The sequence below is a fragment of the Nicotiana sylvestris genome, chromosome 7 (assembly GCF_000393655.2).
Source record: "Nicotiana sylvestris chromosome 7, ASM39365v2, whole genome shotgun sequence".
In the NCBI taxonomy this organism is placed as follows: domain Eukaryota; kingdom Viridiplantae; phylum Streptophyta; class Magnoliopsida; order Solanales; family Solanaceae; genus Nicotiana; species Nicotiana sylvestris.
In genome coordinates this window covers 172,612,989-172,685,077 of record NC_091063.1, presented here as the reverse complement: position 1 = coordinate 172,685,077, position 72,089 = coordinate 172,612,989, and the positions used below count along the sequence as shown (strand labels likewise).

Genomic DNA, 72,089 nt, shown 5'->3' with positions numbered 1-72,089 from the left:
ATATGAAACACATCAATGGGTCGATCCTCCCTCTCTTGGCCGGCCTCTACTCGCCTGAATACTCGTTGTGAAACATCTGCCCGAAGTCTAGGACAATCTCTTACCATGTGGCTAGTATCTCCACACTCAATGCAACCTCTCTGCTGAAGTGGTTGTGGGAACTACGCGATACGAGTATTCTAAGACCATGAGCACCTGGAACGCTGTGTGAAGCCTGAAATACAAACTAAACTGGCTGACCCACAAAACCTCTACCATGCTGGACCTTGCCTCCAAAATAAGGACCAGTGGATCTCTCCGATCTACGAGGCCCTCTCACCTCCCTATACTCTCTCTCCTGATCTCGTCTACCCCCTCTCTTCTAGCCCTGCCTGTCCTCTTGATCGCGGTCCCATATGCCCTCTAACCGGCAAGCGATCCCTACCAACTACTGAAATGAAACATCTGACTCTAACTCCCGAGCCATGCTGAACCGAATATCATGCCTGAGCCTCTCAATGAACCTATTGGCTCGCTCCCTAACTGCAACAACCAAGACAGGGGCGTGTCTAGCCAAATCATTGAATCTGACGGCAAACTCTGATACTGACATAGTGCCCTAGTGCAACTGCTCAAACTCTACGCGCCATGCATCTCGAAGGGACTAAGGTACAAACTCTCTTAAGAATATCTCTTAAAATTGAACCCATGTGAGTGAAGCTGACTCGGCTGGGCTACCCAACTCATATGCCCGCCACCACTGATAAGCCGCTCCCTTAAGCTCGAATATAGTAAAAGCAACCCCACTCGTCTCAACAATACCCATAGTGAAGAGAATACGATGGCACTCTTCCAGAAAACCCTGTGCACATGAAATCACGAGGGTCCCACCCCCAACTCTGAATTACAAGTAGGATATATATCAAACCAACTGGAACTTATCATTAGATCAATTCTGTCAACAAAATTGCAACACGTACTAGCTCCCATACTGGTGGAGCATAAAAATCACAGCTCATTACCAACATACTCAGAAATCACATCAACCTACTGTAATGGACAACAAGAATTCATTACTAGTCTCGTAACTCTCAATAAAGAATAAAAACAAATGATAGACACGGCTACCGCTCATAGGATCTCCTAACAGAGGCAACCACATAAACAGAATACTGAGTCATAAACTCACCCATAGGTGGAGAAACAATAGGGAACTTACCCCGATAAATAGAACTGAAAAAAATACGAATGGTGCTTCTCTAGAACAAACCGAAAGCATACCTGCATGACATCATCTGGCGCAAAGGCCTCAACCTTACCATATGAAACACATCAACGGGTCGAGCCTCCTTCTCTTGGCCGGCCTCTACTTGCCTGAATACCTCGCTGTGAAACATCTGCCCGAAGTCTAGGACAATCTCTTACCATGTGGCTAGTATCTCCACACTCAATATAACCTCTCTGGTGACGTGGTTGTGGGAAATACGGGTACGGGTACTCTGAGACCTATGGGCACCTGGAACACTGTGCGAACCCTGAAATGCAAACTGAACTGGCTGACCCACAAAACCTCTACCATTCTGGACCTTGCCTCCAAAATAAGGACCAGTGGATCTTTCTGGTCTACAAGGCCCTCTCGCCTCCCTATACTCTCTATCTTGATCTCGTCTGCCCCCTCTCTTCTAGCCCCGCCTGTCCTCTCGATCCCGGTCCCATATGCCCTCTAACCGGCAAGCAATCCCTACCAACTGCTGAAATGAAACATCTGACTCCAACTTCCGAGCCATGCTGAACCGAATATCATGTCTGAGCCCCTCAATGAAACTACAAGCTCGCTCCCTAATTGCAATAACCAAGGCAGGTGCGTGTCTAGCCAAATCACGGAATCTGGCGGCATACTCTGATACTGACATAGTGCCCTAGTGCAACTGCTCAAACTCCACGCGCCATGCATCCCGAAGGGACTAAGGTACAAACTCTCTCAAGAATATCTCTTAAAACTGAACCCATGTGAGTGAAGCCGACTCGGCCGGGCTACCCAACTCATATGCCTGCCACTACCGATAAGCCGTTCCCTTAAGCTAGAATGTAGTAAAATCAACCCCACTCGTCTCAACAATACCCATAGTGCAGAGAATGTGATGGTACTCCTCCAGAAAACCCTGTGCACATGAAATCACTAGGGTCCCACCCCCAACTCTGAATCACAAGTAGGATATATATCAAACCAAGTGGAACCTGTCACTAGATCAATTCTGTCAACAAAATTGTAACACGTACTGGCTCACACACTAGTGGAGCATAAAAATCACAACGTTACCAACATACTCAGAAATCACATCAACCTACCGTAATGGACAACAAGAATTCATTACTTGTCTCGTAACTCTCAATAAAGAATAAAAATAAATAATAGACACGGCTACCGCTCATAGGATCTCCCAACAGGGGCAACCACATAAACAGAATACTAAGTCATGAACTCACCCATAGGTGGAGAAACAATGGGGAACTTACCCCGATAAACAGAACTGAAACAAAATATGGATGGTGCTTCTCTAGAACAAACCGAAAGCATACCTGCATGACATCATCTGGTGCAAAGGCCTCAAGCCTACCATATGAAACACATCAACGGGTCGCGCCTCCCTCTCTTCGCCGGACTGTACTCGCCTGAATACCTCACTGTGAAACATCTGCCTGAAGTCTAGGACAATCTCTTACCATGTGGCTAGTATCTCCACACTCAATGCAACCTCTCTGCTAACGTGGTTGTGGGAACTACGCGGTACGGGTACTCTGAAACCCATGATCACCTGGAACACTTTGCGAAGCCTGAAATACAAACTGAACTGGCTGACCCACAAAACCTCTACCATGTTGGACCTTGCCTCCAAAATAAGGACCAGTGGATCTCTCCGATCTACAAGGCCCTCTCACCTCCTCTCTCTCCTGATCTCGTCTGCCCCCTCTCTTCTACCCCTGCCTGTCCTCTCAATCCCGGTCGCATATGCCCTCTAACCGGCAAGCGATCCCTACCAACTGCTGAAATGAAATATCTGACTCCAACTCCTGAGCCATGCTGAACCAAATATCATGCCTGAGCCCCTCAATGAACCTATAGACTCGCTCCTTAACTGCAATAACCAAGGTAGGGGCGTGTCTAACAAAATCACTGAATCTGACGGCATACTCTGATACTGACATAGTGCCCTAGTGCAACTGTTCAAACTCCACGCGCCATGCATCCCGAAGGGACTAAGGTACAAACTCTCTCAAGAACATCTCTTAAAAATGAACCCATGTGAGTGAAGCTGACTTGGCTGGGCTACCCAACTCATATGCCCGCCACCACTAATAAACTGCTCCCTTAAGCTAGAACGTAGTAGCAACCCCACTCGTCTTAACAATACCCATAATGTAGAGCCTACGATGGCACTCCTCCAGAAAACCATGTGCACTCTCTGAAAACAAACCACTAAAAGTAGGAGGGTCTTATTTCTTGAACCTTGCAAGTCTAAGTTGCTCTTCCTCAGATGTTGCTGCCTTGACCACTGGCTGAACTGGATCCACAAGTTGTGTCGCCATGACACCTGGAACCTGACCAACGTGAACTCGATGCTCTGGATTGTGGGCGGCAGGAGTCTGAGTCATTCCCCCAGTCTGTGAAGTAGCTGGTGCAATCGGAATCAGCCCTGCCTGAGCCAACATACCAAATATGCTCAGGAATTGCGCTAAGGTCTCTTGAAGTCCTGGGGTAAAAGCAGGTGCCTCCGAGACCTACCCCAAATTGGAGATACTAGCGGCTCCTCAACTGCTGCTCTAGTAGGTGCCCTAGCTGAGGCACATGATCCTCGTCGGCCTATACCTCTACCTCTAGCGACACCTGCTATGGGAGTAGCGTCATCGATAACTACAGCTCGTGTCCTCACCATTTGTGAGAGAATAAAATGATAAAAGTTCAAACTCCGAGATCAATAAGCTCGCACCATAGGAATGAAAGAAGTGAGATTGTCCTAACAGTTCCGTAGCCTCTTGAAGATAAGTACAAATGTCACCATACCGATCTTCAAGACTCTACTAAACTCGCTTATGACTTGTAGCACATATGAACCTAGAGCTTTGATACCAAGTTGTCACGACCCATCTTTTCCTCCGTTTGGGCATCGTGATGGCACCTAGTCTTAGGGACTAGGTAAGCCTAACTTGTAATAAATAACAACAATAATAAATGAAATTTAACGGTCTCGAAATAGAAACCTCCACAAAATTTATAATTTTCCAAACCCGGTGGTACAAGTCATAAGCTCTACAGAGTTCGCTACAACTCATAAATACAATTGTTTGGAAATAAGTAAAATAGTGTGAATACAAAATAGGAAGGTGACTCCGAGGCTTGTGAACACAACAACACGGTTACCTTGAGCCTCCTCAGCAAGAATCCGCACAACTACTAACGATCAACACCTGGATTTGTACAAAAATAATTTATAGAAGTGTAGTATGAGCACACCACCACGGTGCCCAATAAGTATCAAGACTAACCTCGGCGGAGTAGTGACAAGGAGAAGTCAAGACACCCGCTAGTTTAATAATAAGAACAAGTATAAGTATAGGATAGCAGAATATGGTATCAACATAAAGCCTACACAATACGCCTAATAATATAGTAATTTCAATAAGAAAGGAAACAACAAGTATTAGCGAAATACCATAAAAATGACACAAAAAGTGAATGGAACACAACTAAATCTGGAATCACATATACATCAAGGACAAGTAATAACTCAGCACCTACAACCGCTTTCACATAAGGTTTTGGTCAACAAACTCCATGAGGTACCGAACCTCGGATGAATCACAACTAATAGATCTCAATACCTGAACCCCAACACTCGGCATCATGTACCCTCATAACACCTCATAATCACACTAGAGACTCACGTGCCAATAGAGCCATTTTTCACAAAAAAGGCAAATAACAAGGGTGTGCATTTATACTCAACAATATCAAGAAAACCTATTATATGATAAGGGTGCTCAACTGCGTATATGCTTGTGCAAGTGTCCGAACATAGTCCATACCAGCAAATAAGCATAAGGAAAAGGACGGACATTACGTAGAATGTTTTCTCACAAATTTCACAAGATAAAGCTCACATAGGTAAGTGTACTACTACACAGATATCAACAACAAGAATTTCTCTAGGCCATCACAAATCATCACAATCAATACCTGACATAGCCCACCTTGTCTCGCCACGTGAACAATAGTAAAGTAAATGCCCGCCTTGTCTCGCCACATGTGCATAATAATTTTCCCACCTTGTCTCGCCATATGCGCAATCCACATATATATATATATATATATCCTTCCTTTTCATGTCGTATGTGCAAATATAAACAGTAATAACAGCACGTCAAAAACCTCGTGCAACCCCATAACAACAACCACACTATAGAAACCTTGTGCCTCACAATGTCAACAACGGCATGGCAGAAACCTTGTGCATCACCACAGCAAGTACAACAACAACAATGACATAATACAAAGCACGACAAGTAATCAACTCAAGAACTTTAGATCATAAGGAAATGGTAGAACCAGTCCACAAGGAATAACCACAGTAAATAATGCTAGGCATAAAGAGAACAACTCAACAAGGGAATACTAATATGTAGCAATGATCCCACAATATACAATTCAATAATAGGGAAGCTAACACGAGTCAAATAGTTCCAAATAAGGACAAGTCAACTAAGATATGGGAAACTTCTTTTAAGGTTGAGCAATTACGACGATATTCAACAATTTAATTTAGGATAAGCAACGTAAAGTTAATCATAATCTCGATTAAGACTAAACAATTGTAGGATGAGATGATGATAATTTCAAATAAAGGTAAGCAGTTATGAAAGATAGCATGACACTAGAAGAGGCAAATCTTCAATTAAGTCAAATAAGAGTCAAATAGGCAATAAGAGTGAATCCTAAAGCAATTACTTCTAATTTAAGCATGTAGAGGTGAAACTAGTAAATAGGATCTCAGTCATATCACGAACAACTTCATACACAGTGAATATGAGGACCTAAGAACCCTAAAAGGAAAATTATACACAAATAAGTCCTAGTACGAACTCGTCACCTTGTGTACACGGACTACAATCAACATAGAAGACTAAAATCCTAAGGGAAAATCCCCGACACAAGGTTACACAAGATAATTACCTCGAATAAGACAAACCGATACTCTAAATTGAACTTCTCGGGTGAAAAGACCTCTGGACGGCTCAAATCAAACAAAAATAACTTCAAAGCACAAATAAAACTCATAAGAAACTATTCTGAATCGTAAAGTCTCAATCTTTAACAAAATCTAAAAATCGGTCCAAAAGTCGACCCTCGGGCCCGCACCTCGGAGCCCAACAAATTTTACTAAACCGGAACACCCATTCCGATATGAGTTCAACCATTCAAAATTATCGATTTTCGATACCATTTCGTCCCTCAAATCACAATTTTTCATTTTGAAAACATTCTTCAAAAGCCAACATTTTCCTCAACTCAAAACACAAATTAAGTGAAAATAATAAAGATAAAATCATGGAATATATTAAATACTAGGTGAAGAATACTTACCCAATCGATTTGCTTGAAAATCCCACAAAGAATCGGTCAAAACCGAGCCCTACAAGTCAAAATATGATAAAAATGGCCTCACTCTCGATCTGGAAAACTTATATTCTGTCCAAATGACTATTCATCGCGAACACGGAGAAAGGGTCACGTTCGCGAAGAGGAAAAATGAGGTTGCCAAGAAATTCCCATCGCGAACGCGATCTAAGGGACCCGAACGCGAAGAGTAAGGAACAGAAGCTTTCAGGAACGCAAGGATAATGATGTGAACGCGAAGAAGAAATAGCCACCAACCCCCATTTCCTAATTTCTATTGCGCGAATGCGAAGGAGTGACTGTGAACGTGAAGAAAAGGAAGGGCAAAACTAACGCGAGAGGTTGAACATGAACGCCAAGAAGAATTTCGAGATGGTCAGCAATAACACTTTGCGAATGTGAGGGCCACTTCACGATCGCGAAGAAGGATACCAGAAGATAGAAACAACAGTTCAAAATAGGAGAAAAATGACCCGTAACCCACCGAAACACACTCGAGGTCCTTGGGACCCCGTCTAAACACACAAACCTAATACAGACTAGCTCGGGTTATCAAATCACATCAAACAACGCCGAAATGCAAATCGCGCCATGAATCAAACTTATAAACTTTCAAATATTCCAACTTCTAAAACACGCGTCGAAACCTATCAAATCAGCCTGGAATGATGCCACATTTTGCAGGAAAGTCCTAAATGACATGATGGAGCATTTTAAACTATCAAAATCACGTTCCGACCCTAGTATCATAAAAGTCAACTATAAACTTCTCCATTTTCCAAACTTCAACTTTTCTAACTTTCATAGAAATGTTCCAAATTACCCTACGGACCCCAAATCCAAAATCCAGACGTATACCTTAGTCCAAAATCACCATACAAAGCTATCGAGATCATCCAAAACCTATTCCGAATCTATTTACTCAAAGGTCAAATTCCAATCAAATTGTCACCGCTTAAGCTTCCAAAACTAGAATCCTTCTCCCAATTCGACTTTGAATTATCCGGTAACTGAATTCAACTATGCACGCAGATTAATACACATAATATGAAGTTGTTCAAAACCTTACGCTTCCAGACGGAGCTTAAATTCTCGAAATGACCGGTCAGATCGTTACAATTTGAAGACGGCTCAGAGCCGCCAAAAGTCCTATTCAGTCCTACAGCGTACAGACCTAGAGTTTCAAGTTGATTATTGGTTGTTTCTGAAAGTTTTGCCTATGAAAGGTATTATAAGATTTGGGAAGAAAGGAAAGCTCAGTCCTAGATACATCGGGTCGTATAAGATCCTACAAAGTATCATACAACTAGCTTATGAGTTGGAGTTACCACAAGAATTAGCAGTTGTACACCCAGTACTTCACGTGTCATGTTATCACTTCAAGTTTCTAGTACTTAGATACTCATGTCAATTCAATACTCAAATAATCATGTCAGTTCAATACTCAGATACTCATATCAATCGAGTACTTAGATATTCATGCCAACTTAGTACTCAGATATTATGTCAGTTCGGTACTCAAATAATCGTGCCAGTTCAGTATTCATATATCCTTAATATTTTAGTATTTACGTACCTATGACAGACCAGTATTCACGTATATGTTTTATGTTATGCACATTATGATGCCTTGTGAGGCTTGTGTTATGGTATAATAGCTGGAGAAATATTGAAGGTAACTAACCTTTTCATTTAGACCTTATATTATAATCTTCATGTTTTTCAGTGTTCAGTCAGCTCAATATTTAGTCAATGCAGTAGTCATTCAGTTCAGTATCTCAGCACTTCAGTAATCATGTATTCATTCATTTTAGTATACAAGTGTTCATGAGAGTACGGTGTTCACATTTTTCTATCATACCCATTTAAGGTCCAGAGTTAGTCGTAGTTACAGTCAGGACAACCATTCGAGTATGAATGATCCCAATGGGGAGATAATGTAACACTCCGTAAATTCAGACTAGGTGTGGATGTGTTAAAAGAATTTTAATTTGATATTTTATACATATGAAGTCCTATCAGGATGAGTATGTGTGGAAATAGTTATTTTAGAATCAAGACAGAAAGTGATGTGCATTAGATTCGATAAAATCGGCTAAGTTTATAGAAGGTCTATATTCTATAAGGATTTCGTGAAGATTTGTTCAGAATTTGGGAAAACATAAAACATTAAAGTTGTCACTGATCACGCCCATCTATGCCTTATAAAAAGGACACGCGGACGTTGCAAATATAATTTGAGTATTTAGCCCAGAGTCGAACCCACAAGGAATTAACCTATCAATTACTCTCATTAGACTTACTAAATTCCACGGAATCAACTTCCCAAACATTGTAAATAACAATTGAGGGTGTTTCTACTAACTACGAATGAAAGTAAATAAGCAACTGAAAACTAACTATGATTAAGTGTAAACAATTAAGAGAAGGTTCTAAGGTTATGATTTCCCCTATTGATGGAATCCCTTCCGGTTATGTTTCACATAGATTCACCAACTAGTCTCTATCAATCATGAGCACTCTTCTTACCGTAAATATCTCCCGATTAATCACAACAATTTACTAAATGCACTCTCCCGAGTTACGCTGGCTGGCTTTATTTCTTACAGCTCACTTTAGATTGCACCCAAGGCTTCGTTATCCCTAATACCGCCTTTAAATCCTCGGTTATTGATCCCTCATATACTTTGGGAGTGGTGTTGTTCAACAATTACCTAAATATGCACTCTCTCCCAAGTTATGCACACTAAATAGGCACAACTAATTGAGGATATTGTCAATTAACTATAACAAGCACATAGTTGAACAAATAGAGATTAAACTAGGCAAATTATATTAACATAACAAGAAGTTCATCCTTCAGTAGGTTCCATCAAAACCCTAGACTAGGAAATTAGCTACTCATGACAAAACAAGATAAAACTACTAAATTATTTATAACGGGTAATTGCAATAATAAAGAGAAGATAGAAGAACTCTAATATTTTGTTACTCTTCACACACTTGTTCTTGCCTCCAAAGTAGTCTAAAAACAAGCTTAAAAAATGTCTTGGGCGAGCTTCTAAAGTTTATAAGGGTTTGGAACAAGTTTTCCCCGAATTACACTTTGGTCCCCAATTTTCTGGTACGTGAACAGTTCACCGCGGTCGCGGCAAGACCGCGGCTCGACCGCGGTGAACGCTGAACATTCTGCCTCGAGTACTTGATCTGCCGTGGTTCCACCGCGGTCGCGGTGGATTTCACCTCAGTCTATTTTTTGCTTCTTCATGCTCGGGTATTTCTTGGTTGGGTGTTTTCTTCACATTATTGACTCCAAAATACTCTGTAGTGCTTCCTCACTTAGATTATTTCCTACGAAGCAAAAGAACACCATTTAGAGCATTTTGTTATCAATTCGCCTATAAAACAACAATAAAGCCTAGTAATATTAAGGTATAAATATCATTTATATAGCCTAATATCAACACCTCACACTTAAATTATTGCTAGTCCTATAGCAATCCACCACACTCTATCAAAGTTCCTTCCCTAAGCTTTTCCTTTAACGACTCACACCTTGAACAATTTACCAAAGTTGCACCTAGTAGTGAACAACCTTTACCTCAACAGTCGAATCTCTCATACCATGCAATATTCACACTTACTCAAACTACTATATACAAGAGTTAAGACTTACCTTTCCTTTGTGAATCACATGCCCTCACATCACACAAGAGAGTAGTTCCACAATTAATATGATTAAAAATAATTAGGAACTCAGATGGACAACATTTGCTCACTCTCCAAAAGAATATTCACATGCCACAAAGATGCACCACATGCTTGTCCGTAGTGTACTACTCTACTAATCGATCCTATCCAGTCTAAGATCAATTAGGGCTTCACTTGGTTGTAATGTAGGCTAAGATATGGTTAGGATATATGTGGATATGGTGACTAGCCTCCCTAAGCACTTTTAATACATAACACATTAACATTCCATATCATTCTTATGTCAACCAAACATTCCCCACAATTCATTTATAACATCCCATTCCTTTAGGTGCATTTGCATAAAGCTACCACTTATCAACCACTATACATGTTTTTTCATGGTGCTTCTTCTTTTATTCTTCAAAACTCTGCACCTTTTCTCTATTTCAATGGTTCTACTCAAAAACCAAATCACCACCCCACACTTTTGCTTTTGCATAATTTCAATACCATTCAAGTGCTTATGGAAGGTAAAATGGTTCAAACAGAAGTCTATTCAAACAATTGAGTAGGGTTCGCAATGTGGTTGCCAAAAAAAAACAGGCTTATAGGCTCAACGGGGTTAACTGAGATGTATTACATTCAGGTGGGTTTATGTTATATATATCTGGCTTAACAAAGAAATGTCTATATCACTTCTAAGACTGAATGGAGCTACTATTTCGCTTTGCAAATACACAGGGCAAGTTCTAGGCATCAAATGTAAAGCATGGAATACAGTATAGCTCACACACACATGGCATATGACTCATTCCGGATTGATTTATCAAGACATTCTCTTTTGAGCGTTCAAGTCAGCTACAAACATACAACTTTAAGGCACTTAAGCAAGAGTCAACCATTGAGAATAGGCGTTACACTCTAGTGTCAATTGTGTTCAGGTGTACTAACGCCAAGGGATTCTCTTTCTATTTCAGCTCTTTGCCCATCGATGCTAACTAAAACTAAATAAACAAAATAAACAAAAACTACCTACACCCGGTTCAAGTTAGTCCCTTGGAAAAGAACCGTGACCCAAAGAAAAACCAAGGGGGAGTTACTACACTATATAAAAATAAAATAAAAAAATCTTTTTGGTATTTTCTCTAGACTAACTTCCCTCAAGAACTGTCTTAAATATCCGTCATCAGGAAGAGTCCCAATATATATATATATATATATATATATATATATATATATATATATATATATATATATATATATATATATATATATATATATATATATTTGTTAGACTTATGTCCCTCAAGAGACCTATCGAAAGGTGTCCGTCGTTGGGCCAAGTCGAAGTTAATTACATGATCCTACCCTACTAATCAATCAAAAATAAAGCAACAAAATTAAGCAACAGCATGCAAGATTACACTATCTATTTACAACAATATAATACAACAACAACCATCCCCCACCCCCCACTTAAAAATATGGCATGTCCCCATGTCAACAAATAAAGAGCAGAGTAAGGAAGGGGGACTTCCCTAAAGATCAATCCTGATCAGAGATGGTACCAGGATCGAGGTGACATGTTCGTCCTAGCGCTCGAAGCCATCCCATAATCTTCTTCTCCGACTTTGCCTGTTGAGTGGTTAGAGTGTCAACTCTGGTGCCCAAGTCTGTGGCAGAAGTGTGGAGACCAGCCATGTCCTGCTCCAGGGCTGTCATGCGGGTACTATGATGGGGATGTGAAGGGCCCGCCTCATCAACTCTTGTAGGTGGTGGGATCTCAGCTGCCTCAGCATCATCATCATCAGATTCATCATCCGATTTATCAACATTCACCACCGGCTTTATCCCAATTTTGATTTTTTTTGCAAGGAATGGGGCTTTCAGTGGCAATTTCCCATCAACTCTAGGGTTTTCAGGGACTCTAGCAAGACTGCACAACCTGGTGACTAGAGAAGGGAAGTAGAAGCCTTTGAGCAACTCAGATGATCTAATGAGCATCTCGTCATGGAGGAGTCGAGCCACATCAAAATCCTTATGGGCCATGAAGCAGTAGATCGTCGCCGCTCATAGTAGATTAACATCGGTCGTATTACTGGAGGGCAACAACCGACTGTTCATAATTGTTAGCCAACACTTAGCCTCCCAATTGAGAGACTGGGAGTTAAGTGTGATCCTATGCTTTATCTATATGTAATCTCTATCTGGCACACAAATAGTTTCAAGAAAAGTTGCCCATAAGGCACTTGATCGGCTAAAGGTACGATAGGCATCAACTTCCCCCCTGAACACTGGCAGCCGGTACACCCTGCGGATGGCCTCGATGGATGCATTTACCTAGGTATTGCGCATAGTAACAACCCCATTCTCATGTTCTGGGCAGTTAGCATAGAACTCCCTTACCATCTGAACATTGGCCTCCTTCGGTAACTCGAAGAAGATGTCCAGCTGACAACTCCTCAACTCAGTGAAGATATTCGGGCATTCCACCTCTAAGGCTTGTCGGTCAATATGGACCTCATGTAGCAATTTCTTAGCTGCCTTTGCATTGTACCTGTCATCTGCCGGTTTGGAGACAAACCTAGTGCTGTCAAACTATGGCGCACTGGCTTGACCTCTAGCTCTCGAGGAGCTTCCCGGCCCACTAGCGGAGGACCCGGTGTTGCGTCTCTTCCTAGATGGATTCATTGCACCTATCAAACAGAGAAAAGCCTATCAATGTTGTGTGAAATGTGTGACTATGGTGGATTACTCAGACTTTACCACAACCACTTTAGCCCTTATAACTCCATTGGGGCAATTTTCCAAATACCTTATGGGCAAGACAATTTCTTCATACAGATAGTCCAAATGGATGTATCTAAGCTTCCCCCAAATTAAAGATTCTACTACACCATCACACCCCAAAACACTTCATTCAACACCCACAAACATACACCTTTCCACCACATTATACACACAACCCCTTCACCAATAAGTCCAAAAACGAATTTTAAAAGAAAATAAGAAGAAAACTAACAAAAATATACTAAAAATCACTACACACTTACAAACTTTAGGGTAGCATACAACTACAATAAAATTCAAAAGAAAAGGTAGGGGAGGGGGGGAGAAATTACATACCTGGATGGATGAAGGAGTGAGAAGAATGGAGATGGGGGAAGTGGGATGAGTCAAGAAGAAGAAGAAGAGAGGCATTTGGGGGGTTAGGGTTTAGAGAAAGAGAGAGGGATTGAGAATTAGAGGAGGGGGAGGTTGGATGTTTGGGAAATAAAGAAGGGAGGTTAGAATTATGGAGTAAAAGAAGAAGAAAAAAGAAATAAAAGGTAAAAAATATTTAAATAAAATAATATTACCTGGTACCCACCACGTTCGACCGCGGTACCACCGCGGCCGCAGTGGGTTACATAGCCCTAATAGTGTAGTAGGCTCTTACAGCGGTCCCACCACGACACGCGGTGGGTTGGACAAAGTTGAGGCAAAATAGTCGCCTCTCACCGCGGTCCTATCGCGGTCGCGGTGCTGCCCAGTTTTTTTTACATGAAGTTACATAAGAAAACACTAACAACAATATTTGTGGGTTACCTCCGATGCAACGCCTGATTTAACATCGCGGCATGACGCAAACAAGCGCATTTAGGACTCGTTCAACCTCTGAGGTTCCGTCAGGTAGATCTCTAACACTTCCTTTGGTTCTTTCATGCCTATGTATAACTTCAATCTCTGTCCATTGACGCTAAATGTGTGAGAGTCTTTCTTCGAGGCAATCTCCATAGCTCCTGAAGGGAATACTTCGACCACTCGAAATGGATCAGACCATCGTGACTTAATCTTACCAGGGAACAACCGTAATCTTGAGTTATTGAGCAGTACCATGTTCCCGTGGTTAAAATGTTGCTCAACAATGTTCTGGTCATGCAACCTCTTTATTCTTTCCTTGTACAACCTTTTTCTCTTAAAAGCCAGATATCTGAACTCGTCGAGCTCATGCAATTCAGTGATTCTCGTTGTACCCGCAGCCTCAATGTCTAGGTTCAGCTGTTTCAGTGCCCACCAAGCTTTGTGTTCAAGTTCCACTGGCAAGTGGCAGGCTTTCCCAAACACCAACTTATATGTTGACATACCAATTGGTGTTTTAAAAGTAGTTCTATAAGCCCAGAGTGCATCATCTAGCTTTTTCGCCCAATCAGTTCTTGTGGCGTTTACAGTCTTGGTCAATACACTCTTTATCTCTCTATTAGACACCTCCACCTGTCCACTGGTCTGAGGACGATAAGGGGTAGCCACTTTGTGGCGTACATCATACTTTGCTAGCAACTTCTCGAAGGCTCGATAACAGAAGTAGGTGCCTCCGTCACTGATAATCGCTCTCGGGTTCCCAAAACGGGTGAATATGTTCTTCTTCAAAAATCCCACCACCACTCTTGCATCATTAGTGGGCAACGCTGCAGCTTCTACCCATTTGGACACGTAATCCACAGCAACAAGTATGTACTTATTGCCAAAGGAGCTGACGAAGGGTCCCATGAAGTCAATCCCCCAGACATCAAACATTTCCACCTCTTGAATCGGGTTCATGGGCATCTCATGGCGATGGGAAATGTTCCCGGTTTGCTGAAATTCATTGCAGCCCTTCACCCATTGGTGCACATCTTTAAACACTATTGGCCAAAAGAAACCGGCCTCTAGCACTTTCGCAGCTGTCCTGACTCCTCCAAAATGCCCTCCATATGCCGATGCATGACATGCCTGCAAAACAGAAGATTATTGTATCTCAGGGACGCACCTCCGGATCATATTGTCAACACATATTTGAAACAGGTAAGGTTCATCCCAATAATACATGCGGCGGTCACGATAAAACTTTTTATTTTGTACAGAGGAAAAGTCATAGGGAACTATACCGCTGGCCAAGTAATTTGCAAAGTCTGCATACCATGGCACTTCCTCAATACAAGTAGCGAGCGGCTGCTCGCATGGAAAAGTTTCCAGAATGTCCTCAACCTCAACTGAGTTTTTTGCTCCCTCAAGGTGTGTTAGATGGTTAGTGACTTGGTTTTCTGTGCCCTTATAGTCACGAATTTTGAGGTCGGATTCTTGTAGTAGCAACACCCAATGAATCAGGCGTGGCTTAGACTCCTTCTTCTCAATCAAGTACCTAAGAGTTGCATGATCAGTGTATATAATTACCTTAGAGCCAATTAGGTACGATCTGAATTTGTCAAAAGCAAACCACAGCCAACATCTCCTTGTCAGTCACAGTATAGTTCAACTAGGCTCCACTCAGCATTATACTGGCATAGTAGATTGGATGCATTAGCTTGTCTTTCCTCGCTGTCCCAGCACTGCCCTCACTGCGTTGTCACTGGCATCACACATGAGTTCGAATGGTTGGTCCCAGTCGGGGGCAACAATGATGGATATTGTGACCAGCCTCTTTTTCAGCTCCTCGAATGCTACCCTACAATCATCAGAAAACAAAAAAGGCTAATCTTTTTCTAACAACTTACAGAGAGGGTTGACAATTTTTGAGAAGTCTCTTATGAATCTCCGGTAAAAACCGGCATGCCCGAGGAAGCTCCTGATTGCCTTGACTGAAGTTAGAGGTGGCAGCTTTGGTATCACGTCAACTTTTGTGCGATCCACCTCAATTCCTTTACTGGACACCCGGTGCCCCAAGACTATGCCCTCTTGTACCATGAAATGGCACTTCTCCCAATTAAGAACCAGGTTAGTCTCAATACACCGCTTCAGCACACGAGTCAGATTTATAAGGCACTTATCAAATGAGTTCCCCACCACTGAGAAATCATCCATGAATACCTCCATTATGTCTTCTACCATGTCAGTGAATATGGCCATCATGCACCTTTGGAATGTGGCGGGTGCATTGCATAGGCCGAAGGGCATCCTCCAAAAGGCATAAATGCCATATGGTCAAGTGAAGGAGGTCTTCTTTCTGTCCTCTGGTGCAATGGACATCTGATTGTACCCTGAGTACCCATCCAGAAAACAGAAGTATGACCTCCCTGCCAATTTGTCTAGCATCTGATCAATGAAGGGAAGTGAGAAGTGGTCTTTCCGGATGGCTAGATTTAACTTTCTATAGTCCATGAAAATTCTCCAGCCCGTGACGGTTCGTGTTGAGATCAGTTCATTGTTATTGTTTTTATCACCGCCATGCCACCCTTCTTAGGCACACATTGCACCAGGCTAACCCAGCTGTTATCAGAGATCGGGAAAATGATTCCCGCATCTAACCACTTTATCACTTCTTTCTTCACCACCTCCTTCATATTGGGGTTCACCCTTCTTTGGTGTTCCCTGGAAGGTTTGTGTCCCTCTTGCAGCAGAATCTTATGCATACAGTAGGCGGGGTTGATCCCCTTAATGTCTGCCATGGTCCACCCAATGGTAGTCTTACACTCCTTGAGTACCTGCAAGAGTTGTTGTGCCTGCACATCTAACAAACTAGATAAGATAATAACAGGTAATGTGGAGTCAGGTCCAAGGAACTCATACGTGAGATGGGCGGGCAGTGGCTACAATTCCAGCTTTGGCGGTTTTTCAATTGATGGCTTGGCTGGAGGAGTTTCTATATTTTCCAAATGCAAGGGCTCAAATTCAAGAGTTCTATCCTAGAAACCTCTGCCCTCCAATTCCAATACCCATTCTGCCAGTTCTTCTCTATTCACCTTATCTAAATTCATCAGACATTCAGCAAGAGGGTCATCAATAGTCAGCATCTCATCATCAGTTTCCACAATTACATCCACGACATCAATAAGAGAGTAATTGGCGAATTCACTTGGTCTACTCATAGAGTTTTGCACATTGAATGTTATCTCTTCATCGTTCAATCTCATAATGAGCTCCTCAGTCTCACAATCAATGAGAGCTCTCCTAGTGGCCAAGAATGACCTTCCCAAAATTATGGGAATTTCTCCATCCACCTTGAAGTCTAAGATCACAAAATCTGCAGGGAACACAAATTTCCCTACCTGAATCAACACATCATCCAGGATACCCGAGGGTCTTTTTACAGTCCTGCCATCCAGCTACAACAACATAGAGGTGAGTCTAGCTCTTCCAATCCCTAGCATCTTATAAATCGCCAGGAGCATAAGATTTATGATGGACCCTAGATCACAAAGTGCTTTAGCAAAAGCAAAATTACCAATGGTGTAGGGAATCGTGAAACTTCCCGGATCAGACAGCTTCTCAGCAATTGGTCTAGACACCACCGTATTGCAGGTCTGAGTAAGAGTCACTGTGGCCAGGTCTTGGAAATCGAATTTTTGGGACATCAAGTCCTTCATCATTTTTGCATAACCAGTCATCTCCTTCAACGCATCTATCAATGAAATATTTACCTGAATTTGTTTCAGCATCTCCAAGAATTTCTTGTATTATTCCTCTTTTTGGTACTTGGCCAGCCTCTAAGGGAATGGTGAAGGAGGTATCTTCTTCCCAATGATTTGGGATTTCTCTTTCTCAGCTGCCACCTCAACTTCTTGTTCCTGGGCTGTCTTAGCTTCTTTCTCAGTCTCACTCTGACTGTTATGTTCTTACTAGACAGGCTGGACTGTCACCTCTGTCAGTTTCGTTGACTCATCTAGCTCAATGGGCACTAGTATGAGTGTCTCAACCTGTATGCTTTCTCGATCTCTCTCTTGCTCTACGTCTAATTCCCTGCCATTCCGTAGACTCACTGCCATCAGTTTCTTCGGGCCTTGATATTTTGGATTTATCTGAGTGTCTGCAGGTAATGTCCTATGAGGACGATTGTTTAGAGACATCGAAATCTGGCCCATCTGCACTTCAATATTCTTGATAGATGAATCATGTGCATCTACTCTTTCACTAATTTTTGCATTAGACCCAATAACCTGCTACATCATTGCCTCAAGTCTAACAAACCCATCTTCCTGTCGTCCACCATGATGTTGCTGAGGAAGGTGATACCCCTACTGCTGATTTTTATTATTATATCCCTGTTGCCTTGGATAAGGTGCCATATCATTAGGAGGTCTCATACCTACCATGTTTCCATTGTTGAACTGTGGCTGGACTGGCATGTATGGCTGATTTTGCTGGCCCCAATTCTGACCACCCTGTCTCTGGCCTCTATAATTAGACACATAATTCATGTCTTCAGGGTAGTGATGATGATCATGTTCTGCATCTACTGGTTACCAATTGGATGACTAATGCAAGATGTGCACAAGTCCCCATTGGTAGTATCTACGATGTGTACATGCTGCTTCTTCCCTGACTCTTCCACCTTTTTGGTAAGTATACTCATCTGTGTCAATAAGGTGGCCATATTTTCAGCCATAGAGTTGGATGGATCTAAGGGCACTGAGTGAACCACTAAAGTGATAGGTGCATTCCTGGTTGTCCATCCCGAATTCTGTGCCATCTTGTCAAGTAGACTCTGGCCTTCTCTCTATGTTTTGCTAAAAAATGCTCCACCAGCTAAAGCATCAACATTACCCTTCACGCTATCTGACAATCCCATGTAAAACTGCTACCCCAATATCAAATCCGAAATACCATGGTGCGGACATATAACCAGCATCTCTTTGAATTGTTCCCATGTTTCATGCAGTGTCTCCATTGGTCTCTGTTTGAAACTCAAAATTTCATCAATTTGTTGAGCAGTCTTGTTGGGTAGATGGAACTTGTTCACGAATTGCTTGACTAACTCCTCCCAAGTTGTTATGGAATTAATAGGGAGTGAGTTTAGCCAGGTCTGGGTAGCTCCTGTCACTAAGAATGGAAACAATAATAGATTGATTGCTTTTGGAGTTATGTTGGGCTGCCTTTGGGTTTTGTAGATTGATAGGAAATTCTTCAAGTGCTGTTGAGGATCTTCGACTTGTGACCCCGAAAATAGTCCCTTGTTTTGCAACAAGTGCAGCATGTTATTCGTGATTTGGAATGATTCGGCCTGTATCTGCGGGACTAAAATCACTACGGCTAGATTTTCAGCTGTGGGTTGTGCCAAGTCATAAAGAGCAGCCTCTGGCACAAGAGGTGCCACTTGCGCTATTGGTACAGTTGGGTCTTCTTCGCGATCTCCCATGTCTGGTTTGAATTGTTCAGTTGTTTATTGTTGGTTTTTTTTCCGGTTTTCCCTATTCAAGGCCTTGATAACTCTCTCGGGATCTGATAATGCTTCAAATACTTTACCAGTTCTCGATGAGTTTCTAGGAATGCACCTATACAACCAAGTCAACCAACGTTAAAATTTCAATGTATAGGTTAGGTGTAGAGAAAACTGACTACACTAAGAATTTTTGTATTTCTTTCAATTGTAATTGATAACACCGTTAATTCCCCTGCAACGACGCCAAAATTTGATCATACCCAACTATGCCTTATAAAAGGGACACGCGAACGTTGCAAATATAATCTGAGTATTTAGTCCAAAGTAGAACCCGTAAGAAATTAACCTATCAATTACTATCGTTAGACTTACTAAATTCCACGGAATCAACTTCCCAAATGTTGTAATAACAATTGAGGGTATTTCTACTAACTACGAATGAAAGTAAATAAGCAACTGAAAACTAACTATGATTAAGTGTAAACAATTAAGAGAAGGTTCTAAGGTTATGATTTCCCCTATTGGTGGAATCCCTTCGGTTATGTTTCACATAGATTCACCAAATAGACTCTATCAATCATGAGCACTCTTATTACTATAAATCTCTTGCGATTAATCATGACAATTTACTAAACGCACTCTCTCGAGTTATGCTAGCTGACTTTATTTCTTACAACTCACTTTAGATTGCACCCAAGGCTTCATTATCCCTAATCCCACCTTTAAATCCTCAGTTATTGATCCCTCAAATACTTTGGGAGTGGTGTTGTTCAACAATTACTTAAATATGCACTCTCTCCCAAGTTATGCATACTAAATAGGCACAACTAATTGAGGATCCTGTCAATTAACTACAACAAGAAAATAGTTGAACAAATAGAGATTAAACTGGCAAATTATATTAACATAACAAGAAGTTCATCCTTCAACAGGTTCCATCAAAACCCTAGACTAGGAAATTAACTACTCATGACAAAACAAGATAAAACTACTAAATTATTCATAATGGGTAATTGCAATAATAAAGAGAAGATAGAAGAACTCTAATGTTTTGTTACTCTTCACACTTGTTCTTGCCTCCAAAGTAGTCTAAAAAAAAGCTTAAAAAATGTCTTGGGCGAGCTTCTAAAGTTTATAAGGGTTTGGAACAAGTTTTCCCCGAATTACACTTTGGTCCCCAATTTTTTGGTACGTGAACAGTTCACTGCGGTCGCGGTAAGACCGCGGTAAGACCGTGGTAAACGCTGAATATTCTACCTCGAGTACTTGATCTGCCGCGGTGGATTTCACCTCAGTCCATTTTTTGCTTCTTCATGCTCAGATACTTCTTGGTTGGGCATTTTCTTCACATTATTAACTCCAAAACACACCGTAGTGTTTCTTCACTTAGATTATTTCCTGCGAAGCAAAAGAACACCATTTAGAGCATTTTGTTATCAATTCGCCTATAAAACAACAATAAAACTTGGTAATATTAAGGTGTAAATATCATCTATATAGCCTAATATCAGTCGCCTTGCAATAGCTTTCCAATAATATATTATAGAGCCTGAACGGATCTCTGTGCAAAAACATATGTGCATTTTATTGGACAGTGCACAGTCTACGCGCTCAGGTGTGCGCCCATCTATTCCTATGTGCGGCCAAGCACTTGTTGCAGTGCCACTGCTTTTGATGCATGTTTAGGTGCACGTTTGGGCCTTCAGCTACATGGGAGTGCACCCGAGGGGTCGTTTTAAAAGCCCTACTTCGTTCCCCACACCCCAAAATACAAAAACTTGCTCTAGAAAGGAGAGTTCTCAAGAACCTAACTTCCTCCAAGGAACCTCCATCATCCAAGGGGAGTTCTAATAATGATTCTAAGTTAATTTCAATTCTTCAATACCTTATTAACATGGGTAAACTCTTCAAATTATTAGATATTCGATTGGGACATCATTGTTGAGAAAAGAAACTCTAAAGCTCGAATTCAAGAAGACTGAACGTCAAAAAGGTAATATCTTCACTCTCTAATTGATTATAGTATTGGATTAATGATTATGGACTCTTGTTCATAAGATATGAGTTGAAGGGTTTGACAGAAAAGCATGAACGGTTATAGGTTTGGATTGTTGATTGTTGATTATTGGTTAAGGATGTTGTTTATCTTGCGATTGATGAAGAATGATGTTGATTATAGCAATTTGAGATTTTATAATTTATCTAGGAGAAAGAGAATGGGTTGTTGGGTGTATTAATAAGGGATATGAGGCTTTACGCCCATAAGGTATTTGATAATACCTAAGTGCCCAAACCATGAGTATTATTGCTAATATAGAATCTCTTTGACTTGTATTAATATAAATTAAAGTTGAAAGGGTTTGCGAATATTGTATTACGCTTAAGAGCAGGAAGTTAAGGTATGTGAGGCCAACTCTCTATGTTTGGTAATGTTAATGATTCTATCAACACTACATTTCTTTTACAATGTTATTAATTACCTCAGAAATATAGTTAAGCTTAGTTCCTTGAATAGTTATAGAACTTCTACTCTCTAGCTTCGTAACTCGTCCATGACTTTCATTATAAACGTTGTGAGCTCAGTGCGTAATCAATATAGACTTGAGTTTGATGCCCATGAGTCTCAGTCTAGATTACTCAGCGTGTCATAAACAGTTGGAATTTCAATTTTCATAATTAGCTCATGAATACATGTCTCAACCTAATCTTATTCGATATTTCAGTATCATGTAACTCAATATGATTCAGTATTTCAGCATCACATATTGCAATATGATTCTCAGTTTCTGAATTTAAATCCCTGAATGTTGAACACCTGTATTTGGGCCTAAGACTGTAGTTTATGCTTTATACATATTTAGGCTTGAGGCTGTAGTTTATGCTTTATGCATATTTGGGCCTGAGGCCGTAGTTTATGCTTTATGCATTTTTGGGCCTGAGATCATAGTTATATGTGTGTGTGTCTATATATATATATATATATATATATATATATATATATATATATATATATATATATATATATATATATATATATATATGAGGCCATAGTTTATTTAGATAAACAAGTGGTTTATCATTCGGAAGAGGGAGTATTCATATCCTTACTTCCTTTGTTCAGTTATCAGTTATCATTTTAATTATCGATTCTCAGTAATCAGCTCAGTTCAGTTTCAGTATTTATAGTTCTTTCTTTCATTTGCTTTACATACCATTGTAATTCAAATGTACTGACGGCCCTTTTTCCCGGAGCTTACATCTCATGGTGCAGGTAATAATTTACAGGTTGATGATTCAGAGCGCTAGGATTCTGGTACCAACTATATGGTGAGCCCCAATTCTTTCGAGGCATTATCATTACTTTACAGTCTTTCAGTATTTACAGACAGTCAGTATTTTCAATACTTTATTATAGGCTTCATAGACTAGAGTAACAGTTAGATAGAGTCTCAAGCTTTTCATGTTAAGCAATGTTGGCTACATATATGTTTCAGACTTATATTAGTATTTCCACAATAAATTTATATCATTTAGATTTTGAGTATATCAGCATGTGTTAGTTTATCTTCTGCAATCAGTATGTAATTATATCACATGTTGATTCAGCTAGCTGGTTGATTCGCTCGGTCACATGTAGTCAGACACCGGGTGTCGTGTTACATCCAGGCCCAGGTTTGGGGCGTGATAATTTTTTTCTTCTTAGATCGAATTAGAATAAAATAGATTCATTAAGTAGTTTTCACAAGAATTAGAATTTGATTTCCTCTGCTTGTGAATTAAAGAAGGAAGGAGGTCAATCAAAAAGAGATGTTAATTTATCGACGGTCCAACTGATCACCATTCATATATTGAAAATATGAAGTTACAAATAATCCAAGCAAAGTAATAGAAATTAAACCTAACACGATTCCAAATAGAAAATCTTCTACCATTTTTATTGTTTGAAAGGAGAAACAAAAAGAGGTAATTGCTACCTAAATATTAATTCAACTTGACAATGAATCTTAATGACAATGAATAAGAATTGACAATTATAACGTAAGTTTAGAATACACGTAATCTCACAAAAGGATATTTTTTTATGAATTGTTTAGTTTAAATAAGTTGTATCTTCCTCAGACTAATAAATAGAGCCGAGTTATGGTTAAAGAAGCTAATAAAAAATGGAAATAACTAGTTTTAGTAAGCACGAATAGGCTAAATTAATATATATATATATATATATATATATATATATATAGACACTTATCTAAGTTTCAAAATTTTGCAAAATAAACTAAGAGGATAGGCAAAATATTAATTTCAACTGAAAGAATATTTTTTAGATTCTTTTATCTATTAGAAAAAGAGATAATCTACTACGTTTCTCTTTAGAAAATTCAAAAATTAAATCAACTTAAAAGAAGAATTCACTTTTGTATGCAAAAGAGATTTGCATTATTGGCTCATGGCATTAATTACTTACCTTCATTGGCATATGTATTATTCAAATTGGTGACTACATGGTATCAAAGTACTAGGTTCCCTTAGGTCTCACAAGTCATGAGCAAGTCTAGTAGAGTCTCGCGGATCGGTACGGAGATGTCTGTACTTATCTTCGAGAGGCTACAGGGCTATTAGGAGTACTTCCCTTCTTGATTCCTCATCGTGCGATTTGATTCCTTGAGGCTTATGCCCTTGTTTCCTTCCTACTCAATCTTATGCGACGTGAACCACTAGTTATAAATCGAGAATTTAAGGATTGTAATGGTACTACGAATGGGGTGCGGGGTGTTACTCCCTACGGGGTTGTTTGTGCTATTATCGTCGCCTTGTGGAAGGATATTCTATTGTTTCAGCTCAGTAGCGATACTTCTGAGAGCTCTGAGGCTAGACATAAATTGCCATGATTCTTATGAACGTTTGTTCTGCGGTATTGATATGATGGTATGTTTGCCTACGTGTCGGGGAAGTGAATGACTTGAAGGGAGGTTTACTCAGTGCATGATCTAGAGATTCGGTATTTTATTCCCGGTAAGGGAAAGACAATCGGGTTGAGAATGGTCAGGTTTGGGTTGATGGGGTAACAAGACTTGGTATTTGTGAGCGTGGTGGAGTTTTCTTCTATGATGAGGTGTCATTGTCCTTATTGAATGTATTAAGTTCGTCGGTGTTATGATCTTCTACAATTCGCCTTTGGAGCAGGATATTGCGAGTTAGTATTGAAGAAGTGACGGTCACAGATCGCGGGGTGTGGTGGTTCAGGATTAAGTCGTGTTTCTAATGTTGACGGCTCGAGAAAGATGATCCTCGGAAATGTTTGAAGTTAGTAGCGATTTGTGGGTTCAAGTGCTACGAAGATACATTTTATTAAGGCTACAACCGAGCAACAAAGGATGAGGAAGGACATGGGGGAAGTGTCAAGTGGTGGTTAAAATTTCTAGAAGGCCAGGTATAAGGAGCAAAGGTCGAGTAGTCGACTAAAGGGGTGAGTTTCGCCAAAGTGGGAGAGTGGTAGAGCAGCACGTGGATTCAGTGGAAGGATAACTACACCCTTGAGGAAAGTTGGAGTGATTTGGGATTTTTTTAGTGGACGGTGATTGGGTCTACGAGCTTAATTTGAAATATTGGCTAGCATAACGGTGGGAGATTCGATATGACGGAAAGGAGCTACTTGATATGAAGAAGGATACAACATAATTTTGAATTGTAAGATATTGTCACACATTTAGTTAATGTCCACGGGGAGTGAATGGACTTGTGTAGCTGGTGGATGAGCACGAGATTAGGATGGATTATTGATGTCGTAGTAATTGTACTCAATGTTGCGATGTTAAAAGATGTCGGCGCGTAGTCTCCAAATTTGGGGGATGTCTCCTATGAGGCAGATCAGCGGTCGCGTGGTTGGCAAAGCTTCGACGAAGGTTCTATTAACTATCCGGTAAGAGGTCTAATGTGTGAATGTTGCTAGAGATTCAGAGTGTTCATGAAATGCTAAAGGAAGGATTTCGAGGAATCTGGCAGTTTAATTATGCAAGGTCATGTCAATAAGAGATAAATAACCTTGGTGGGTTCCAAAGTTGTATAATAGTGGATTCAAGCTAAGTAGGAGAGTCCCACCGCCTACGATTGGATTGTCTGGTCGCCTAGTTGTGAGATTTCTAGATATCGGCTTATTGATGGGTTACCACGACTAAGGAAAGAGAACATCAGTAGTAATTTGAGCAAATGAATTGAGGAATGAGTTCTATAATTGGCATCATCGATTCATGTTCGGGCATTGGGAAGACTCAGGAATTATGCTTTGCGTAGAAGTGAGTTGCAATGAAGTTGATTCAGCCGGGTGCTTCTTTGAGAGGGTGGTCATGTGCTAGCGAAGCCTTGAAGTTGATTATATTCGGGACCATGTCAGAGTGGGTGGCTCTCAATAACGGTCCTAGTTAATTCAAAGGTCAAAAATGTGGTGCCTAAGGGTTCAAGCCCGCAGTATGGTTAAGAATCAAGCTTTTGTAGTAGCTTATGATAAGAGGCTCAGAATGTTTACTTTGGATTTGAAAAGGAATTATCAGAACAAGTGTATTAGTTGAAGATGCGAAGATGCGTGCAAGGAGTGTGTGAAATAATTCATAGGTTTGGAGACAGGGTGATCTCGTGGGATGGGGTCACTCAAGGTGAGTGCAGATTCAGGTTGGTGATGTAAAGAATGGAGCTATTATTATCTCTAAGGCAAGTTAAGGATGAATTAGAAGAAGATAGATTGGTTAGCCATGGTTGAATTGGCATAGTGATGGTGGTGCATGCGAGGCTCGACGGCCGCCGTAATTGATAATGTTTGGAAGTATTCAAGTATTATAGCTTGTTATGTGTAGGCGGGCCCCAGAAGGGTGTGGTGGTTTAGGCCACTACTTGAGGATTTAGATGTTCTACGATTATGAGAATTCACTTCTGTGTTGCTATGGTTCTCCTGAAATGAGTTAAGTGAAAAGTTTCTATTTGATAAAGTATTAGTCTATTAGTGGTTCCGAAGTTATGATAAAAAAAATCGTGTTCTATCGCATGGATTTTTAGGTGCAGTGAACGGTATGAAATTTGAAGGTGAGGATCAAGGTTGCGGTTTGGTGTTTGACGAGGATGTCACGAGCTCGAATGAGCAGGAAGGGGATTTGGATATTTGGAGTAAGTTGGTACTGTCTACAATGTCGCTTGAGGTCGGTGATTTGTGAAAGAGGCATTGCATCCTGGTTATAGAGTCTTGATCGCTTTTCAGCGCTAGTGCGGCCGGTGGTATGGATGTGCAGACTTGTTATCTATTATGGAAGGTCGTGGGAGCGTGCCCTACGAGAAGATTGTATAAGTGTGGCATATAGTTACTTGATTGATTGAAGAATTAAACCAAATATGAAAATTATGGTGATATCGTTAATTTGAGAATTTATGCTTGGAGGGAACTCGATTTATGGGGTTGTGAACTGTAGAGGATTACTCCAGTTATGATGGTTGTTCCTGTGTGTTATGGGAAAAAGAGGGTTATTATGGACTCAGGAAAGATTATGGACTTAGTTCGGTGCAATCAGAATCAACTTGAAGTCTGTGAATGGATTTACGTACGAATATGGGCCTTATATCAGACTGAAATGTTTTCATTTTAGCATAGCGCTCCTTATGGACGAGTATTCCGATGTGGGGTGTTATTTCGTCGTTGGCCATTTCATGTAATGCTATATTGTGTCGTGTGAGTTTTGAACGACTCGATAATTTTCTTATGTATTGAGGTTCCGTGTAGCGATGGTGATATGTGAGCTGGATGGCTATTTAGCATCAGAACATATATCGCACCTCAGTTGTGCTTGAGTTTGTTAGCTTATGGCGCTATATGTCCCCTTAGGGATGGTATTATGCACTTAGCGTGCTTGGGACCGATATTCGGTATTTTGTTGTAATGAGAAATTTAGCTCGGTGTGTATCTCCTTATGTGAAATTTATGTGTGGATCGGGTGGTACGCCGCCATGGGTATGTTGTTTGGATCGGGTTGCACACCGCAACAGTATGATGTTGAGTATAGTTTTCTGTATTCTAATTTTTATGTCTCTTGTTTTCCATTTTCTGAGGAAAGTCCATATTAGCAGCGTGAGTTGAGTAGTCCCTTCCAAAGTTCGGTTTTCTTATGTATCGTGTTCGAGTTGGTAGCCTATTGGCACATTGTGGCATCATACAAGACTTTTGGTCATGTCTGGGGTGGCTTGTTGCCTGAGCAGTTCGTACTGGGTGAGACAAGGTTATTAGATCTAGGATCAGTGCAATCAGATTGTATGAAGTATATTAAAGAGCAAATGGCATTATTTGGTTCAAAATGAAGTAATGTTCTTGTCAGAAGTGTAGCCTAATGATTTGTTGAATTGGTAGTTGGTTATGAATTTCTACACTTCTCTTCTGTCGTGGCGGTATTGCGAGAGTTGGAACAAAATTTATATATATCTTGAGGTGTGTTGTCAGCATCAGATTCGGGGAATGTTGGTTATTATGATCAGAGAATGTTATTATGGTCCTGTGAATAATGTAATGTATGGTGAGAATTCAGCAAAGGTATGCAGTCATGTTTTGGCACATCGTGTAGTGATTGACACGGTGTTCATATATTGGAAGAAGGCCTGGCGGAGAATCTCGGGTGTTGGAATTGGGTTCTAAGCTTAATTGTTTGAGTAAAAGAGAATATCTTAATATTGATCGAATTATTGTGCTCAACTGAGCTGTGGTAGCACGGGTAGGTGCTCTAGGTATTAAACAGTGATTTTAGACCACTCCAGTGCAGTTCTCAGCACGTTCGAGGACGAACTTATGTTTAAGTGGGAGAGAATGTAACGACCCGACCGGTCGTTTTGAGCTCTAGTGCATCGTTTAGCCGTTTAGGGCCATGAGCAGCTTCACTTCAGGTATTATGACTTGTACGCATGGTCGAAATTGAATTCCGGGGAATTCGGAGTTGATTTGGAAAGTGAATTCTCATTTCAGAAGCTTTTAGTTGAAAGAATTGACTAAGATTGGATTTCAGAGTAAACGACCTCGGAATCGGGATCTGAAAGTTCCAGTAGGTTCGTATGATGATTTAGAACTTGGGCGTATGCCCGAATCGGGTTTTGGATGATTCGGGAGCATTTTGGCGCCTATTGTGGAAGTTAGCATTTTGGAAGAAATTTCATAAGTTTGGGTTGGAGTGCATTTCAGTGTTATCGATGTCCGTTTGGGATTCCGAGTCTGGGAGTAGCTCCGTATGGTGATTCTGGAGTTGGGAGCGCAATCGGAAGTGAATTCGGAGGTCCGTAGGTCATTTTGAAGTCATTTGACTAAAGATAAAACTTTGAAGGTTTTTGAGAAGTTTGACCGAGAGTTTGACTTTTTTATATCGGTGTCAGATTCCAATCCCGAAAGTTGGAGTAGGTCTGTTATATCGAATGTGACTTGTGTGCAAAATTTGAGATCAATCGGACGTGATTTGGTAGTTTTCGGCATCGAATGAAGAAGTTCAAAGTTCTAAAGTTCATTAAGCTTGAATTGGAGTGCGAATCATGTTTTAGTGTTGTTCAATGTAATTTGAGGCATAAACTAAGTTCGTGTCATGTTATGGGACTTGTTAGTATACTTGGTTGGGATCCCATGGGGCTCGGATGAGTTTTGGAGGAGTTTTTGGAAGAGTTTTGCGTTTTAAGCATAATCATGTAATGATCCAAAGTCCATTTTTAGTTATAGAGATTGAAACTCGATTTCAAGACTTCCGGGATATTGACAATGAATTATAGGAGTGATCTGGAAAGTTTGGTCTAATTTCATCAAGTCATGATTGAGTTTCTAGCGCAAAACATGAGTTAATTGTTTAACGAGCGAAATTTGTATCACATTGAGTAAATGAGCTCCGAATTGAGTTTCGATTAAAGGAATAAGTTTGTATTATTATTTGTGACTCACAGGAACAAGAATCGTCGAATTCCGAGTTCGTATGATGGAGTTAGAGCATTTTTAGTGAAATTAAAAGCTGCTGAAATTTCTGGGCAGTTGCTGTGCATGAACAGTAACCGCAGGTGCGTGAACAGTAACCACATGTGCGTGAACAGTAACCACAGGTGCGTGAACAGTGCGGCACCTGCATGAACAGTACCGCGGGTGCAAAAATGCTGGACAGTGTATAAATCGAGCAATCCGAGATTTTTACTCATTTTTGGAGCTATGGAGCTCGGATTAAAGCGATTTTTGAGGCGATTTTCACCATATGGATTGGGGTAAGTGTTTTATATCCAAAAGTTATTATATTTAATGATTCCATGGTTATATTCATCAAGTATTGCCGAGGGTCTTTCGGAAACAACCTCTCTACTCCTTCGGGATAGGGGTAAGGTCTGCGTACACACTACTCTCCCCAGACCCCACTAGTGAAATTTCACTGGGTCGTTTTGTTGTTGTTTTTGTTGTTGTATTAGTGAATCAAATGGAAGAAATTGGAGAAAATTTGTAAACTTTTCAAAAATGAAAATTCTAGATTTGGAGGTCGATTCGTTATCGGAATTTGATAAAATTGGTATGGTTGAACTCGTATCAAAATGGGTTGTCGGATTTTGTGAGTTTTTTGGAATCTGGGCACATGAGCCCGAGGGCGATTTTGTCAACTCTTCGAGCAGAGTTAGGAATTTATCAAAATTGAATTGTTGTGAATATTGGAGCCTATATTTATGGATTTTCTCATTTCTTGGCTAGTTTTGGAGCGTTGCGCATCGATTTGAGTCGTCGGAAGGACTTGGAAGCCGATTATGGAACCTCGGAGCGAGGTGAGTCTCCTTTCTAACCTTGTAAGAGGGAATTGTCCCCATAGGTGATATAATGGGTTATATGCTCCTATTTGTGAGGGCTACGTACGCACGAGGTTACGAGAGTCCGTGCGTAGCTACTATTATGTGTAAGTCCGGGTAGTCTAGGACCCAAAAGCATGCTATACTTGGAATATTTGTAATCTTGTTGGCAGTTGAATTGCTTAAATCTTATCAAATTGGTAAATGAATTTCTAAAAAGATTAAACTTCATTTTCTTAAATCGCTAAAAGAGAATTGGCTTTTATTTGGATAAAAATTCCCCGATAAATTCTTAATTTGTTGTTTGAGCATGTATTTCTATGTGTACCTCCGTCGTATGTATGATTCGCGAGCAGGATGTTTGTTTATTTATGTTGACCGTGTCGCATGTATGATTCGCGACCGAGGTAATAGATGCATCCATGGTTCGCGCCGTTCGACCCTCGGCAATGCACATTTTATATTTATGTTGGATCGGGCCATACGACCTCGGCATGATTTGGGCATGATTGTATTGCTTGCCTTGAGAGTTATTGATATTGATATCTGCTCTCCCCGACTTGAGATAATTGTTAATTAATGGATTATGAATCCGGAGACTTTTAATAAAAAGGAACTGTTACATGTTTCGTGACTTATTTGAATTTACTGTTGTTCTTAATAAATTCGTGATTCATTGCATTAATAATATTACTATTGGACTACTAGCAAGTATCGAAATCGACCTCTCATCTCTACTTCTTCGAGATTAGACGGGATACTCATTGGGTACACGTTGTTTTCGTACTCATACTACACTTGCTATGCATTTTTGTTGCACAGGTTCATATGTGGCTAGTGGCTTAGTGGCATAGCGGCATGGTTGATATGGAGACTTAGGTGAGCTGCAACTATCGAGACGACCCGCAGCCAGCAAAGTCTCCTTCAGAGTATTGTACTATATTTTCATTTCTATCCACTTGTATTCCGGAAAGTTATTGTATTTTACGTCATTTCCTAGTAAATGCTCATGCACTTGTGACACCAGGTTCTGGGATGATTATGGGGTATCTTGTATTAACTGCTTAACATTCATATTCTATTTGAAACGATTATCTTTTACTGGTAAAATTGAAGGAAAAATCATAGTTTTCAAAATTATTAAAACGAGAATTTAATTAAGTATTTTGGTTGGCTTGCTTGACAGCGGTGTCCGACGCCATCACGACCCTTAGTGAATTTTGGGTCGTGACATTACTTACCTTCATTGGCATATGTATTATTCAAATTGGTGACAAAAAGAAGTGCTGACCAAGTGTGGACTCATAAAATGAGGTAGTTTGGTCTTAGATGAAATATGGTCACTAAATTATTTAATCTTAATTTCATGAGATTACATTAAATCTCAACTAAGCTTTGCCTAATTGCCTCTACCCCTATATAATACTCAACAAGACCTTGCTCCAAGCCATACAAAATTAAGTTATAATATTATTTTCTTTAAAAAGTGCAATAGTAGAGAGAAAATATGGCCAAAGCTGTCATGAAGTCTGCTTTCTTTGTTGCTTTGTTGTTGATCACAATGGGTTTGTTTCTTTTTCTTATTTTCTCATTACTTGAACTTCCAATCCCCTCGTAGAAATTTCTTTTAATTTTTGTTTTTCACTGTAATATCTTAGAATAGGAGGTCATGGGTTCGAACTGTGAAAAATAGTCTCTTGCAGAAATGCAGGGTAAGGCTGCGTACAATAGATCCTTATGGTTCGGTCCTTCTCCGAACCCCCCGCATAGCAGAAGCTTAGTACACCAGACTGCCCTTTTTATTGTAATATTTTAGAGCAAAGAGAGAAAAAGAAATGATAATCATATGTGAAATATTTAATTGTTTGAATTTTTTTTATATAGTTGCAGATATTCCATCCTTTAAGGTGGCGGCAATACATGAATGTGATAATCCGAAGGATTGTGAAGCACACTGTCCTCCTACTTTGGCACCTGTTTGTATTGCTCATAGATGCATATGTTGGACAAAGAAAAGGCTAGAAATGGCTACAAAATTAGGCGCGAATCCGAAAAATTGATTTTTTTTTTTATTGTGTTTGATTGAATTGTGCTAAAATGAATGTGGACTTTGAATCTTGATATTGAGTAATACATGTCATAATATTTATGCTATTTTTGTGCTAAACAAATTGATGCTTTTAAGTATTCGTGTTACAAATGTCAGTCTGCCTGATTTATTAGAGTACATCTGAGTTCACCGCAAAAAAAAAATTATGTGCACTGAAGTCTCTAGCAAAAAGAATGTTATAGGACGAATGAGAACCCTCCATCTTAACCAGTAATCTCAGATTGAATAGAAAAATTCCTAATGGAGAGCACTTCTTCTTTACATAGCACGGGTCTGGAATATTAATCAGGCCCGTGGATATCGAATACTGAATAACTAGGTAAAAAAAAAAAAGAATGAAGGTAGATTATGTTGTTCTTTGATGAGTCACATCAGTCAAATGTTGAATCCAAGAAATATGGTTTGGATAAAGAAAAATTAATATGTAGCCTTCCAAATGAATTACCAAAAGGTCAAATAGCAATCTTTCATATGAGAAAGTCTTTAAAATTGGTTAAATTGACAAAAAAAAAAAAAATAGCTTGATATGTTCCATCAGTCTTAGATACTTCCTCAAACACATTCTGCAACAAAGTTAATTGAAAGCTAATTATAAACAATAAAAAGGCAGTCTGGTGCATTAAACTCCCGTTATGCACGAGATTCGGGGAAGAGCCGGACCACAAGGGTCTAATTGTACGCAGTCTTACCCTGCATTTCTGCAAGAGATTATTTTCACGGCTCGAATCCATGACCTCCTGGTCACATGACAGCAATTTTACCAGTTACGCCAAGGCTCCCGTTCTAAACATAAAAAAGGCACAGCTCCACGCACTAATCTCCCGCTATGCGCGGGGTTTGGGGAAGTGTCGGACCACAAGAGTCTATCGGACGCAGTTTTACCCTGCATTTCTGCAAGAGATTGTTTTCACGGCTCGAGCCCGTGACCTCTTGGTCACGTGACAACAACTTTACCGTTTACGTCAAGACTCTCCTTCTAGCTAATTATAAACATGCATAAAGAAATTAAGCACAATTGATTGAATTTGAAAGGTATAACTTCATTCTTCTGAAAAACTATTACACCAATAGCCAATATTTTGCTCAACTTTTTTTCTTTTTAATTTCTAACCTTTCATATACTACTAGACAATGACCTATATACAAGGATAGGACTCTTCACAACATGAATAGAGTCACTCCATACAAGTGAAGCACTAAGGTAAAATGCCTTTGGATCTGTAAAATTCCCACTCAAAGAAACTTGAAAAGATTGTGTCTCATTTTGTTGATTGAACATCAAACTACTAGGAGTTACCACGATCGAAAGCCCATCAGGCGATTGAACTGTCGCGTTATACAGTGCTTTACCTTGTCCAACATTTGTGACAGTACGAAAAAATGTCGCGAAAATGGTTGAATTATTAGGAGGTTGTAATTGGAGATGCATAGAGGGGTAATTTAGACCATCTATTCCTTTAGCTTGTGAGAAATTTGAGCAATTGAAGGTACCATTTCCAGCTATTTGTGCTATGTTTGAGCTGTTGTAACCTTCTTTGCAAAGGAAACTTATATAGGAGTTTATGTCAATGTCATAAACTAGACCAGGGTCTAATGCACCTGTTGGATTTATTTGACCTGAGCCTGAAGCTAATTCTTTCTCCTCTGGATCAATCTTCATTGGTTTGGCTAAAAATCAAAATTTAATGTAACTTTGGTAAGTATTAACCGTCTCAACAACAATAATAATTACGTCTCAGTCCCGAACAAGTTGGGATAACTATTAAATGTCTCAAATGAATAAATAATCTTATATTGATTTGATAAACAATAATTTGCACAAGATGACCATTGAAACTTGAGACACTATATATGAGCCTTGTAAGATATAGTAGTCCTATTGAAAGATGAAATGCCTAATGTGACAGTGGCGTACACAAGATTTTTATGTGTGTGGCGCCACCTTATATATATATATATATATATATATATATATATATATATATATATATATATATATATAATAATTTTTTTAAAAAATATTTCATGTGCACATACACAAGAAAGTTTTTCTTGCGAAACAATGTGAGATCACACTTTTTCTAAGGCGGTATTTCGACCATTGAATGTGTCGTACATCGCTCTGTTCCACAAAGAATGACATTGTTTCCTAATTAGTTAATAAAAAAAGAAATGACCTATTTTTAAACGTTTAAAAAATTTAACTTGAACTACTCATTTTATCCTAGTGACAAGTTCTTATAGGCATGCAAATATTGTCTCATATTTAAGATCATAAATTTAAAAATAAATAAATTTTGTGTTCAATCAAAGTACGTCATATAAATTAAAAGCATACAAAAAATAAATATAATGAATGGATTAAACAGGAAAATCTCACCAGTGGTCATTAAAGCAGATTTGATAGCAGCAGGGGACCAATCAGGATGAAAAGTCTTAACATAGGCAGCTGCAGCAGCAGCGTGAGGACAAGACATTGATGTTCCCCAAATCAAATTATATTTTCTTACTTCAGAAAATGCAGCTAATATACTTAATCCTGGAGCAGCAATATCAGGCTATAGAAAAAAAAGAAAAAATTATCATTCTTAAATAATTGTCACGAATATAAAGAGAGTGAACATTATTTACGCTGTCAGTATATATATGTACATATATAAGTCGTCGAATCCTCTTAATATATAAGAGAAAAATAGTGAAGTGTCAAAGGAAGATCAAGGTAAGAAGCAAACCTTAAGTATGTTGAGACTGATGGTTTGAGGTCCTCTACTTGAAAAAGAAGGTATAAATGGTGCAGTTATGTTAATTGTTCTTGATCTAAATATTGTTGCTGTTGGTGACCTACAAATCAATTGTCACGAATACAAAAGAGACATATCAGTATATACAGTAGCGGACGCATGTGGTGGCAAACGTAAATTATGATTAAAGCTGCGTAAATTTTGTATAAATATTTTATTTGAACCTAGTTGACAACTACTATTTTACGACTAAAGTTATATATTTCTAAATTGAACCCGCTTGCACAAAATTCTGGATCCGTCACTGAGTGTGTGTGTATATATATATATATATACTGTAGCTTTTTAAATCCTCTAGATATAGTTGTCTCTGTGTGACCTAAGGTCACGCGTTCGCGCAATGGAATCAACCAATGATGCTTGCATTAGGTAGGCTGGCTACATCACATCCCTTGAGGGGCGGCTATTCCGATCCTGCGTGAATGCGAGATGCTTGGTGCACCGTGCTGCCCTCTAGCTTTCTGAAATTGCAAAGTATTGTGGTATATATATATATATTCTCAGTATGATCCCACATGGGCTGGAGTCTAGGAAGGGTAGAGTGTACGCAACTCTTACCCCTACCTTGTGTGAGGTGTCAGTATGGTAGTCCAGGGCACTAAGCATCCCGCGTTCACGCAGGATCTGGGGAAGGGACGCAACCCAAAGGATGTGACGTAGATAGTCTCTACCCTAATGCGAGCATTAGTGGTTGCTTCCACAATTCAAACTCGTGACCTATAGGTCACTCGGAGAAATTGCAAAAACAAGTTATAGTATGTCATTCAAAATTGTTAAGAAAATAGATGAAAACATACTTAGTGGTGTTGATGTAGAGATTAATCTTGTCACCATCAGCTTCACGAACATATGTTGCTGGTATAACAGTAGACATAGCTGTGTCTGAAAAATCATCTGTTGACATTATAGCTCCAGCACCTCCATATTTTTGTATAATGGCATCTTGATCATTATTTTCAAGGCATAAAACTATGTTTCCTTTCACTTTGCTCCCATCTAAACTACCATCATCACAATCACTGCATAGGAGTATTAATTAAAAACATCATTTAAATTGAAATTCCAATCCAATATTGCTATAGCTAGGGACAGAGGGTTCAGCCGAACCCCCTTCTCCGAAAATTATACATCAGATGTTGAATTTCTGAGCTTCTTTGTGTGTTTACTTTTTTTTTTTTTTTTTGAATCCTTTTAGTGAAGATCCTGCTACCGCCACTGGCTATAGCTCGCTCAAATTTTGTTTTTTGTTTTTCTTTTGCATAAAGAGTACGTACCTGGGATCTACGTCGCTTCCTGCAGATTTATTTTTGGCCAAGATTCCACTTGTCAAAGGTGACATTTTTCCATTTGTGTCAAAGAGGTTGAGAGATATTCCCTAACCGAATGCACACGCGAAAAAATAGAACTTTTATATACTGACATTATAGGATATGTTAATCGAGATGTAACAGGAGATCGGCCACTTACTGTAAACGATTCGCCATTACCCAATTGAGTAGTAGTCTCAAATTGCCTATCAATACTAGTAGCAGCCACAGTCATAATCCAAGGTGCAACATTTTCAACTTGTGACAAATCAGGCCCATCATTTCCTGCTGAACAAGAAGTCAAAATTCCATTTTTCATAGCATGAAAAGCTCCTATAGACATTGAATCTTTGAAAAAACTCCTTGCAGGTCCTCCAACGGATACTGATACAATATCTACACCATCACTAATTGCAGCATCAAACGCTCCCAAAAGATTTATGTCTGAACAACCAGAGCTCCAGCATACTTTATATGCAGCGATTCGTGCCGATGGAACGCCTCCTCGGGCTGTTCCATTGGCAAAGCCATCTAAATTGGCACCAGGGACTGGTATTCCAGCAGCAGTGGAAGCTGTGTGTGTACCATGTCCCTCAAAATCTGCTGGACTAATCTCATTAGTGGCTGCTTTTTTGTCTAGATTGAAAAATTGTGCTCCAATCACTTTGCTGTACAAAAATTGGAAAAAATTAATAAAATACAAAGTTTGGCTGCAGCCGAAACTAATTGCATTCGCTAGCCAAAGAGTGTATAAAATATGTATATACAGGTAACTATCCGGGAAAAAAAGTGAGATTAGAACTTAGAAGATAAGGCAAGTTATCTACTACCAGAGACGGACACACAGTATAGGAAGTGGGGTTACTAGAACCCAGAAACTTCGGCAAAAACTCTATATATACTTGCAAATATCTTCAAGAAATAGTCAGATACTAGTATGGGCTTCCGTATCAATCTTTATGAGCAGTAATAAATTTATATTAAAAGTGATAGTGCCCCGCGACCACCAAATCCTATGTCCGCCTTTGTCTTTTTCAAGTCTACAACCGGTTAAAGTAGTGTAAAAATTCGTTATACTGTCAAGTGTAAATTAGTTTAACTCGAGTATCAAATTTCGAATGTCGAACTTATACTTTCAAATAGTGCAGTGCACCTAGTGATAAGAACTTTAGAGGTTGAACTCGTTAAATTTAAATCGTGAATTTGTCTCTGGAAGTAATGTTAGGATAATCATGTAGAATCTTCTAAAATGGCTATATATGTAAATTAGATGGTAAATTTTTTTACTTGTTGCAACCAGTGAAATTGACACCCTGATCACATTTGCCCTTCCATTTAGCAGGGGGAGGCCCAAAGCCTGTGTCATTGAAGCTTTGTGATTCCATCCATATACCTATGAAATCAAAAGAAAAATCAAAAAACAAAAAGGTGAAAAAGAATGTACAAAGTTAAAACTCAAATCAAACAATAAAAAAAAGCAGCTCAGTGTACTAAGATCCTGTTATGCACAGGGTTCGGGGAAGGACTGGATCACAAGGGTATATTGTATGCAACCTTATCTTGCATTTCTGCAAGAGGCTGGCTGTTTCCACGGCTTGAATCCGTGACCTCTCCAAAAAATAAGCATGAACTAATTTATTTTTTTGTATATATAATTAATTAACCTGTATCTAAGACAGCAACAATTGTATCACTCTCAGCTTGTTGATTTCTTTGTACTGTCTCCGTCATTCCAATAAAATCCCAAGATCTTGTTGTTCGAAGTCTTCTCACTGTATTTGGAAATACGGACACAATCCCTTCTTTTTCTGTAGTAAAACGAAACGAAAATTTTTGAAACTTATGATATTATAAATGCAAGGATAATTTTTGTGTAGCTATAAGATTTTAAAATTTATGATCCGAAACACATCATAATATCAGTGTGGCATTAACGGTAAAAAGAGAAATTTAATTTTTTTTTTTCAAATATAAAAATATGTTATTATTTTTAAAGCAGACTAATAAGGAAATAATGTAACATAAGTTGAAACGAAGGAAGTATATTATTACATACGCGATAATCTTTCTGCTTCATCAGGCAACAATCTCGCAGCAAATGCATTAAAACTCCTTCCATAACTATGTATCTTTGATTCTCTAGCTATTGTATCGCTGAAATTCAAGAATCATTAATAAAACATTAAAAACATATTTTATTGTTAAAGAAAAATATATTGGGATTTATTTGAAGAAGGATTTAAGTATTTACTCTCCAATAGCCTCTGAAAGCAAGCTGTGATGATCATCCAACAATAAGGTTGCATCTTCTGGTAATTCTCCCATATAAACTATGTAGGGCTGTTATACATAATCACAATAGTAGGAAAAGAAAATATTGTTTGTAAGTTAGGTTATAATAATTAAGTATATTCTTGTCCTTAAGAATGTCATAAAAAAATTTATAATGCAGCTTTAACGATATATCATAAAGGTCACGGGTTCGAGCTGTGCAACCGGTCACTAATGCTTGCATTAGGATAGATTGTCCACATTATATGCACCCCTTGGGCAGGGGCGAAGCAATTTTGGTTGAAGGGTGGTCAACTAACCACCTTTCGCCGAAAAATTATACTGCATATAAAGTAAAATATTACTTGTTGTTATTGATTAAATTTGAACAATTTGAACACCCTTATTGAATTTCCTGACTTCGCCACTGCCCTTGAGGTGTGGCCCTTCCCCGAACCTTGAGTGAACGTTGAGATGCTTTGTGTATCATGCTGTCCTTTTTTAATTTTAACCATCAATGTAGATGGATATATCGTTACAAAGTTGGTCAAAAAATTGAAAACTTGTACTCCATCTAGCCTTTCTTTAAATATAGTTTAAGGTTATGACATTCATTAAGAAAATCATTTAATAGCATTAATCATTAATTTTATTTGGAATGGTGATAGATATGAAAGAAAAAAATTAACGCGACAAAAATATTTATTTTTGACAAATTTGTTTGGCCAAAACGACATTTAAAAAAAGGATTAGAGGGAGTTTATGTGAATTATTGATTTTTCTTTTTTTGGTTAAAGAAAAACAAGGGAATATTACCTTTCTTTCATCAGCATTTGAATTTGATCCATTGCTTAGTGCAATAAGCAGAGACAAACTGAAGATGAGAAAAGAAATGCACTTTAATATTTCCATATGCTCTTTAATTTTCTCTGCTATGAGAGGGAATAGATATATGTGAGTGATGAAAAAGAAAGTAAATTGTCAATATAAATAGAGGAAGCATATATTATATAATAGGTAAGCTTGCATAATTAACCAAATTTCCTAATAAGTTTTGTCTGCATCAAAAGGTAAAGAAGTAATTAAATTACACACAAAAAGTTAGTTTTAGAAAAATTAAAATAATTAAAAGCTCAGTTTTGTAAATCTTTGTGATCTTATTAAAGAATTGGTAGATTAGTTAATTTTATACTGAGAAAATTAATTATTTTTTCGTATTAGTTGGTAGCTCCTAATTAAGATAAGTACTTGATTTCTAAATAGGCATGTTTGGGGAATTAATCAGTAGTTTGACTTTGTAAAGTTTTATAAGTTGATATCCTCATGATGTTAAAATTTATGGGAATATATTTAAGTTATTGAGAATTTCCCAAATTAGTCCCGAAGATGTTAAAATTTATGGGAATATATTTACGTTGTTGAGAGTTCCCCAAATTAGATCATATATATAATTAAAAAGTTTTCGTATTTTTACCTCTTCATCTGTCCTTCGAGGTTTTTTTAATTATTGGTTTAACCATATGATGTTTGGAAAATATTTCTCGAATAATCTGAATTTCTCTATTCTTATGGCTCGGGCCAAACTATCCTTCCATATATATTTATTGTATATTATAATTTGTGTAAGTAGTATAGTTGGAAAGAAATAAAAGAAAAGGGATGTAACCTATCCAACCAAAAGCTTTTTTGTTTGGTTAGTTACGTATATTTTCTCTCTATAATTCCACACAATTTCTCTCTATGGGAAAAGAAAAAAATATTTTTTTTGGTAATAAAACAAATAAAAAAATGAAAACAACGACACGTTAAATTATAACTTTGGGTTAGACCAATTCAATATCATCAAAGCTTTTAAAAGGGAAAATTACACGACACATTAAATATTTATATTGTATTTACCATTCGTAGCTATACTTTTAGCAAATTTATCATTCATAGTTATATTTGAAGTTTATAGCAAATCCATAAAACAAAAGATTAAGTATTTTGAACTGAAACAAGAGAGCAACAAGTACTCATAGCTCAATTGGTTAGAGTGTCTGCTAAGCTAGTGAATTTTCAGTTCGAATCTCAACAAGAACATTTTATTTTTTTTGTATTTCGCCTTAGTTGTATCCGTTGCGCGAACAAATATAATCGATACAAATACAGTTGATACAAGTTATATTATTTGTATATACTCATGTAGTATCCTTTTTATATACTCATATATACAGTTGATACAAGTTGTATCTTTTGTATACACTCTTGTATTTCGCATTGGCTACAGTTGATATGTATTGTATTCGTTACACGAATGAATATAATTACCCCAACGAATACTGTTAATACAGGTTGTATTCGTTACGTGAACAAATACAATTGACAAAGTTGTATTCGTTGCGCCATGAAATGCTCTATACTATAGTGGTTTATGAAAATTAGGCTAGCTCAGTTTAGTCCAACCCGGATTTCATGAGCCTTGAAATTTGATGGGTTAGGACGGGCTAGCCCTTCATCTTGTCTAATCTTCTCTTTTTGTGGAAGAATTGTTTTTTAAATCTAAATTTGAACCTAGAATTCTAACATTTCTAATATATGATGGTGTGTAAGTAAGTGAAAATTTCAAAAGCATAAAATTTTAAGACACTATCTCAATATTACGTAAAGTTTCATAGTATTCAAGAAAGTCAATTGACTTTATTTGCAAACAAAAGAATTTAGCTGTTAATAAACTTTGAAACGGTCAACTAAATTCTAAGAAATTACTAATCAATAAGTGAAATAGAGGAAAAGACACTTCAAATTAGAAAATTTAACCCAAACCATGGATTGGCGTAAATAAAAATATACATATCCAATAGTCACATACATATAGTATATGGCTAACAGGAAAAAAAAATCTGAAGGATTCCTAATAAATCAACATGAATTGGATTCTTTAATTTTGTCGAAATAAGTATTATTGTGTCAATAAAGTGCTGAGACTGTACAAACTAATTTAAACTACGAGCTAAACAATTAATGTAAAATTCAAGTAAATTCATTTCAAGAAACATTATCCCAACAATTCAACTCTTTCTTAATATTTTTATTTTTTAAATTTGGATTAAATTTTTTGATAAATAATGCTCCCTCTGTTCCAATTTATGTGAACCTATTTCCTTTTTGGTCCGTTCCAAAAAAAAATGAACTCTTTCTAAATTTGGTAACAATTTAGCTTAAAGCTACAACTCTACCCTTAATGAGAAGCTTTTATAACCACACAAATACTCTGGGCCCCATTTAGACTTGTTTAGGACCACAAATTCCAAAAGTCTTCATTTTTTTCTTAAACTCCGTGCCCAGTCAAACAGGTTCACATAAATTAGAATGGAGGGAGTAGTAATAATACTTCCAAATAATAGTTCCTCTCAAAGTTTTCTCTCGCGGCATGTTAACATGGCTTTGTTAACGTACGTAGCTGGAAGCCATGGGAGGAAGAGGACGACCTAAACGAAATCTAGCAAAAATTTCGATTACCGATCCGAGATCTGCAGATGCAAGGAAAGCAGCAATGGAACTTTTTGTCTCGCCAAAAGGAGTGAGAATTGAGGAACCAACAAAAAACACCACTCCGAGGAACTTGACGAGTGAACAGAACAAGTTAGTACCAGATCCAGCAATCAACAATGGCAAGCAGAAAGCAGTGATAGCTACGCCTAAAACTAGTAGTGGAATAGATCGTAGATCTGGAGCAGAATGGCAGAGATGAACTCTAAAACACCAAATACCATTATAATAGTGCCATGCAAAGCTGATAAGGCTGGAAATACCAAAAGCACTGACCAAATGGTGAAGGCAAGTGGAACTCAATCATGGGCAAATGTTGTGGCAGGGAATAAGCTGGCATCGAGAGGTATGAATCTTCAGTATATTACACCAATGGTACAAGATGGGAGAAAATTATGAAATTAGACCTAGAGGATGTTGAGCAGGAAAATGAAAAATGAAGCACAACACTTGTTCTGTATGTAATTGGGGATTCACCATCCATAGGAGCAATGGAACGATTCCTTAATTAAGTGGGTAAGTACTCCATGAAACATCAGACCTATTATCATAATGAAGACTACTTTGTAATTCAATTTGCAAACTTGGAGGAAAGAAGTCAAGTTCTGTATATTGGGCCTCATACCATGAACAATCGTCCTATTGTAATGAAAGCATGGACACCAGATTTTAACAAGTACTGAGAACCATTCCATTATGGGTGAAGTTTCCAAATCTTCCCCTGAATTGCTGGAGTAGGAAAGCACTAAGCAAAATTGGAAGTGCCCTGGGTAATCCAGTGTATGCTGATGACTGTACAACTAGTATAGTTAGAATATCTTATGAGAGAATGTTGATTGAGATGGACATTACTAAACCCCTTCCTAGAAGGATGAAGCTGCAGGATCCAATAGGGAAAACAATTGAACAAGAGATAAGCTATGACTGGTGATCACGCCTAACTATGCCTTATAAATAGGATAATACGGTCGTTGCAAATATAATCCAGTTTACAAGTCCGGAGTCGAATCCCACAGAGAACTAAGGCTTAGCTACAGTTGTTCACTATCACCAAGAAGACAAGCTTGAACAGTTCCTAACTTATAGATATTTAGATTTTTGTGTTTAACTAATTGATTAACAAACTAAAATAATAAATTAACAACTAAAAATACTAAGAGTTAGAGACAAGATTAAGGAGGTCTAGAGTTATTATTTCACCAATTGTCGGAATCCTTCCCGCTATGTCTTCTATAATTTCGCCTAAGTATTCTCTACAGATCATGAGCACTCTTATTACCGTAAATCTCTCCCGAGTAATCACGACAATTTACTAGACGCACTCTCCCGAGCTACGCTAGCTGGCTTTTGATACAGCTCACTTCAGATCGCACCCAAGGCTTCGTTATCCCTAATCCCGCCTTTAAACCCTCGGTTATTGATCCCTCATATACTCTGGGAGTGGTGTTGTTCAACAATTACCTAAATATGCACTCTCTCCCGAGTTATGCACACTAAATAGGCACAGCTAATTGAGAGCTCTTCAATTAACTACAATAAGAACGTAGTTGAACAAATAGAGATTATACTACAGCTCAATTATATAAAAACATAACAAGAATTTATCCTACAAAAGGTTCTATCAAAACTCTAGATAACAATTTAACTATTCATAATAGTATGTAAAACTACAATACTAAAAGTCATAACCAACAATAAAAAAATAGGAAGAGAAAAGAAAAAACTTGTAGAAGAATTCCCAAGCCTTGCTCCTATTGTGTCTCTGCCTCCTTAGGTCAAATTTATGTCAAAAATATGTCCTCTCCTTTTCTTGGCCGGCTTCCTTGGTTTAATATAAGGTTTAGGGCTTAAAATCCCGTGTTTTGCACTTTGGTTCCTGAAATTTACGCATCCTGCCGCGGTTCCACCGCAGTCGCGGTCAAACCGCGGCCAAACACCCTATCAGATTCTTCAGTTGTCCGCGACTGCCCTCTGCTGTGGTTCTGTCGTGGTCGCTCCAAAACCACGGGTTTTCACCCTGTTCCGTTTGGAATTTGGAATAACGTAAAACATGAAAATTGTATCTCTTTGAGTTATCATTCCAACCATATATTATGGAGACCAAATGGAGTTTTGAGGAAAAAGTTATGTCTATTCTACTAGACAGTGTGCAATATGCCTCTTCGAGTTTTTGCTTTGTTGTTTTATCATCCGTTGATCCCCGAACACGATCCCGGCTTACTTCCTTGAGCTATTACTCAGAATTCAAAGCTCCAAACCACTTAAATTCATTTCATAACATCTATATAGCTCGGAATCACACCTACAAGGTATAAAACACACAATTAGTGCAAAACACTAGCGATTAAAGCGCAAACTCAACTAAAGTGCAGTAAATTAGAGTGTAATAATCGACTAAAATACGTAATTATAGCCTATCATCAACTGAGAATCTACATACTACAACAAATGTCTATAGATATGACATAATTGCAATGAGAATATAATGCAACAGTCACAAAGGCAGGCATACAGAGAGAGAGGAAATAAAGTTAAGCAAATCTGGCAAAAGACTGAGAAGGCTGGACCTAAGGACAATAATCAGGAAAAGGAGCAAACAAAGAGGATGGAAACAACAAAACCCCTAGAGGACAGCACAATGCAGATTACTGCAGATACTGGACAACCTGAAGAAAAAGGGTGGACAACAGTTAGCGGGAAGTTAGCAGCAAGGATGGCAAAAACAAAGCTAGTTGAAGGCAAGGCTCTTGGTGGAAGTAATGGGTTTCAATCCTTAGAAAGAGGACAAAAGCACACAACCAATGATCCGGGACCAAGCAATATGTAGATGGGGTTTTATGGGGGACAGGAGATATATCATGATACACAATTCATACCAGTATGAGTATAATGACATAGAATGTTAGAGGGTTAAATAAAGCATACAAACAAAAGGAGACAAAGGAATTCATAAAGCAGAATAAAAAGGTAGTGATTGCATTAGTAGAACACATAATAAAGAAGTAAAAAACTAGTAGTATTATCAATAAAATTGCACCAGGATGGTAGTGGATATCAAACTTCAGCAACAATACTAAGAGCAGAATATGGATTCTATGAGACCCAAGAATCTTTGATTTTGAACCAATTGGCATATATTGCCAGTACATATATGGACAAGTCAGAACTCACTCAAGATTGTTAGCATTTGGCTTTACATCAATATACAGCTTGCATACTATCAAAGATAGGTTGAGTATGTGGCAGAAATTGTGGCAAATAAACAGTATACAGCAGGGACCATGGTTAGCAATGGGAGATTTCAATTCAGTACTGAATAGTCAAGATAGACATCATGGTACTATAATACAAGATATGAAAACAAAGGATTTCAGGGAATTCATGAATGACACTGGCATGAATGAGTTACTTACTGTGGGAAGAGATTATACATGGACAAATAATCATACCTATAGCAAGATAGACAGGGGATTGATTAACACAAACTGGATGATGACAATGCCCAATCTGTGTACACAAATCCTAGAACCATCTTTTTCTGATCACTCACCCCTTAAGCTGATGATCTCACAAATGTATAGGAAGAAAGCTAGTCTATTCAGGTTCTTTAACTATCTAGCTAATCACCCCCAATTCATACCAGAAGTAGAATAAACATGGAGTACAACTAGAGATACTAGAAAGTTACAGGGAGTATGGAACAAACTAAAGAGAGTCAAGCAAGTTATTAAGGGTCTTAATACACAACAATACAAAAGTGTTGATGGCAGAACCAAAGAAATCATAAGGGAATTACAAGAAGAAAATGGGTTGTAGAAAGATTAATGCAGAACTAGCTGAGAAAGAAAAGGAACTGAAAAGAAACCTAGAGAGGTGGATACTGATAGAAGAAAGCATTTATAGACAAAGATCAAGGGTACAATGGCTGAAGTTGAGAGACTAACTCTGCATACTTCTTTGCACAAATGAAGAACAAAAACACTTTAAATGGAATCCATGCTCTCACTACTGATCTAGGGGTTCAGGTACATATGGAGGAGGAAATATAGGCTGAAATACTTAGATACTATAAACAGTTGCTATGGTCAAATGCTCCTGCAATCCCAGCAATAGATCCAAATGTAATGCAAAAAAGGGACAATACTCAAAAGAGAACAACAAGTTAAACTAATTCAGCCTGTCACAAGGCAAGAGGTATGGGAAGCTCTACAAGATATAGATGACTTGAAGGCCCCAGGATATGATGGACTCAATGTAGTATTTTTCAAGAAGTCATGGCATATCATAGAGGAAGAGGTAACACAAGTTGTACTGGATTTCTTTCAATCATCATAGATATTTAAGCCAGTTATCTGCATATCAATAACCCTAATTCCCAAAGTCAAAAACCCTACTACCATTAAGGAGTATAGACCTATTTCATGTTGCACCACAATTTACAAAATCATTCCAAAGGTCCTGACTAGTCGACTACAAGGAGTCATAGATGATTTAATAGACAAGACTCAGTCTGCTTTTGTTCCTAGAAGAGTTATTATTAATATCATACTGAGCCATGAGTTAGTAAAAGGGTATGGAAAGAAAGGGGTGTCACCTCGATGCATGATGAAACTGGACATGCAAAAGGCATATGACTCACTTGAATGGCCTTTTCTTGAGCATGTATTGTGTGCATTAGCATTTCCAGAGAAGTTTGTGAAATGGATAATGAATTGCATACAAAGTGTTACTTATAATATCATCTTGAATGGTTCACCAACTCAACCATTTAAGGCCAGGAAAGGACTTAGACAAGGGGATCCCCTATCCTCATTTCTTTTTGTGTTTGCAATGGAATACCTCACTAGAAGATTAAAGGCACTACATCATATCCCGGACTTCAATTTTCATCCCAAATGTGCCAAGATGCAGATCATGCAACTTGGATTTGCAGATGACCTTTTACTGTTTTGCAAGGGAGACACAGTTTCAGTTCAACTGTTATACAATTGATTTTTGGACTTCTCAAGAGCGTCAGGATTGGAAATTAATAAGAAGAAAAGCTCCATCTTCTTTGGTGGAGTATCATAGATGTTCAAAAAGAAATATTGGAGTTCCTTGGAATCCAAAGAGGGGAGTTGCCAGTACGATATCTTGGAGTACCTTTAAGATCTAAAAGAGTCTCACTAATTCAATGTCAACCTCTAATTGACAAACTAGTGGGAAGAATCACATCCTGGATAGCCAAGTTATTGTCATATGCAGGGAGGCTACAACTCATCAAAAGTGTCCTATTCTCCATTCAAAGTTACTGGGCTCAAATTTTCATGTTACCAAAGAAGATTACCAAACTGGTTGAGGCAATTTGCAGAAATTTCTTATGGACAGGGGATAGCAATATTTCGAAAAAAACTCTACTAGCTTGGGAGAAAGTTTGCAGGCCAGATTAGTAGGTGGTTTCAATGTAATGGACATAGGACTATGGAACAAAGCAGCCATCAGCAAGCATCTTTGGAATTTATGCAAAGAAAAGAACAAGCTATGGATACAATTGGTGCACTGTTACTATATAAAAAGCAAACACGTATTGGAGGTGCAAACTAGCCAAGCATCATGGATCATGAGGAAGATACTGAAAGCCAAAGAGAACTTCGAGAAAGTAAGATATACCTATGAAGGCCTAATGCAGATGTAGACTTGCTCTATAAAAACACATGCACCATAAACTGCGAGGAGAATTCAACAAAATGAGCTGGAGGAAATTGGTATGCAACAATGCAGGATGTCCTAGGTGGGTATTCACGCTAACATTGGTGGCTAATAGCAGGATATACACAAAGGATAGATTGCTAAAATGGGGTATTCATAATGATCAAATATGTCCTTTATGTTCACATACAAATAAATCCATACAATATCTATTCTTTGAATGTCAATATGCTGCTGAGCTATGGAAAAGGATGCTCAACTGGCAAGGTATCTACAGAAACATTTATGGTTGGTTTGGGGAACTACTTTGGGCAAAAAACTAGGCGAGAAATAGAAGCACAAAAGCAGAGCTGTTCAAGATTGTGCTAGCAGGCTGTGTATATTTGTATGGTAGGAAAGGAATGCAAGACTATTTCAGGCCAAATCGAGGAACTGTGAGATACTTAGCAAACTCATTGTACAAGAAGTGCATTGCCGAAGCAACGGGAAAATAGAGAAAATTATAAGTAGATTGGACTACTAGCTAAAGTAATAGTTAGAATAGGAGAAGGATAGTAAAAAGAGTGTATAGGGGAGGGAGGGAAGTATAGTAAACTTTGTAATGGTTCTGTATTGATTGTAAATATTTTTTCCTGGTATATATAAAAGTTTAATTACTAAAAAAATTAAATTAAAAATTTTGGCCCACGGTTTACCCCAGCCCAACCTCAGTAAAGCCTAAAGGATCGGTAGGCTAATTTGGGTTGAGCCTATAAGCTTCACTTTTCAATAGGCTAAAAAACTCTTTGCCCAACCTTATCCAAATAGCGAGCGACTGGTGTATCCCAATCTTCTACCACACTTGTACATGGAAGGAAACAATAGTCCCAATTTGTTCATAGTTGTACATGGACGGAGGCAATGGAGTCCCAACTCCATAGTTGTACATACACAGACTCAAATGCACTTTATTGCCTAATGTGAGACTTTTCGGTCCGAATTCTGATTCAATCGGGCTTCAGTAGGGATACCAAACACTAGATGTAAAACCAAAAAAACCATGCAAACACACACACACACACAAAAAGGCAAATTACACACATACACAAACACAACTATGAGAAGGAGGAAAGAACAACAACAACAACAACAACAACGACCCAGTATAATCCCACAAGTGGGGTCTGGGGAGGGTAATATGTACGCAGACCTTACCTCTACCCTTCGGGGTAGAGAGGCGGTTTCCAGGAGGAAAGAACAGCTAAAAGGATTAATGTAAATAGCTATTCACCCAATAGCTTATAGTCGAAAAATATATAATATATGTATAATTAATATATATTTATGTATATAACCGTGTATAATTATTGTATAGGCTGTTTGTGTAAAGATCCCGAACTACTATCACTATGTACATAAGAAGGGCTCGTTTCCAGCTAATGGTACTTTTAGGACAATATCACGTAGAAGTTGTCTTAATTTTACACAAGAATTATTTATCATATCATTAGGTTAGACGGTCTACGTCACACCTTTTTCAGGTGCGATTCTTCTTCGAATTCTACATGAACGCGGATTACCTTGAACACCAAGATGACAATAGGACCAAGTAAAACAAAAAAATAACCATTAAACTGGTTAAAATAAAATTTTACTTCAACAATATTTAATCTATCTAATAAACGAAACCATAATTCATCCAAATTTGTCAAAATTTTCAACAAAATTAGGAAAAAAAAAAAAAGAATCAAACCTTTCTCCAAATAAATTCATGACCTCGTAAGTTTAAATTTTTTCTCTAAAATAATCTTAATACCAAAAATATAATACTACTTCTAAAACAAACAAAACCAAAAGCAAAAAAATAATTTAAAATAGTATTTTTCTTCCTTTTTATTCTATTTTCCTTTTCCTTGCAAAACAAGTTACCTCACAACATCTCTTGTGATCTCCTAACACAACGTTTAACTTTCTTCACAAATTCATCTCTATTATCTCTCCATTCCTTAGCCGCATCAACATTCGCCGGAGATTCATCGTTCGGACTCGAAAGCATCGATATAATACTCAACATAATACTCTCAACGGTATGAACCGGCGTCCAACGTTCACTAGCAAGTTCATAAAAATTCGGATCATCACCGGGCGGGTGTAGAATCGATATACAAACCCGACCGTCAGAATAGACATTTGGATGCCAGATTTCGGTCGTGAATTTAACTTCCGGTGGGTTATTTGGATAATCCGGAGGAAAAATCATGGTAGCGTTGAAAAAACCGCCGTCGAATAGGGTTTCGGGTGGACCGATAATGGTAATGTTCCACTTGAATACGTTGTTTTCATCGACTAAACCGGCGGAGAAACCGTCGACCGGATGCCGGTTTAGGTCTTTGAGTTGTTTTTGGAGGAGAAGAGCGGCTTGTGAAGCCATTGTTACAAAGACAGAGAAAAAGAAAAGAGAAGAGTTCTTCTTTGGGAGGTATTATTATTATAATTATATATATATATATATATATATATATATATATATAAAAGGATGAGTTTTTTAAGAAAAAGAAATTGTTTTAATTTATTTTGGAGTGAGAGTGGGTCCGTAAATAACTGGGAGATGAGAGGTAGAAAAAAAAGGAGAATTTTTAGTTGAACGGGAATCTTACACCTACATAACGTATGGTAAAAAAACAATCTAATATGAGTAATTTTTTTTCCATTTGGGGAATGGGAAGGAAAAGAGGAGTGGGAAATGGGAATTAAACTAGTGTTAAAATCTTTTTATTTTTCTATTTTGTAATACAATCAAATTTCTTTATAACATCGTCTAAATATTTTGGTGTAGAGAATATATATTGTAATAAAATATAAAAATTTAGTTCAAAAAAAAACTTGCTCATTATAACGAAGTGTCATTATAGAAAATATATGGTGTTATAGAGAGGTCTGACTGTATAACATGTGGCACACCCAGTTAAAAACATTAATTGAAAATAATTTGATTACATTATTCTTACTTACAGCTTGTTTGGATGGTTGTTACCAGTTGTATCGTATCGTATTGTTACTTTAAATACAATGTTTGTTTTGATTGTTACTTAAATTTTGTTGTATCGTATCGTTAAATCCGTCGTTGAGTGACGATGAAATGTGCCACTTTATGTAACGACCGATTTGGTGTGGTCGCGTCGTTTCCTTGTGTTTTTCTCTCAATCTCACCCTTTATTATTATTTAAATATTTTATTTTATTATTTACCCTACCTTTTTATATACCATCTCATAATTTTTCTTTATAATATTGCAAGTTTATTCATCATATTACTGGTGCATGATACCATGAAACGACGACAAAACGACACAATCCATCCAAACATTGTATTCATCAAACGATACAGTACAATACGATACAATACGATACGATACATTATGAAACGATATGTAACAACCATCCAAACAAGTTGTTATGTTCTTATTTTAATTTATTATTAATTCTTGCATTCATCAAATTAATTTCTCCTGTCCACACATGTATTAAAGTTAAAGTAAATTTGGAAAGAAAGATTTAATTCTCTTTTTTTTCCTTTTCTAAAACAACAAATATATTGTAACAATTTTTTTTTTTGTAAACTAATAAGTAAAACGGAACGGAGAAAGTACTATATTTTCCATCAATTTCTTATAAAGGAAGGTTGATGTCAACATCAATACAGACGAATCCAACCAATTATGCATCCAATTTTTATTTATTTATTATGTCAAAAAAGGAGAGAAACATATACTTACGTTTGGTTTTAAAAAATAAAAAAAAAAACTCTGTTTAAATATTTAAAAAAAAAAACTTTTTAACTGTGGGAAGGTTTTTGGAAAAGCCTGAGAGAATCTTATACACCTTTATAATAGCTTGAGAAATCATCTTATCGGTTTGTTTCATTTTTTTACCTTGATAATGGAGTTTATCGGACAACTAAGTAAAAAATCATTGTAACTTTCTTTTAAAATACGGTAAAATCAGTAAAAATGGCTTTTATTTGGAAGAACGATAAAATCACTAAAAATGATTTTTTCTGCTTCTTTTATTGTTTCATAACTTTTATTGCTTCATATAACATTTATAATATTTTTTATAGTAAGTAGATTCTGAAAGCTTTCCAAAATAAGAATTCATATTTTAATAGTTATTCACTAACCACATAATTATTTTTGTTCCATTTTATATTTTTTTAAATATTACATAAATAAATAAAATTATAATGAAAATATTATTACAATAATTAGATTTATTGTTTTCAAACAAATGAAAAAATAGTTTTCTACAATTAATGTTTGAATTGAGTGCAGTTAGTTTAAGTTTGAAAGTATAAGATGATTTTTTAAAAATCGGTCCAATTTAAAAATAGCTAGAAGGATAAAACTTATTTGAATTTGAGATGAGATTTTTTTTTTTGAAATATGATTAAAAAAATTAGAATATGAGCAATAGAGTCAAACTTACTATTGAAATGACTTTTAATTATCGCAGGTAAGATCCTCTTTCAAGCAAGAAAATGGTAAGTACCACCAGAACGATGGAACTGGTCCATATGGATCTTTGTGGACCAATGAGAACATTGAGCAAATGTAGTAAGAGATATGTTATGGTGCTTGTTGATGATTACTCTAGGTTTACCTGAACGCTGTTTCTAACATCTAAAGATGAAGCATTTGACATCTTCACTTCTTTTGTTAGAAAAACTCAAAAACAACTAGGTAATCAACTTGAATCAATTAGGTCTTATCATGGTACTAAATTTGAAAATGCTAAATTTGTTGAATTTTGTGATGAGCATGACATAGATCATAATTTTTCTGCTCCTAGGACTCCACAACAAAATAGAGTAGTTAAAAGAAAGAATAGGACATTTGAAGAAATGGTTAGGACTATGCTTCTTTCTAATAAACTGCCCCATAGTTTCTGGGCAGAAGCTGTGAACACTGCATATTACATCATAAATAGGTGCATGACTAGACCTCTTGTTGAGGAGACTCCCTATAAGTTACTTATAGGAAGAAAGCCAAATATATCTCATCTTAGGATATTTGGATGCAAGTGCTTTGTGCACAATAATGGTAAAGACTCCCTAGGTAAGTTTGATCCCAGAAGTGATGAGGGAGTATTCTTGGGATATTCTTCACATAGTAAAGCTTATAAGATCTATAACAAAAGAACTATGTGTGTAAAAGAAAGTGTACATGTGGTTTTTGATGAAACTAACATTCTTTCTGAGAGGCAGGAACATGAAGATAAAACAATTGGACTGGTAAGAAACTCAAATGAAATCACAGCCCAGACTGAAGCTGCACCAGAGGAAGGAACAGGTGATGGAACATGTTCTTCTACCTAGGTCAACCTGAAAGGGGGAACTGAACAAAGAAGAACTGATTCTCAAACCTTGAGGGAACCTGTTCATGAACCTGTTCCTCGGCAACAAAACACTGAAGGAACATCTAGGGGAAACCAGCTGGTTGTGAAAGCTTACAAGTACCAAAGTTCTCATCCCATTGAGAACATAATTACTGATCCAATATCTGGAATCAAAATCAGATCTTCTTTGAAGAATCTCTTTGCTTTTGATGCTTTTTTATATCTTACTGAAACTAAAAATATTGCTGAGGCTTTGCAGGATGCAGACTGGGTGAATGCAATGCAAGATGAACTCAACTAATTTGAGAGAAGTCAAGTTTGGCATCTGGTTCCAAGACACAAGAATAGATCAGTAATTGGCACAAAATGGGTCTTCAGAAATAAAAAACTTGATAAAGATGGAACAGTTACAAGAAACAAGGCAAGATTGGTGGTTCAGGGATATAGTCAAGCGGAGGACATAGACTATGATGAGACTTTTGCACGAGTTGTAAGATTGAAAGAAATTAGACTCCTTATAGTCTTTGATGCTTACATGGAATTCACTCTCCATAAAATGGATGTCAAGAGTGCCTTTCTTAATGGCTATCTAAAGGAAGAAGTGTTTGTCAAGCAACCTCCGAGTTTTGAAAGCAAGGAATGTCCTGATCATATGCACAAGCTTGACAAGGCATTTTATTTGCTCAAGTAGGCTCCAAGAGCATGGTATAAAAGACTATCAAAATTCTTGCTTGAGCATGACTACAAGAGAGGTAAAATTGATAATACTTTATTCTTGAAAGAAAAATATAAAGATCTCTTGGTAGTTCAGATATATGTTGATGATATAATCTTTGGAGCAACTACTGATAAGCTAAGTAAAAAAATTTGCTAAACTAATGGGGAATGAATTTGAAATGAATATGATGGGTGAGCTTAATTTTTTTAGGCTTACAAATTAAACAAAAATCAAATGAAACTATGATCCATCATTTTGAAGCACTTAAGCGTTATTAAGAAAGTTGGCGTGCTAATTATATTATTTTGTTTGCGAACGAGGACTAGTAATATGATGGATATTAATTAGATATGATAATAAGTGTACGAGGAATATTATAAGTGATTTGGGGTCTAAGGAGAGGCCTAAGTCCAAGCCAAGTTGAAAATTTTCATTATAGACGAAAGTTTCGAATGAGCACGCACAAGACCAAATTTTGGACAAGAATATCTGAATGAATATAAGGAGTTATGTGATGAACAACCTATCAAATGAAAGATCTTCAAATCTAGTTTCTAACTCTTCACACCGTTCGTCATTTGGACACTACTACAAGAAGTTATGGCCAAACTACCAAACGCTGGCAAAAATTGTACTACCGCGCTGCCCCATGCGGCGCGCGGCGCGCCACGCCTGTAGGGAATTCCAGAATGATCCAAAATTTTATTTACAGAAACATTTTGCACAGCCGCCCCATGCACCGCGGCAATACAAAAACGGGTTTTTAAGACCCGAATCCCATTTCATTTAACTCGTTTGGGGTTTGTTATTTTGGGATTTTCTGGTGCTTTTAGAGAGAGGGAAGAGCATTTCTAGAGAGAGGAAGAAGCTCAAGTGCCTTGTTCATCAAAAATCTTGTCCAAGCCATGAAATCCAACAAGAAATCCTTCAAGTTCTTCATCAAAGAGGTAAGGTTCTATACCCTAGTCTTCAATTTCGTTTTTGGGTGATTGTTGGGCAAGAATTCATGGAAAAACTTGGAATAAGTCATTTGTAGTCATTGTTACTCAATAATATGGGACTATCATTGAATATCCCGACTAGATTACTTGTTTTTGAGGTAAAGTCCGAAGGATCGGTCCTAGGGATTTAAAAATTTGATTTGAGGATTCGGAGGTCGAATTGATGTCGGAATTTGGTAAAATTTATATGCTTCAAACCGTTCGTCATTTGGACACTACTACAAGAAGTTATGGCCAAACTACCAAACGCTGGCAAAAATTGTACTACCGTGCTGCCCCATGCGGCGCGCGGCGCGCCACGCCTGTAGGGAATTCCAGAATGATCCAAAATTTTATTTACAGAAACATTTTGCACAGCCGGCCCATGCACCGCGGCAATACAAAAACGGGTTTTTAAGACCCGAATCCCATTTCATTTAACTCGTTTGGGGTTTGTTATTTTGGGATTTTCTGGTGCTTTTAGAGAGAGGGAAGAGCATTTCTAGAGAGAGGAAGAAGCTCAAGTGCCTTATTCATCAAAAATCTTGTCCAAACCATGAAATCCAACAAGAAATCCTTCAAGTTCTTCATCAAAGAGGTAAGGTTCTATACCCTAGTCTTCAATTTCGTTTTTGGGTGATTGTTGGGCAAGAATTCATGGAAAAACGTGGAATAAGTCATTTATAGTCATTGTTACTCAATAATATGGGACTATCATTGAATATCCCGACTAGATTACTTGTTTTTGAGGTAAAATCCGAAGGATCGGGCCTAGGGATTTAAAAATTTGATTTGAGGATTCGGAGGTCGAATTGATGTCGGAATTTGGTAAAATTTATATGCTTGGACTTGTGGTCGGATAAGCGTTCATATTCGTAACTTTTGTCGAGTTTCGACATGTGGGGCCCACTGGTGATTTTTGGGTGTAATTTCGAATTTTTTGGGAAAATTAGTATTTTCATATCGAATTAATTCCTACAATTTCTATTGACTGAATCACATTAATTGTGGCTAGATTCAAGGCGTTCGGATGCCCAATTGCGAGGCAAGGGTATAGCGGAGTAAAGAACTTCACAGTTTGAGATAAGTAACTCTTTAAATCTTAGTGCTAAGGGTATGAAACCCTGGATTATGTGTTATGTGATTGATGTTGAGGTGACGCACATGCTAGGTGACGAGCGTATGGGCGTGCACCCTGTGAATAGTGACTCTGTTATTTCCAGGACACTATGTAGTGGTCCTACTTTGTTGATATATGTGTTTTCACCATGTAATAAGTAAATTGAGCTGTACATCATGCTAGATATCATGTTTAGGCTTTATGCTTATATTATTGGGACCCATAGTGGTCGTTTCTTGCTGTCATCTCACTGATTTCATTGATATTTCATACTCAGTCATAATCATTTATTCATATAATATCTCAGTCTCAGTTGTTATTATTGATACATTATATCATCATTTTTGGACTGATTTTCATGACATTTTGAGCCTGAGAGACTGGAGAGATTGATGACTGAGTGAGGCTGGGGGCCTAATTGTGAGGATGATTATGGGATTGGGTTGCACGCCGCAGCATGTTATTACTGATTTATGATTGAGTGAGGCCGAGGGCCCGATTGATTTATGCCACGAGATGGCTTGTTATAGTGCTTGGGCTGAAGGAGTCTCTTCGGAGTCTGCACATCCCCAGTGAGCACAGGTACCTACTGAGTGCGAGTGCCGAGTGACTTGGCAGGATTGAGTGATTGTGAGGTATGAGTGATTGTGAAGATTGAGTGACTGGGAGGACTGAGTGACTGAGAAGATTGAGTGACAGGTAGGACTGAATGAATTGATACTCTGAGAGTATGCATATGGTTTTGTCACTATTTTGCATTGCATTGTCATGCACATTGAAATATAGGCATAGAGATGTACTTTCCTCATGCCATTTGAAAAATAAAATCTCCTATTTTGAAAGAAAGTTTTATGGGAAGGATCATAGTTTTTAAGACTTACTCATATTTTGGTGATTTCAGTGAAAAGAATTGAGTTTTACTATTATACTTGAAAAGAATTTTTTTTTGGAACTGTGAACGAGCTGAGCATTTTATTATTGAGTTATTCCTTGTGATGCTTTAATTATATTGTTATGAGATGTTACTGGATATTGGTGTGGACTCTAACCTTGCTACAAGCTCGTCACTACTTTCAACCTGAGTTTAGGTTTGTTACTTATTGAGTACATGGGGTCGGTTGTACTCATACTATACTTCCTGCACATTGCGTGCAGATTTCGGATGTCGATGCCGCCGTGTTCGATGAGAGCTTACTTGGAAGATGTTCTGGCATCCCTATTGTAGATGCCTCTTGTTCATGGTAGCCTTAGATTCATTAAACTCTGTTTATGTACTTTTCAAACAGAAGATATATTTATTTCATATCATTTTTGTAAATTCTACTCATAGAAGCTCATGATTTGTACTACCAGTCCTGGGGAGGTATATAAGAGATCATTTATTTTTCCTCAGTAAGTTATATTGTATTGAACTTGATGAGTTGGCTTACCTAGCGGGATGGGTTAGGTGCCATCACGACTAGTTAGATTTTGGGTCGTGACAAGAATTATGTGAAAAGAGTTGCTTAAAAGATTTAAAATGGAAGATTCCAAAGAAATTGATACTTCTATAGCAACAACCACAAAATTGGATATAGATGAACTTGGTTCATCTGTTGATCAGAAGTTGTATAGGGGAATGATTGGTTCTTTATTATATCTCACTGCCAGCAGACCTGGCATTATTTTCAATGTAGGCCTTTGTGCTCGATTTCAGTCAAATCCAAAGGAGTCTCATTTGACTGCTGTCAAGAGAATCTTGAGATACCTAAAAGGCACCACTAACCTTGTCTATGGTATCCAAAAGGTAATAATTTCAACCTAGTGGGATATGCTAATGCTGATTATGTGTGTTTTCTTGTGGATAGAAAGAGAACCTCAGGTATGACACACTTTCTTGGCTCATGTCTTGTGTCTTGGGCTACTAAAAGCAAAATTCTGTGGCATTATCTATTGCTGAAGCTGAGTATATTGATGCTGCCTCATGTTGTGCTCAGTTGTTATGGATCAAATATCAATTAATGGATTTTGGAATTTATGTAGGTTGTATCCCCATATTCTGTGATAGCATTAGTGCAATTAGTATGACCAAGAACCCGGTTCATCATAAGAGAACTAAGCACATAGATGTTAGGCATCATTTTTTGAGGGACAACTATGAGAAGGGGTTGATCAGTATGGAATTTTGTACTACTGACAAGCAAATAGCTGACATCTTCACAAAAGCTCTAAGTGGAGATCACTTTGAAAGGAACAGATTAGAATAAGGGATGATTAAGATCATCTAAAAGGAACCAGTTCTAACTCAAAAATTTGGTTAGAAAATTGTGAATTTTTGTACAAAATTAGATTAGATTTTGCTCAGTCTCATACTTTCATCAGTATACTCTTATGCCATGTGCTAAAATAACTCATTAATCTCTAATGATATTATCTATTTTTTCTTGGAAAATTCAGACTTACACAAGAGATTTCTTAGTGAAGAACCTGGTTCATCAAGATTACTTGGTACGTATTCTCTACTCTGCATATTTCGAAATAATTATATTTGGGTCATGATTAATAGGAGAGTCCCATTTAATCCCAAATCCTTTTGAACTTATCCATTATGAAATGAACTAGTTTCGTTCAAAAAGAGTCCAAATCCTCATTAAGTGCCTAGATTCTAGGGACACCCTTCAACGTCTTTTCAAACTGAATTTCAGTTTGATTAGACTTTTGAAAAAGGCTGTCATTACCAAATTAAATACCCCCTTCTTAAATTGATTAGGCCTTAGTGTTTCTTCACTTCTAATTCTCGAGCCGTCAAAATTCTCTCTATCTTTTCTCATCTTCCAAACACACTCAACCTCATCTTTTCTCATACCTATGCACGGAAATGGCTAACCCCTATAAGAATCCTTCATTACGGAAATCACACCCACACCATCTACTACACCTTCAACCACTCTCATCTCTAAGAAAGGAATGGTAAATATAATGGCTTGTAAGGTTGTTTTTGGTGGTGAGCAAATCAAGAAAATAAATAAAAAAATTGAAACCGAGTTGGGAAGAAGAACCCCAGAAATCTGATGAATCATTCAAGTATGCTACTGAGGGGGAAGAAACTGTTCCTTCTAAGATAGAGTAGGTAACATCTGGCCATAAAGTTACTCTTGAAATCATTTCTGAGGTTGCTACAAATCTGGAAACTAGGTTTGTTCTGGTAGGAACTGTGGCTGGTGCTGAAACAATTGAGTCTGGGAAAATTGATGGTAAAAATGAAAATAGAAAAGAAAATGAGAGTGAGGGTGCTCGAAGTGTTGTGAGGGGAATGGGAAAAAGAGTGGTTGAATCTTCACCACTCCTATTGATTTAACTAAAGAATAAGGTGATATGGTAGTTTGGAGTGAGGAATCTGCTGGAGAAGAAGAGAGTGTGAGAGAAAAAGGGGGAAGTGGGTCTGGAGAAACTGTTGAGGCATTGGTTCGATTAGGGAAAGATGCTCCAGAACCTATTCCATCTGAGCAAGAAACCCTCGCAGACCTACTGAGAAAGGTATCTGACAGTTACAATCCTAAAAGGAAAAGGAGTTTAGGAGTAAAGTCCATGGTACTGCTAGGGCAAACAAGAAAAGAAAGGTTGTTTCGTCTATCCCTGTAGAGACTCCTCCTACAAGAGGAAGAGCTACAAGGAGTCAAAAGAAGCAAAGTGAGGCTGAGCTGGAAAAAGGCCTTAGAAGAAAGTAAGAAGAAAGAAGCTGCTAAGGGAAATAAGAAGGTGGTTGAGTCTGTTGAGGCAGTTGAAATTGATGAGATGGACCTGGTCCTTCGGGATGAAGAGGAGACATAAGAATAAAGGCTAAGAAAGTCAAGACTTCCACAAAGAAGTTTGTTTCAGAAACAAAGTCTGCTGAGCAATCTACTTTGGCTAAAAGAACCAGGTCTGCATTGAAATCAAGAAAAGAGAAAATAGTGGAGGAAGAAGAATGGAGTGGAGAATAAGAAGAAGAATCTGATGCTAAGAAAGACAAAATAGTTAAGTTTGGGAAGAGAACCATCTTGAAAGGTAGACTCCTCAGAGACTTGAAGGAGGAAGGGATGTTAATGCTGCTGGAGAAGTTACAGTTGCAAGGTTAGAAGGGCATGATCCTTCAGATGGATGGAAAGCTGGCCAGAACTGAGATTGTGGAGTTCATGGCGAATTATGAGATAAAAGATGGTAGGGTCACCATGTGGTCAAGGGGGTGACAGTGAGGTTTGATGATAAAGAACTGGGAAAGATCTTAGGTGTACCTTCTGAAAGGGTACAATGGTTATAAGAAGCTTAAATGGCCAAGGCTAGAGAATCTACCTACTGGCCTTGCCATTACTAGGAAGTTTGGTGATAATGAAGAGGAGCTTGAGCTCAAGGCTATTTACAAAAGTGACATGAAGCCACCCTACAAAGTGGTGTTCGAATTTGTTAACAAAGTTGTGTTGCCTATGCAGGAAAGGAGGCACATTGCCACATTCATGGACCTGGTCCTTATGGAATATTTGGATAATGGAAGGCAAATCAATTGGCCTAGATTTATCATCCAGCTTCTTGACAGAGTTCTAAATGGAACCAAAACTCACGCCATACGCTATGATTTTATTCTCATTACAGTACTTGCACACTGTGAGCATGTAATTTTTACCCTATTAAATATTCCTATAAAATTAATAAATAAATTAGCCCTATTTATTGTTACATTTTTTTAAGGATATTTTGGCATTTATTTGGAATTATTTGCATTTTAGTTGCATCTTTTTTTATTTTTTTATTTTTAAAGTTCTGAACAACTAACAAAACATATTTCAACCTTCATCATATTGCATTATTAGGTTTTTGATTTAATGTAATGCCTAATTACATAATTTAATTACTTCATTAAAAGAAAATCACAAAAATTATTTGGTTTTGACATTTTTTTAGTTTTAGTATTAAATTAGTAATTTTTCCTTATTAAATTTAAGATTGACTAATTATGTAAATAACACAAAAAGATAATTAGTTAAATTTTAAAAATTAAGATAATTTAGTACTTAATTTAGAGTTTATTTAAATTAATTAATTTTTAAAAGTAAAGAAAAGGGAGTCTTGGCTGAATTGGGCCAATTTAAACTAGCCCAAGCCTCAAACATCAGCCCAAATATCCAAGCCCAACCCCCTTTGAACCGGTCCGCCCCCTCTAAAGACCAAACGGCGCCGTTTAGGCGACAATCAATCCAGGTCGTTGATCTTCGAATGACCTAACGGCCCGGAATTCCCCTCAACCTAATTATAAAAATTTCCTAAACCCTTCACCCCCCTCATTTCCAAACTCTCCCACTCTCTCACATCTCTGTCTCAATTGTCCAAACCCTAGCCGCCCCAAATCCCTAGCCACCCCATCTTCCTCCACCTTAAACCACCAACAAACCCTAGCCGCCCTAAAATTCTTCCCCACGCTGTCGCCGGAAATCGCCTAAGGCGGCGGCAAAGACTAAACCCCATACTCCTCCTAAACCCCATCTCACAAATGCTCACATCTAAAACCCACAAAAAACCAACAAATCTGCACGTAAAAAACGGCTTAAACCCTAACGCCGCCCACTGGAAATCGCCTACGGCGACGGTGGACCTCCAAAATCCCTCAAGCTTATACCATACACTCTCCTCACCTCCCTGAACCTCACCCTAACAACAAAATCCCCAAAACCCCACCAAAATCCCTAGATCTTAAATCTAAAAATCCAGAAACCCTAGATCCGCCCCCTTTCAATTTTTCTAGTTCGTTTAAAGATCCTCCTGCCAATATCTCCCACCAAGGATCTCAGATTCCAGGTGGGTGTCTTGGCAAGAATGTTTTTAGTAGCTAGATCTGATATGTTTCTAAGAAAAAACTTAACCTAGTTTGTATAATAATCCTCGCGACAAGATTTCTCACTCGGGATCTTAGATTCTGAGAGAGTTTCTTGACGTGAGGGTTTTTAGCAACTAGATCTGTTAAAGGGTTCTTTAGCTTTAATTTCTTTTCCTGCCTTTTTTTCTTCTGTTTTGTTTTTAATTTTTTCTTATTATTAATTATTGTTGTCAGTTATATTCTATTCAAATTAATTAATTAATTAATTAAACGGACTTAATTAATAAATAAAATCAGGGCTTAGATGTATTTTGTTAATTTTTACATCATTATGTATTTTATTTGTTATTTCGTTTATATTAACTAATTAATTAAAATAGATTTAATTAAGATAAAGTAAAAAACAGTGTTAAATTAATTTATTTTTTCTTTTTTGCTTTCTGTCTATTTTTAGTATCATTATATGTGTTATCTTCATTAATTTTGCATTTATTTTTGTTTTGATTAACATTTACTATTTTCTTTATTTAGTTATTGTTTGAGAATTGGGCCTCATTTGAGTTGGCCCATTCTGTTTGGCTCATAAATTGGGCCTGGGTAAAGTGGCCTTAGCTTTGTTAAAAAATTTAAGAGCCCAAGCTCTTCAGGCCAAGAGTCACTTGACTCAGGTCCAGAACCAATCTGGTTCTGAGGTAATTCCAAGACCCTTAAGGGTCAATTTTGGAAACCTGATTCTGAAAATTCTTCTAAAATACTAGAAACTTCTAGAATATGGACAATTGTCCCAATGCTGAGTAGGAAAATAGGGATAAGATCCAAAAATATCCAGAAATACGTCACTTGTCCATTTTCTGAGATAAGGAAGGTATTAGAAATTGAACAGTTGTCCATTTCTGTCAAAAAAATGCCTTTTCCCTGATTTTTAGAGAATTCTGGCAGATTCTTTTTTACCCTAATTCTTATCCCTTTTTACTCCCTCGCTCTATATAAACATTGACCCTTTTATTCATTATACACACATTTTTTATAGATCTGAACAGAGCTAGACCTATACACTGAAATAGCTACACATTAAGACACAAACTAAAAAACACAGAAAATTTCCTAAAAATACACTGATTCTGCACTACTTTTGAAGTCTCTTTCTTTCACTTTTAGTAAAGAACTCATACTGGCTTCATACTATTTTTTGTGGGATTTCTAGGTTTGAACTTGAAGCTATTTTGGTTTCCTGTTTGGATTTTCTTGATGTTGCTTTTACTCAAGTTTTTCAGAGGCATATTTTTTCTCTTTGCTTTGTTTTCTTGCTGCTATCAAGGTATTTTCTTAATAATGTAAAGTTAATTTTGATGTATCGTGAAGGTATTTGCTTTGAAGTGTTCTAAAAATCACAAAATCTGTTTAAGGTTCATGTATTCAAAAGATCTGTATGTTTGAATGTAATAGCAAGAACAAGAAAAGGCATTTTTAGAAAACTTGTTAGAGTAGTAATAGGCAAATTTTTATCACTGTCCATGTTAGTTAGATGTAATAATTTAGCTCTATTCCTCTTATACAATGTGCTAGTTTAATTAGTAATTTTATTATGTCGTTAAATAATCAAATATAGTAATTCTGATTGATGTTAGTTTAAAATCATGAAAAAACTGAATTTTACAAGTAAGCTAAATAGTAACCATAATACATTTTCAGGCCCAAAACCAATTGGGTTCATGGAATTGTATTTTGATTTTGTACCAAATAAAATGAGTTGATCAATGGCCTTTACACGTTAAGATTTTCAAATACAAATGGTTTTTTTTAAAACTTAGCACTTCAACATAAGTTAATAAGGAATAAAAACTTAGGCAAATCAGTAAGAAATTATCCAAATTTAAAATTTTTGATTCAAAAGCCCTTTTTACTTCTGTTTTAAAAGATAAACAAAATATAGGTAAAAATTTCTCAAATGTCATTACAAAATTTTATCTCAAACTCCTCCATACAAATATGCATTGGGCTAGAGTTCACTTGGACTCATTATCATCAGGCCCAAATCTTTTTTTATTATTTGTCCACAAATAGATATTGGGCCAGAGTCACTTGAACTAATTACTAAGCCCAAATCTTCCTGAATTAAATATGTTTAATTGATTGAATGCTTAATAACATTGTTTTGGGCCAGATTCATCTAGACTCAATCGTGCCCAAGTTCCTTTAGATTTAAATTCATTAGCTGTTTGAGTAATAGACAATATATGTCTTGGGATAGAGTTCATTTGGACTCAGTCCTTGTCATGCCCCAAACATTAAATATGGGCCTGTTTGGCAGTTAATACATAAGTTGCCCCATTTGATTCAAATAAATATCTCACATAGTATTAAACCTTTACACCTAGTTACATGATGTAGAATACTTAGCTTAGAGACATAATCATAATTTTAGGTACACTTAAATTGGACTAACTATTACAATTATGTACACGCATGCATGACAAAGCTGTGATGTCCAAGATAAACCAAGGTATACGTTCGTATGACTATGGTCAAACATTTAGTAAATAAAATTCCTTAATCATATATTCGTAGAAATTGCTTTAGGCGCGGTTTTTAAATTACTATCGTAATTGCGATTTTTTGAATAAATTCAAAGTATGTGTTCGCGCAACTTTGACCAACCCTTTTTCTTAAATAAACTAAGTGTTAGGAATTGAGTATACGTACGCGTAACTCATCTTAAGTTATTACTTTAAATATGGATTATCAAGTGATTATGTCACGACCCAAACCCGGACACGGTCGTGATGGCGCCTCTCGTGAAGACAAGGCCAGCCGACACTTTTTCTTTTACCAATTATTAACAGTTTAAGCATTAAGAAACAGTCGAAACATGATAAAATAATTCAATGTAGCAGGTAATGTCATAAATATGTGGAAGAACAACCTAACAGAGCCCGATACGGGGTGTCACAGTCATGTGCATCTATAAAACCTAACACAAGTCTGAAAAATCCACAAACTATTACAAAAGTCTGATGAGAGATGGAAATGATAAAGAGGGAGAAACACGGGACTGCAGACGCCAAGCATCTACCTCGTGGACTCCAATATCTGCCGGGAGCTCTCAACTCGCTAGTAGGATCCACAACGCCTGAATCTGTACACAGAGGTGAAGGGAGTAAAGTGAGTACTTGAACTCAGTGAGTAACAAATGTAAATAAAGTCGGAAAGCAAGAAATCATGTATGGCACAAAGCATTCTATAATGAAGCAGTAAAAACCATTTAAAATCAGAGAATCAGTTAAAGATAGGTAAAATCCTTTAAGTCAAATGTGTTTTCATGAAAAGCCTTTTTCAATACTTAAGCAGGTAATTGACAGTCAATTATGAAAAATAAACACATAAAGGCTCGCCCCTTGGGCACAGTATCAACAAATCCGCCCCTCGGGCAACATCTCAGAATAGTACTAGCCCCTCGGGCTCAAATCTCAGATCACAATACCAGCCCCTCGAGCTCAAACTCACATCACAATGGGTACCCGCGCTCACTGGGGGTGTACAGACTCCTGGAAGGGACCCTTACGGCCCAAGCACAATATCAAGCCACCTCGTGGCATCATCACTAGGCCCTCAACCTCATATCAATCAAGCCACCTCGTGGCATACATATCTCAGGAACTCGGCCTGATAATCAGTATCAAATATTTCCTCACAACATAGGCCCTCAGCCTTACTCAATCAAAATCCTCACAAGCCACTCAGGTAGTAGTAAAACATGTTTCTCAGCCTAAAATATCATTTAAGTGTTAAAACAAAGTAAAACATGGCTGAGTACGAAAACAGTGAAATATAACATGACTGAATTCAAGTATAAAGTCAAAATAGTGAGGAAATATCAGTAAAAATCCTCGAAGGTTCAAATAGTTGGCACAAGGACCAAATATGACATTCAGCCCAACTAATGATGATGACAAATAGATTTCAGTCAAATACGCGGTAAAATCATCAATCGGGATGGACCAAGTAACAATCCCCAAAAGTGCACGACCCCACGCTCGTCATCAAGCGTGTGCCTCACCTCAATATAACACTACGATGTGCAATCCGGGGTTTCAAACCCTCAGAACATCATTTACAATCATTACTCACCTCGAACCGGTCAAATCTCTAGCTCGCGACGCCTTTGCCCCTCGAATCGGCCTCCACTCGCGTCGAATCTATCCAATATCAGAACAAGGACGTCAAAATATGCTAAGGGAACGAAGCCCAAGCGAAAATAATCAACATACGACACAAATCTCGAAATTACCAAAACCCGACCCCCGAGACTACATCTCGGAATTCGATAATTTTTACATCAATGGAATCCTTATCCTTCCACGAGTCTATACATATCAAGAACACTGAAATCGGAGTCCAAATGACCCCTCAAATCCCCATTTAAACGTTTCTTAATCTCAAGCCCTAATCCCCAATTTTCTTCCTTAATCTCCACTAAAACCATGATTAAACAATGGAAAAGTGATCTTAAACCCAAGTAATTAAGCTTAGGGAACTTACCCAACTGATATCCTTTGATTCCTCTCGAAATCCTATGCCTTAGCCTCTTTCCCGTCTTCAAAAAATGGAGTATTTTGCAAAAATTCGCGAAGAAAGAAATATATACCTTCTGGCCAGGGATTTCCGCACCTGCGATCCCATAGCAGCTTCTGCGGTACCGCATATGCGGCCAAATTACCGCTTCTACGGTTCCTCACTTAAATGGCCCAATCCGCATCTGCGGTCAACTCTCCGCACCTGCGCCTTCGCAGGTGCGGTCACACTACCGCATCTGCGGTTCCTGATGATTCCTCCAAAATCCACTTCTGCGGCTCCTCTTTCGCATGTACGGCGTCGCATTTGCGGTCCCCAATTTGCAGATGCGGAAATACCAGAAGCAGCTGAGATTCTACAACTTCACAAGTCTCAAACCTCTCCGTCAACCATCTGAAATCATCCTGAGGCCCCCAGTACTTCAACCAAAAGCACAAACATATCTCAATACCTTATTCAAACTTATTCCAATCATCAAAACACCTCAAACAACATCAAATCAACCAAAACTCATTGGATTCAAGCCAAATTTCCTAAAATCTTCCAAATTACGCTTTTGATCAAAAACCCAACCAAGCCACGTCCGAATGACCTGAATTTTGCACACACATCCAAATCACACAACGGAACTACTGCAACTCTCGGAATTCCATTCCGACCCCTATATCAAAATCTCGCCTACCAACCGGAAATCGCCAAAATATCAACTTCGCCAATTCAAGTCTAAATTTACTACGAACCTCCAAAATTCCTTCCAATCACGCTCCTAAGTCACAAATCACCTCTTGAAGCTAACCAAACTATCGGAACTCACATCCGAGCCCTCTAACACATAAGTCAACATCTGGTTGACTTTTCCAACTTAAGCTTTCTTAAAAGAGACTAAGTGTCTCAAACCTTACCAAAATCATTCCGGATTTGATCCAACCAACCCGATACCACATACACGGATAAACAAAGCATAAAAAAGCAGAAATGGGGAAAATGGAGCGCTAATTCATGAGACGACTGGTCGGGTCGTCACAGATTAATAGCGGTAAAAGGTAAAACAAACATAGGTCCTAAAATGAGTAATTAGACAAAATAAGCCAAGTACAAATTGCTAAGCGACCATGCTAAAACCACGAAACCCGAGAATGCCTAACATCTTCTCTCGGGTTAACAAAATTCCTTACCTAGTTTTTCTAGTTTCACAGACTTTAAACGAAGTCAAATTTTCCTCGATTTGGGACTTAAAAAGAACTGGTGACTTGGGACACCATAAATTATTCCAAGTGTTTACTCTGAATAAATAAATAATCCTATTTCGATTAATGTCACTTAAATTGGAAAAATTCCCTATCCCCTCAGAAAAAAGGAGGTGTGACAGCTCTAACGACTCTGCTGGGGATAACCGAACCCAGAATCTCTAGTTCAGGGTTCAAGAATTCGAGCTTGTTAATGTGATTTTTACTTGGCTATATTAATTGTTGATATTACTGTATTTTGTGGCCTAATGTACTAATTACCGCTTATTTACTGATTTGATATTATTTGAACTGTATTAAACTGTCTTCTTACGCCTCCCTTTTGAGTCTTCTAAAAATGGTGCAAATGTTCGTGTGGCCCGCTCTTCTGTTAGAGGCCGTACCAAATAGAACAAGGATAGATCAGCCACTAGGCCGGGTAGACTTATCATGCTCCCGGTACAACGCTCCCACCTCGGCTCAAGTTATCCGCTTGGGTAAGCCAGGTCTAGAACACATCCCCAAGTTTAAACCTAGAATAACAAAACCTCATGCAGGATCCCTAGTAGGAACGCTTGTTTGCATCATGTGCATTTGACTTTGGGGACTCAACACAGGGGTTGGGTCCGTCTAGGATAGGTGTACCCGAAATAAAAGGCCATCTTGATGCATCTTACGTGCTATTTGTACATTTATTTGCTTCGGCTTGCATGTTGGCCGGCTAAGGAAGGAAAAATAATAGAAAAATCAAGAGTGAGGTAGGATAGAGAATTCACCTTGTTCTGAAAACCCAGGTATTTGAAAATGCCTCGAAACTCTGCCAAATATTTTGAAAAAAAAAAGGAAAAGAAAATGTATTTCAAAAAATAAAAGGGAGTCAATATCATATTTTTCCAATTATGTCAAAACTGACTGAACTATGTGGGTCTGATTCTCACCGGATGTGAGATATGTAGGTAACCTCATCGGTACCGACCCCAATTTTTTCCAACCGAATAAATAAGGTATGTCCATTGGTCAAAAAATATAGTCGACCCAACTTCGATTAAATCTTGCGCCATTTTTGCTGGAATAGCCTTAGAACACTTACATTGTCGAATGGCTATTTTTGCATAGAACGGACATGTCTGTCAATAAATCATCACTTTTCCCAAAAAAGTTCCTTACTTCAGCCTCAAAACTTTATTCAAAAGTAAGAAGGGGCCACTATTGCAAAAATGACCGTTCTGGTCAATGTTACAAAATAGCCACCTTTAGGTGATTTCTCTTTGAAAATTAAAAACTGGTTCTTATAAAAAGAGTCTGCTAGTCTATCTTTCAAACTAGAGTCAACCTTAACCCTACCCGCTCACAGGTACAGAATGAATACCGTCCAGAATCAACCATTAAATGCCATAGAACAAGCTCCACTATAGCTTCAAATGTGGTGTTATGATTTGGACCAAGAGGGGCAAGACTTGGTAGTTGAACACCTGGGTGCTCTCACGGATATCATGAAAGTCAAGCCCTGGAACGATCTAATTAAAGCTTTAGTGACTTTCTGGGATCCCGTCCACAATGTCTTACGCTTCTCGGACTTCGAGCTCATTCCCACCCTAGAGGAAATACCTGGGTATACAGGTTTTGGCAAGGACTTAAGAAATCAGCAATTTATATTCCCGAGGCCTATGTCGGTGCGCTGTTTCTTTAATATTATGAAAATCAATAAGCAAATAAGAAGGAACCATGTAAGTGAGGGTTGCTATTCATTCTACCTCCTGTATTCCAGGTATGGGCATCCAGAGGGGTTTGAAACGCATGAAAAAGGGTTGACCAAATTCATCGTCGCTTTGCCTTCATAGTGGCATTTCTGGGCGTCATGTTCTTCCCAAATGAAAAGGGGACGGTTGATATCCGTATGGCTAGAATTGCGCAAGTCCTAACTGCCAAGAAAGATCACACACTTGCTCCACTGATATTGTCGGATATCTACGGGGCACTGACATAGTGTAAGTCGGGGGCGACATTCTTTGAAGGTTGCAATATTCTTTTACAAATGTGGCTAATTGAACACCTTCGCCATCATCCAAAATTTATGAACTACGGCCCAAGCAAGAGCAACTTCATTGAAAGCTGTGAAGAAATAATGAAAGATTACGATTCTCCGAAAGGGGTTGAAGCTTGGATTTTCCACTTAAGAACTTTAAAGGCAAATCAAATCGAATGGACTTTAGGATGGCTCCCAATGAGGGAAGTCATATGCATGTCAGCCACAAAGAATTATTTGCTATTAATGGGTTTGAGGAGTGTCCAACCCTATGCACCACAGAGGGTTCTGAGGCAATTGGGAAGATATCAAGTGGTTCTTGAAGATGAAGAGCTGAGTGTCCAAGTTATTGAACTACACCCCAAAGCCCCACTTCCCGAGGCTTTAGTCCAACAAATTTGGGATGGTTGTCGATACTTGAAAGAGGATACCCAAGTGCCCAATCTTGCGAAAGGTGAAGTAGATCCAAGCTATGACACATGGTTTGAGAGAAGGAATTGCATTAATGATAAGCCAGAGCCCGAGCATTAAAGGCCCGCCAAAAGGCCTCATATCCAAGCTTTTAATGATAAAGTCCAAGAACGGTTGGCTTGGGGAGAAAAAGAAAAGAAGTATAAAGCCACCATCCATGCCTTAGAGGAAAAGTTGAGGAACATCACGTTTGACAATGACTTACAGGTGCATGTGGTCGAAGGTGAAAAGAGAAAGTTGACCCGGGAGAACGAGGCGCTCCGATCCCAACTCCGGGACACGAGGATAGCCGCCAAAATGCCTGTGAGGAGCGAGAAAGATGGAAAACTTATAAACAACCTAAGAATGAAGTTATGTTACTACGTAGCTGACTTGACAAAGGCCGAAAAAGATTTGCTAAATGCTCAAATAAAATGGCCAAATTAGCCCACCAATTGAAGCAGAAATATGACAAAGAAGTAACAGTTCTAAAGAAAAAGTTGTTTGCTCTTGAAAATGAAATGGTCCAGCAAACAAAAGATTTTAAGACAGAAAAAGAGCATTACTACGCATTAATTTGCCAATTAGAAGAAAGCATGCAACAGCTATAGGACCAAAACAACATGAACGCACAAGTGTTGGAAGCCCGGGCACAGCAAATCGGGCGTCTTCTTCAAGAAAAAGGAATTATCAGAACAAGGATCAAGGAGATAGCTGACTATGTCGTGATGAAATGTCACGAATGTGAAAACATGACTAGGTCTATATTTTTTGCTACCATGATGGCCTTCGTTCGCCAGGTAATGGATGATTTAGACCGTCTCCAAGAAGATATTGCACAAAGTCTCGCACAAAGACTGGCTAATGTCCCGCAGGCTCCTAGAGTACCAGTAGAAACTCTTATGTACTTTTAAGTTTTTAGTTTTTGATTCTATATTTTGCTTTTCAAGCTGTGTTGTTGTTTATTTCGAGTCTATGTTCCTTTAATAGTCGTTAGTCCTTTTAAGTCCTTGTAATAGAAAAACCAAAAAGATTTTGTTTAATGAAAAATTGAAAACCCCAAAATTTTCTTTTATTTTGCATTTATTCCCTGAAATGCGTAATAATCTGATTCATGCGGCGTCGTGATACATAGGCAATCCTCATTGGATTCGATCATAGCTATAGATAACCTGAGTAATAAACCAAAAAGGGAGAAAAAGGAAAATTGAATGAAAGAGAAGGAAAAGAGTGAATAAAAGAGTGCAAAGAAAGGAAAAGATTCAGGATTTGAAAGTTGATAAAAGAAATAGCAAGGCGGTGATGAGACATGCAGCTGTCACTATGCGATTGCATCCCCCAATATGCGATTCCCTATGTGTTAAATATCTCGAACTAACCGGTTTGTTGTGTATGCTATTAAGAACAGGTTCTATTTTTAAGTGGTTGGTTTTTGTGGTAATCTGACTTCATACCCTTATTTCATGAGATCTAAAGAAAGTATTGTCATGGCATCAAAAAGTCACCTACCCATCATTGAGCCTGAAGATAGCTCGACATCGATTATCCCATAGCTAGAGTCAACGACTGCTGAGAAAAATAGAAGGCTACGACGCCACGTGCTAGAAATATGGGACGCATGGTCTAACGGCAGGGAACCACCCAGTACTATCCTGGGTTTCCGTGAATTAATCCCCAGGACGGGGGGAACTACCAATGTCCCTATTCTAGTAACTAAACGATTCATTCTATTTGGGTACCCCACTATGTCGCCCAATTTCAGCGGTACACCTTCTGAGGTTCGCCCCCAGGCACCGTTTTCAGGAATAGCATCCA

The 72,089-nt window shown here is 38.0% G+C and overlaps 3 protein-coding genes across 3 annotated transcripts; all 3 read right to left on the bottom strand.

Moving 5' to 3' along the window:
• Positions 1–13,984: 13,984 nt before the first annotated feature.
• LOC138874159 (uncharacterized) lies at positions 13,985–18,498 on the bottom strand. Its single transcript, XM_070152665.1, has 8 exons — positions 18,391–18,498; positions 17,941–18,237; positions 17,489–17,721; positions 17,017–17,395; positions 16,610–16,803; positions 15,726–15,809; positions 15,253–15,560; positions 13,985–14,802 (listed from the first exon to the last, which is right to left on the bottom strand). The coding sequence occupies exons 1-8, from the start codon at positions 18,496–18,498 to the stop codon at positions 13,985–13,987; spliced, it is 2,421 nt and encodes an 806-aa protein (XP_070008766.1).
• Positions 18,499–33,499: 15,001 nt separating this feature from the next.
• LOC104224232 (subtilisin-like protease SBT4.15) lies at positions 33,500–39,676 on the bottom strand. The gene is made up of 11 exons (XM_009775836.1): positions 39,581–39,676; positions 38,745–38,833; positions 38,550–38,647; positions 38,158–38,301; positions 37,781–37,886; positions 36,654–37,161; positions 36,461–36,561; positions 35,984–36,205; positions 35,118–35,226; positions 34,766–34,943; positions 33,500–34,053 (listed from the first exon to the last, which is right to left on the bottom strand). Exons 1-11 carry the CDS (start codon positions 39,674–39,676, stop codon positions 33,500–33,502), a joined length of 2,205 nt encoding a protein of 734 aa, XP_009774138.1.
• Positions 39,677–49,724: 10,048 nt separating this feature from the next.
• On the bottom strand, positions 49,725–50,442 carry LOC104224230 (ubiquitin-conjugating enzyme E2 7-like). The gene has a single exon (XM_009775834.2). It carries the CDS (start codon positions 50,391–50,393, stop codon positions 49,893–49,895), a length of 501 nt encoding a protein of 166 aa, XP_009774136.1. The 5' UTR covers positions 50,394–50,442; the 3' UTR covers positions 49,725–49,892.
• Between the last annotated feature and the right edge of the window lie 21,647 nt (positions 50,443–72,089).

Bases quoted from the DNA above. Each gene is read 5' to 3' on its own strand.
- LOC138874159 (XM_070152665.1), bottom strand. From the start codon at position 18,498: ATGAATTATGTGTCTAATTATAGAGGCCAGAGACAGGGTGGTCAGAAT. The intron at 17,396-17,488 runs GTCCATCATAAA...GCTGGATGGCAG, and splicing joins AAAGCACTTTGTGATCTAGG to GACTGTAAAAAGACCCTCGG. The intron at 15,810-16,609 runs GTTAGATGCGGG...TGATGATTGTAG, and splicing joins AAGAAAGAAGTGATAAAGTG to GGTAGCATTCGAGGAGCTGA.
- LOC104224232 (XM_009775836.1), bottom strand. From the start codon at position 39,676: ATGGAAATATTAAAGTGCATTTCTTTTCTCATCTTCAGTTTGTCTCTG. The intron at 37,887-38,157 runs GTTAATTAATTA...TTGATTTCATAG, and splicing joins TGTTGCTGTCTTAGATACAG to GTATATGGATGGAATCACAA. The intron at 35,227-35,983 runs GTATGTTTTCAT...ATTGATTTGTAG, and splicing joins CTCTACATCAACACCACTAA to GTCACCAACAGCAACAATAT.
- LOC104224230 (XM_009775834.2), bottom strand. From the start codon at position 50,393: ATGGCTTCACAAGCCGCTCTTCTCCTCCAAAAACAACTCAAAGACCTA.